The 72089-nt window shown below is 39.4% G+C and overlaps 2 protein-coding genes and 3 long non-coding RNA genes across 5 annotated transcripts; 2 read left to right on the top strand and 3 right to left on the bottom strand.

Moving 5' to 3' along the window:
• The first annotated feature begins 17460 nt into the window (after positions 1 to 17460).
• On the top strand, positions 17461 to 19756 carry LOC309491462. Its single transcript, XR_014203131.1, has 3 exons — positions 17461 to 18116; positions 18808 to 18855; positions 18996 to 19756. It is a non-coding gene; the product is annotated as an uncharacterized lncRNA (long non-coding RNA).
• A 2639-nt stretch (positions 19757 to 22395) lies between these two features.
• On the top strand, positions 22396 to 38621 carry LOC309491461 (uncharacterized protein). The gene is made up of 13 exons (XM_082190522.1): positions 22396 to 22518; positions 22627 to 22998; positions 23164 to 23265; positions 23583 to 23815; positions 32013 to 32191; positions 32291 to 32384; positions 32484 to 32673; positions 33680 to 33727; positions 36296 to 36369; positions 36591 to 36705; positions 37023 to 37295; positions 37434 to 37607; positions 37693 to 38621. The coding sequence occupies exons 1-13, from the start codon at positions 22488 to 22490 to the stop codon at positions 37881 to 37883; spliced, it is 2076 nt and encodes a 691-aa protein (XP_082046648.1). The 5' UTR covers positions 22396 to 22487; the 3' UTR covers positions 37884 to 38621.
• Positions 38622 to 39689: 1068 nt separating this feature from the next.
• LOC309491463 (uncharacterized protein) lies at positions 39690 to 41320 on the bottom strand (the record flags this gene model as incomplete). Its single annotated transcript, XM_082190523.1, has 5 exons — positions 39690 to 39934; positions 40020 to 40193; positions 40332 to 40604; positions 40922 to 41036; positions 41258 to 41320. The coding sequence occupies 5 exons, from the start codon at positions 41318 to 41320 to the stop codon at positions 39789 to 39791; spliced, it is 771 nt and encodes a 256-aa protein (XP_082046649.1). The 3' UTR covers positions 39690 to 39788.
• A 3285-nt stretch (positions 41321 to 44605) lies between these two features.
• Positions 44606 to 48985, bottom strand: LOC309491465. Its single transcript, XR_014203133.1, has 3 exons — positions 48849 to 48985; positions 45913 to 46091; positions 44606 to 44689 (listed from the first exon to the last, which is right to left on the bottom strand). It is a non-coding gene; the product is annotated as an uncharacterized lncRNA (long non-coding RNA).
• A 4375-nt stretch (positions 48986 to 53360) lies between these two features.
• On the bottom strand, positions 53361 to 55029 carry LOC309491464. Its single transcript, XR_014203132.1, has 3 exons — positions 54534 to 55029; positions 53795 to 53842; positions 53361 to 53663 (listed from the first exon to the last, which is right to left on the bottom strand). It is a non-coding gene; the product is annotated as an uncharacterized lncRNA (long non-coding RNA).
• Positions 55030 to 72089: the final 17060 nt, after the last annotated feature.

The raw sequence follows: 72089 nt of genomic DNA, 5'->3' as shown, positions 1-72089 counted from the left end.
GTTGTGCTTGCTTTCTTGATATCTACAAGTGAATTAAAAATAACAGATGACTCAGCACATATGTCCATCTTGTGAAGATTAGCATAATATACGGACACAGACTTGGATATAGTATTATAATCTTCTGTTATGGAACTTCTTACTTTTAGTTTAGTTAACGAACTTCTTTCCATATTTCTTTTTTCAATGCCAAAAAATATTTGCTGTTTTTCTCTCCTTCTTCAAACCATTTTAGTCTTGATCGTATGAATGCCCCTTTAGCTTTTTCCTTATAAATTTCATCCAATTCTGTTTGAAAGCAGTCTAACTGCAAAGATTGTTCATTATCTGTTGAATTTAAAATGATGTCTGAGATACCTTTGATTAAAAATTCTATTCTTGCTCTTTTTCTTTTAGTTAAGTTTTTGCTGAAACTAATGGCATATTTTCTGATTTCATATTTGAGCAATTCCCATTGTTTCCCGTATTCATCTACAGATACTGCTAGTTCCCAATGTTGTTTTATACGTTTTTTTTATAGATTCTGTAAAGTTTTTGTTATTTAACAAAGCATTGTTAAATTTCCAATAATTGAATTTATTTTATTTTGCTGTGACCAATTTAATTTGAGAAAAATTGTTCTATGATCTGTCATTATAGTAGGACAAATTTTATAGTAGGACATGTTTCTCCATGTCATTAGAGATCAGCCAAAAGTCGATTCGAGAGCAGCGTGATAGATCATTGTTGTTCCATGTATATTGCCTCTCTGTTGGATTGCGGTGTCTCCATATGTCTACTAAGTTTAATCTTGCACAAAATTTGGTAAGACTGTTTTCTCTATCTCTAGCTTTAGAAGGGTGTCTATCCAGGTCCTGAGACCATACCATATTAAAGTCCCCTCCCAAAATAACCTTGGCTGAAGGGTATTTGTAGGTGAGGGAATTAATAATATTTTCAACCTCTTCTAATAATTGATAGTTTATTAAGTCAGTGTTATATCCATAAATGTTCCCTAGTAAAACAAAATTCGTATGTATTTCCAAGACCAAAAATATATAGTGTCCTTTATCATCAATTCTTTTGTCCAAAACCTTTCCATTGAATTTGTCCTTTAGAATAGTGACTCCTGCAGACCTATTAGACCCATGAGAAAACCAACTTTCCTTCCCCCATTGCTTTTTCCAAAATGTTTCATCCTCTGAGCAAGAATGACTCTCTTGAAGAAAGACAAAATCTGCCTTTGCCTCCTTACAAAATAAGAAAAACGCTTTTCTTTTTACAATATTTCGCAGACCCCTAGGGCCCTATTTTAACGATCTGAAACGCAAGTGTCAAAGCGCAAAGCGCAAGTAACTTTGTGGGCGGGTCTCGGCGCTGTTGCTATTTTCCCGGCGGGATAAATGACTCTTGCGCCAGGCGCAAATCTAAAATGGGTTGGTCTGAAGTAGCTTCATTATTCATAGGTGTGGTTTGGGCGTAACGTGAAATAAACCAATCAGAGCGTCATCTCACATTCCCTTTAAGAGCAGATGCGCTTTTTCCATAGCGGATTGCTATTGTAACGGCGGATTTGCCAGGCACGCGCCAGGAGCGGTTCACAGCCGAGGAGAGCAACGCTCTCGTCACGGCCGTAAAAGAGAGAAGTTACATTGAAATGGAGAAACCCACCCAAATTAACTTCGGTTAAACAGGCGTATGATAATTTGGGTAAATGTGTAAGCTAGATGTATGCTTTTATAATAAATTGTCTATCTATCTATCTATCTATCTATCTATCTATCTATCTATCTATCTATCTATCTATCTATCTATCTATCTATCTATCTATCTATCTATCTATCTATCGTAATAATGTATGATTTGCAAAAATGAAAACTGCTGCTTCTGTGTAGATGAGAGAATCAAAGTGTATGCGCGTTGGTCACACGCTACATTGATTATGGCCAAGCATGCGCCCTTAAAATAGCATATGAATAACATGCGCAACGCGCCACTGACTTTAAACTATTTTTTCCTGGTTAGTGGCGCAATTGTTTTCTAAACCTGCAAAATAGCAAGAAGGAACGTTTGCGCCGGAACACGCCTCCTCTTTGCGCTGAACCGCCCCCGGGAGCGCAAGTGTATTTCCTAACTTACCGACGTGCTTCTGTGGAGGGAAAAGTCCGCTTTGCGCGGGTGCAAAATAGGAATGATACATGCGTCGGTGTACAAAGTCACTTGCGCTGGGTGCAAGATAGGGCCCCTAGTGTTAACAGATACCAAAATTAAATCCAGAAAAAAAACCTTATATATAAAACTATCACAATATTATCTCAAAGACGTCAACCCTATAAAAGGACTCCTGTATTGAGTATGTATTTTACATTTGGACATAGCAAAATAATAACAATATAGTATATTGACAGTTTTGGAAAATTGTTCATCACATATTAACCGTATGAACAAAGTGTTAAGTAACATTTAGGACATTCATTACTAGCAAAGTGAACACAGTCTAAAATAACAATTAGAACATTGGTTTAGAACGAATTCTGCCAACTTGCATTTATATAGTTCTTTTATTCCCGAAAATCTCTTGTTAATCAGAGCGAATGAGATATGGGGTAAGAGAGCAAAAACATCATCATAAACGGCAGTTTGGGTTTAACTTTCAGACACATGGCGAATCTCCTTACCATCTATGTATCCTTTAACTCCCACAAAGTACGCCTTGCTCCCGTTCTTGCGTGCTCTTTCAATAATTGGCCACAGCGCAGCTCTCTTCTCCTTGTCTTCTTTAGTCAAGTCTTCCTCAAGACGTAGCTTTTTCTCACGTAGGAAATCGTTGTTTTTGGCGGCTCTCCAGATCTCATCTCTCACTGAGCGAAAAGTGAAGAGGATGATGACACCGCGGGTTTTGCCTTCCGCTCGTCTTCCCAGCCTGTGTGCGATGTCAATTCCCTCAGCTGCTCTGGCCCCCATTTCTGGTGTAATTTTCTGACAGATCTCTGCCACTCTCTGTTTGACGTGCTCATTATCTTACTCAGGTAATCCGTAAAGTCGCAGGCACCATCTTCGCTTGTAGCGTTCGGCATCAGTTACACGCTCTTTCAGTGACAATATCACCATCTGGTGCTTTTCACATTGCTTCTTAAGCGCAGCATTTTCTGATTTTATGTCGTTGATTTCTTCGTGTGCAAACTTGACAGAAACTTTGTGCTCTTTGATATCTGCTGCGTTGCTGCTTATCAGACGTGCCAGTTCATCGGCTCTATCGTTTACAGTCTTCAAGATAGTCATCTGTAACTCGTACATTGATGGCTCTGTTTGCCCGCTGTTAAGTTTCTTGGGTGCTGGGCTATTTAGCGGGGTATCAGGAAGAGAGACAAGTTTCACTTCTTCCTCTTCTGCACATCCCTGGTAGTTATGGTCGCCAAGCGATGTGTGGACAACTTTCTTTTCTTTTGGAGAGGACTCTTTTCTCTTTAGTTCAGGCTTTTGTAGTTGGTGACTCATTTTCTCTTTTGCAGGTTTTGTTTGAGGCATTTGCTAGCTTGCAACTCACCGAGCAGTTTTTCTCTGAAGTTCTTTCTTTCGCGGTGAATCAAATTGACACAGTTTTAAAGTATGTCGGGTCTTTAGTTGGTATTTTGCTGAGTTGGTTTAGTGTAGTTCAGGTTCTCTTAAGTGTTTGTTAAGGTTGGAGTCTGATTTTTATTAGGAGACGTCTAGTAAGTTTCCGCCATCACCGCCATCTTCCATTCGGATTCCTGAAATGAGCAAAATCTGCGCAGAACCGATCACCGGTGATCAGCGCGAGATGCATGCCGGTTAGAAATGTATGGCAGGCGGACGGGGACAAAAGTCTTTAAACGAAACGCGTGATTTTCGGCCGCGTCAACACGCACCGTTTGTCCACGTTAACACGACAACACGCACAGCAGCCAATGAAATTGCTGTATTTGAGACTATATTTGCATATGTGACGCGATGGTACGTTGGTATATACGTATACAAACATCAGACATCATGTTTATTCATGAACTATGTCGTAATGGTATACTGGTATGCACGTATGCAAACATCAGACGTTATATTTGTTCATGAGGGATAATACATTGGTACGTTGTGAGTGATGTCAGTCTTATGTCATGATTTGTCATGCCCTTTTAAGTTGTTCGTTTAACGTTCTTTCTCATGGTAGAAACGTCAACAGCTTAAACGATGGCTCTTTTATTTTAGCAAACTGCCCAAAAAAACTTTTCAGACTGTGTGCAGCTGAACTAAGAAAAGCTTAAGATTCCACAGCGCTGATAAGCTTGAATGGCAGAAGAAAAAGACTGCAATTAAAAAACAAAACAAGAGAAAATTATTTTAATGTAGGCAATAAAAAACTGCACACATCAGCTGTGGAATAAAATAATTGAAATGCACGTTTAACTAGATTAAGGCATACCCCTGTCTTAATTTAAACCCTGTCCACCACCCCCAAGTGTTTCACAAAGTTATTTTTGCCACTGTAACTTATGGCTTCCTAAAGACAGGTTTATGGGTAAATAAATGAATAATAATAAAAAAATATATATATATACCAGGGCTCAACATTAAGCCTTTTCATTTGTCCTTCGATCGGTCATTCACTTGTCTGAGTAAAAACATTTGTTTGAACAGGAAAAAAATGAGATTTTTTTTGTGTGTGTTGTAAATATAATTACGTAATATAATATTACGAATCAGTATTCTCATCACTGTTCAGTCAGCTCTAACATATATAAATAGGTACATTTATGATATTTTAATCTTTATAAAGGGCATTTTCCGTAATCGTTTTAAATATAGGCCTATGCTTCATCTTTCATTAGAATAATAAGATGATAAAGGGCTGTACCAATCAAATTAAACTGCATTAAATAATGTAATAAGATTATTTAAAATATTTTTTGAATATACAAATAAGAAATATTATTTGTACATAGAAATGATATTTATAAACCGCCAGTAGGAGGCGGCAGGCGACCGTCTTAATGAGTGAGTCATTTATTCAAACGATTCATTCAAACGGCTGATTCATTCAGGGATGAGGCAGTTGTAAATTAATAGGAATTCATTTAATCTTTGACTCAACTGATTCGTTCAAAACACTGAATCATTCGGTAATGAAACACAGTTAAGTTTTCCTTTGAGATATGCTGTGGAACTATTTTCGCTGCTGAAATAGAACATTTATTGTATCTAACATTCAACTGACTTAATATTAATTACTTGTTTATTGAACTGTAACTGTAGCCTATCATATGTTATAAATATAAAAACACATTTTGAATGTTTCATTTGTTTCCAAATTAGGCTCGCAGAAACTTGTTATCGTCAGAAGCCTATATATTATATTATTATATTATATGATAGTATTCACTACGATGATGTTTAGGCTACTGTAAAACACACAGAGACAGAACAGCACAAACAAACAAACTCATAGTCATAGCAGAACATTTCTCCATTCATATTTTGTTTCCATTTATGTTGATTTATAGAAAAGTGAACAGCACGAGTAAGATAGGATGCGCAATATATCGAGAGACATGGAAAGGTTGATTGAGACATGATTTTGACCACTTCATTAAGTTTTGTTCTGTAGAAAACCTTTCTTTAAAGTGAATTTCGTTTTGTATAAATTGTATATTAATTTTAATCAATTTTTCATCAACCAATTGCCTGGATTTAAAAAATAGGAAGCCAATATAACAGACAATATAATCATGGAGGCGCCCGCGCGGTCACTTGCATTTTACGTTAACTGGAGCGCATCTCATCCTAACTTAACGAAACTCAGTGTATGCCTCACACAGACATGAGAAATACATCAAATACACAAAGCTTGAAATGTCTTTAAACGAAATAATTCAAAACGAACAGAAAAGGGCTACTCTCTGATTATGTAATCCATTATGTGCATTTCTCTCTATAGGCGCGTTCACGAATATGGCGATCAACTTCATCTTTGCAGTCGACACTGTCAGAAAACACTCGTTTATTAATAAAAATCAATACACGCGTCACCGGATTTATGCACATGTTGCTTGTTGCACGCACACATATTATGTTGAAATAACGAGATATTATGTTGAAATAACATTATTATTAATAATACATCTTTTAGAATATTTGCTTGAATGCTGAATGTTGCGCTTGTTCAATTTAATACAATTAAAACTTTAATTGTGATCATTAAAATAATTGAAAATTAAATATGTAGTGGCCAAGTTTCTCATTTATTAATAGTAGGCTATATATATATATGTGATTGCGCAGCTCCCCCCAATGATCTCAGCACATGCGTTAAAAATTCTCTGGCTCAATTTCTGGCTCAATTTGTGTTTAAAACAGTTACAGTTTATAGACTTTAAAAACGTTTATCACCACTTGTGATTCACAAAGTGGAAATTAATTTTAAGAAGTTTGTATATCCAGTTGGTTATTGGCTTTTACCGATAAAACAGACACTTTAGGCTACTCTTGTTCTGAGGACATAGTTTAACCTGCTGTCTTATTTTATTTTTATTTTTATTTGTTTACACAACAGCTCTGACAAAAATATGATAATAAAAGGTTTTGGGTTGAACACCAAATTACAAAAACATTATTATGTTAAAGTGAATAAAGTTCTCTCTCTCTCTCTCTCTCTCTCTGTGTGTGTGTTCAGTTATAAATATAGCCTATGCTGTGTAAGTTATATACTTTTGAAAATGATAAGCCAATAACTTAAACATTTAATAACCCATATAAATAAATTATATTGTATAATATGGAATATATAGCATTTACTTAATTTACAATGTAACATGAATTAATTTACTCTAGCAGTTAAGATATCAGTTAAAAAAAAAAGGCCACAATTAACTAAAGGATTAAAATGTGGGTAAATCTAAAAGTAAGTCTGCTTTAAAACATATTACAAGTTCGAACATGGTGCGCATCTATAATGTGCGCATTGAGAAACATGTCCAAATTGGTCATCTTAACATGGTAAAACTGTGCGTCTTTACACGTACTAAAGTAACGCGACCATAACTGACGCCTTAACACGACCAGAATGGGCGTGTCTACACGTACAAAAGAAACGCGTAAAAAATCGCGGACAAACAGTGCGTGTTGACGCGGTCAAAAATCACGCGTTTCGTTTAAAGACTTTTGGCCCCGTTCGCCTTCCATAGAAATGTGTCCGAGTGCGGTCCGCCTTGCTCTGATGTCATGCTGACGTATGTCAAAAATCTCTCGAGAGCGCAAGGCGCGCGTGTCGGATTCTGCAGTCGAGCGCAGTTGCCGACTGCGCTGATCAAAAGCACGATGGGAAACGACTTGCTGACGACACAGCTTAATGCTCATTGGTTTAAACAACTGTGATGTATTGTTCTCTTTTAAAATGTTTGATTTTAAAACTCTAATATCATGTTTTATGTGTATATGTTATGTGTGAATATTCCCAAACTATATGACAGTGCGATCTCTTTGGGTTATGCAATTTAATTTTTATAAAAAAAATAATAACATATGTCTGTATTAAAGAAAAAAAATATTGATAAACATGTATTTGGAATGGAATTAAATAACAAGTACTTTGGGTGTCTTGTTCATTTTATTTATTTGTATATAAAAGCAACAGAACTTGAATTACATCCAGTTTATTAGCAACACTGTGCACAAGCGTGAATCCCGCGGTATCCATTAGAGCCTGACCGATAAAGGATTTTTAAGGCCGATACCGATACAAATATTTGGTGATTTAAAAATCCGATATTCCGATATATCGGCCTATATATATATAAATATATATATATATATTTATATATATATATATATATATATATATATATATATATATATATATATATATATATATATATATATATATTTTATCCAGAAACGCGTAACAAAACATGAACAGATTTCCCTAACATTAGTTATTTGTCGTTATTTAAGAGTCCTCAGCCTTACTAAAATATGATAATGTAGTTTAAAAATAAACTTGTTTGTTTTATTGTCACAACAGAACAGAATATATTAAAGTTCTGATAAATATAATGTATAAAAATACAAACTTAAGATATGAAACTTAAAGTCCTTTGAACAAAAAAAAGTAAACTATTATTATTAATATAATAATGCTAATAGCACCGGGCCTGCGTTTCCACTGTCGGGCCAGAAGCTCCACAGCGCTTCACTAAAACACGCCCGTAACACGCCTCTCTGGAACAACGTCACACTAACCCATCATTTCACCAACAAATGGAAGTTTTATCAGAAAACTAATCAGAAATCACTGGAAACAGCCTTGAAAACAAACATGATAAAAGCGGCCGTTTGCTGGAATTTTTGTTGTTTACTTGAATATTTAAAACCCAAGCATCGATGTTTTACCACAGGTTTACAATAAAAAGTGATACTTTGATCATAATGAATTAATTTATGTCAAAATTGCACATTAGTCACTCAGAAATAAATTACCGTTAGGTCTAACTTTATTTCACAAAAGAAAGGACACACTTACTACTTCAGTCGCGTCTGTTACTGTTTATCTGGTAGTTACAGGACATATTTACATCACATTTAGAAAGAATGATAATTTCTACAAATATATGCCACCAAAAATACGACCTGAGGAGCTTTAGCAGCACTCTCTCGACTCCCATACAGATATTTTCCGTCAGAGAAACAGAGGAAGCTCCCGAAAAAAAAGATGCTTTATTTTATGATAGTCCGGTATAAAGAGACGAGACGTAGGCTACTGACAGATAAAATAAAAACATAACTGTTATAGCCTTTATGATTGGTCTGATTTCTTCAAGCGTTCACTATGTTTTTACACTATGCGTATCTTCAAGCGTTTACTATGTTTACTATGGTAATGGTTAGCGCGCATAGTCTTTTGCATCACAAACACAAGGCATTCAAACATGAACGCGAGTTAAATTATTTTAAAAGTCTTTAATGCTGACAGAATCATCCCGACTCAGGTGAACTCTGGACTCTGTTCGTAACCACTCCTGTAGCCCGAGCGATCTTCCTTGTATAGTGCCCTCTGGTGGACAAACTATGCAGCGCCAACACTCATAACATGGTTGAAGGGTGTTTCGTCCGCTTTTATTTTATTTTTTAAATATTCATTTATCGGCCATTATAAATGCCGATACCGATAGTTTGAAAAATGCCTAATATCGGCCCGCCGATATATCGGTCGGGCTCTAGTATCCATCTTTGATCTCGCAGGTGTCAGATCCACTACGAGAAGAGAGATCTGTCCGGCTTGCCTGCGCTTTTTTCACTCCTCCTCTCACTGCAGCCGCCTACTCTCGCATACATTTCAGGCGAGGCAAGGCGCATCTCAAACAAGCCTACTGACACGATAGTAAAAGGTCGGAAGACCAGTTTCACGTGGAGCATTTGGAATTTTTTTCTCTTGAATTACCGCGGGGTGTGAATTGTACTAAAGAAACGTTGCCTTATCTTCTCTAAAAAGCGTGCCGCCCATTCAGCTGACATAAACCACAATTTCAGTAAACGAAAAAACCTATTCAGTGATGAAACAAATCTTGTGCGATGTCCTGTCCTAAACTGCCGAGATAATCACACAATGCCTGCCATAGGCTACACGTCTGCTAATGACATGTCCGATACGCATAATGACTCATTTGAACCATTCACTTTAATGAAGGGTTAAAACAACTGATCTGTCCAACACTGAATTGGTGTATAATAAATAAATAAAAATCGGTAACACTTTACAATAATCTTCCATTTATTAAACTCTAGTTATACATTAGTTAACATACTATTAATAAAGAGGAGAGGAAGATCAAGGGAAAAGTAGAGATCTGAGAACTCTAATCATGTGTTTCTATAATGGAAAATTCTTAACTAGCGAGTTAGAGTAAGTGTTTCGTCAGCAGATCTTCACTGTGACTGAGTGTGAAGCTGCTGAAGTCTCACTGGCTTCAATCAAAGCAGCATCTGTCTAACATTTACAATTTAGGAGTTACAAACTTAGTCTATATGGAGATATCACTTATCTCTCCTTATATCTTTTATATCGATTACTCTCAATCATGTAATACTTTGCGCAGTAACTTACTAGCCTGGTAATACCAGACTCTGCTACTTCACTTTGCTTCGTAGACAGAGTCTGGAATGGCATAATAGAGAAGTGTTTTCTCTCTCGCGGGGGGGCGCTTGTCTGAAGTTTAAAATCATTGGTTACCCGTAAGCCAATCACATAATGTTTGGTTATGGCGTGTGTTATGCGCATGCTCAGCCGCATCTAACTTCCACTGTAAACGCATGTATGATGCAAAAACTAAACCATCGAGCGAAATACCGGAGTGAACATGGCTGTGAATGACTTTTGCAGATTATGTGAAGTAAATCTACGCATCCACGGTACAATCAGCGTCTACGTCATGGCTCTCAGCCCGCCCTCTGTTCGTTGATTGGCCCGGCTGTTTTCAGGCCGGTGGAAAACTGAAAGATAGGCTGCTATCTCAGACTGACTACAGGAGCGAAATGAAATTAGCGGAAGTAGGAAGTCTGACGTAGTCAGGCTAGTAACTTACATCATTAGAACTAAAAAATCTGTCACATTCGTGTTCATGAATTAGCCTATATATATATAAACATCAACAGATTCTAGTCTCTTGAGTTTGTATCACAACACTGTTAATTTTTTTTTTATAGCCTAGGATTTTTCCAGGTTAATAATTGCATTTCTTTCACAGTATTTTCACAGTAAGACTTCTCATGTATCTGCTGCACTCTGCTGTAACATTTCACAATTACACTACATATATATATATTAGAGGTGGGCATAGATTAATTTTTTTAATCTAGATTAATCTAGATTAATTTTGAAATTAATCTAGATTAATCTAGATTAAAATGGCTCATTTGAATTCTGCCGAAGGCATTCAGAATATGTGTGCTACCCAAATAATGACTATAAAAGTAAGTCTTTGAGAACGGGTTTCTCAAGCCAGGTGGCGCATTAGACCAGGGGCTCATCTCCTGTTTCCAAAATGCATCACAAACTGCTTGAGAAAGCTGTTCTACTCATAGACTGTAAAAGGTTACTACTGTACTGTTACCGTCCATAGGCAACATTAGGTAAGCCTATGTTATTATCAACTACTATAGGCTATCAATTAGGGATGGGCGATATGGCCTAAAATCTATATTGTGATATACATTGCAGCCTCTTGCAATAACGATATAGTATATTATAATAAAACTATTTCAGAACAGATTACACAGACCCATGCTAAACAACTGCTAAATGTTTTTTTTTTTTTTTTAAAGGGTGTATGTAGTTTTGAGAACATATATTGTGCAAAACTGTAAGTATACAACATAATTTTGCAGATAAATAAAATTTAAGTACACTAGCTGCAGAGACTTAAGTAGGTCTAATGTTTATTATGGCTTGGAGCTTATGAAACCCCAAATTTAAAATTAGAATATTGTCTAACTGATGTCTTTTCAGTTAAAAAGAAACACAACAACGATTCTTAAAATCGAGATTATGTGCTACACACCACTATGATATATTGGAATGGGAATAATACGCGCGCGCTGGTATTCAGTGATATCATGTTTCGTTTTGAATTTGAGGTGGTCGAACGGATTAGTCGTGTGTTAACTTACCGAACTGTTACCCCACACACTCTGTATATAGTTTTCTGCTGCTCGTCGGACGGCTTAAACCCGAACCAAGTCCAAATAATGGATGTTGCACCGATCTTTTTCACCAGCTTTCACTTTCAGCCGTGTTTACTTAAGATGACGACGAATATGCGTTGCAGCCGGGTTTACCTCGCGGCCGCGGGTAGATTGCGTCATCATAGCTTGTGTAGTATAGAGACAGCTCCCAACCCAACTTGGAGAATAGATTAACGGCGATATTTTTTTTATCGCGCGATAAGAGTCTCGCGTTAACGCAGCACGTTAACGCCGATAACGGCCCACCACTAATATATATACACTACATTTAAAAAAATACAGTAAAATCAGTAATAAAGTGAAATATTATTACAATTTGAAATAAGTGTTTTCTTTTTGAATATATTGTAAAATGTAATTTGTTCCTTTGAACAAATGTAAATGATGTGTTTTCAGCATAATTACTCTCTGAAATTCAATAAATTTCTTACGAAAACACGTAAATTTGATCATGTCACACCCATCCTGCGAGCTTTACATTGGCTACCTGTCCAATATAGGATTGATTATAAAATTCTCCTACTCGTGTTCAAATGCCTGCACCATCTTGCTCCAAGTTATCTATCAGAACTTATACACTTATACAGCCCGTCCCGTGTCTTAAGATCTAGTAATCTTAATATACTTGCTGTTCCCTGCACAAGGTTGAAGCGTAGAGGAGATAGAGCCTTTTCAGTAGTGGGACCCAGATTATGGAACAACCTGCCAATACAAATTAGAACAGCTCACTCGCTATCAGTTTTTAAATCCCTACTGAAAACTCATCTATTCTCCTTAGCTTTTAATACCATCTAAGTGTCCTCTCTTCTGTAGCTTATATATTTTAATTTGATGTTGAATATATGTCTATAGTTTAAATTGTTTAATACTATACTGTAACCTCTCAGCTGTTGTGTATTTTAACCGTATGCTATGTTCTATTTAATGATTGTACAGCACTTTGGTCAGTCCTGTGACTGTTGAAATGTGCTTTATAAATAAACAAACTAAACAAACTAAACTACTCTCTTCAGTGAGTCACATGATCATTGACTCCACATGACAGTCTTCAGTGTCACATGATCCTTCAGAAATCATTCTAATATGAACATTTGATGCTCAAGAAACATTTATTATTATTATCAATGTTGGGGGGCACAACGAGGGACACAGTCGAATGCCTTCTCCAAATCCATAAAGCACATGTGGATTGGTTTGGCAAACTCCCATGAACACTCCAGGTACCCTGGAGAGCGTATAGAGCTGGTCCAGTGTTCCACGACCGGGACGAAAACCACACAGTTCCTCCTGAATCCAGGGTTCGACTATCGGCCGAATTCTCCTCTCCAGTACCCTGGAATAGACTTTCACGAGGAGGCTGAGAAGTGTGATCCCCCTGTAGTTGGAACACACCCTTCGGTTCCCTTTCTTGAAAAGAGGGACAACCACCCCGGTCTGCCAGTCCAGAGGTTCTGTCCCCGACCGCCATGTGATGCTGCATGCCCACAACATCCAGAGACTTGAGGTACCCAGGGCGGATCTCATCCACCCCCGGTGCCTTGCCAACAAGGAGCTTCTTACAGTTTTTTACAATCGCGCTATGACAATTTTTTTCAATACTTTTAACAAATTTCCTAAACTCTTAACGCACCAACACACCTACAACACACAATTGGCAAAACAGTTCATTTCATGCTCAAAAGCACACATTGTAAACTAAACTCCAACACTAATTTTCAAAATACAATAATACACTAGCAACAATACACTATGTCTGCCAAAACACTGCAAACATGTCTCAAAATCAAATAATTTTTCAAAACACTAACATACGTTCTCGTCCAACAGGAAGATTTAGTCAATCATAGCACAATGTCATAAAAACACTAACATCAGATGGAATTACAGAAACTGCATTATTTTATATGTGTCAGGTATGCCCTTATATATTGTATTGATCATAGATTGTGTTTTGCACTGCAGTTTCTTTTTAAGTCTCTCTACATTTTAGTTTTGTTGGGTTTAGGTCTTTTGCTGCAGAAATTCAATAAAAAAGACCCATCTCAGAGTGCTTTACAGAATGTACGGTTACTGTAATGAAAAAACGAAGACAGAGACAGAATTGCTGCAATAAAGACTTTATTTGCAAAAGGACATTACTGCAAGATAACAAAAATATGCAATATAGATGCCATTTATTATGTGAAAATAAAAAATATACGAACAGAAAAAGCACCAGAAGAAAAAAGAAAAAAAAGAGTCACCTTCTAATCTGCCTGGTCTTCTGCATTTGGCCACATGTATTGCCACATAATTTTGCATAATTCAATCAGCTGTTTCTCAGTAGCAATGGAATAAAATACAGGGGATATATTTGTGTTTCAATTCACAATATAAGCAGCTGTTTACCTTGACTTTAGCCTGTAAGGTTAGGTTTAGAACACGGTGTTATCTGTTCTGACATACAGTGTTAAAGCATTGGTAAATTTGGCAGTAAAAATCCATTGTTTTGGTCTTGTTTGAGCCTGTGTGTAAAAGAAGTTCAAGCATTTTAAATTTGTGTTAATTGTATGCATTTTGTGTTAAAGCAACAAGAAATGTGTTAATAGTATAGCTTATACAGACGGATGTAGTGCTAACTGTGTTAAGAGTTTTGGAAAATTGTTAAAAGAATTGAAAAATCTGTCATAGCAATCGTAAAAAACTGTGACTTCAGCTTGGGTGATGGACGAGTCCCCCTCGGAGGGGTGTGTGTGGGATGTATCGGTCAGATTGAAGAGATCTTCAGAGTATTCCTTCCACCGTCCGACGATATCCCTAGATGAGGTCAACAGCTTCCCCCTCCTGAGGCGCCGGACGGTTTGCCAGAATCTCTCCGAGGCCAACCGATAGTCCTTTTCCATGGCCTCACTGAACTCCTCACAGGCCTGATTTTTTGCCTCCACGACCACCTGGGCTGCAGTCCGCTTGGCCTGCCGGTACCCGTCAGCTGCCTCAGGAGTCCCACAAGCCATCCAGGCCTGATAGGACTCCTTCTTCAGCTTGACGGCATCCCTTACTTCCGGTGTCCACCACCGGGTTCGGGGATTGCAGCCTCGGGCGACGCCTCGGTCCTTGATAGATTGTGTCTCATGGGCTTCTGAACCGCTCTTAGTCTGACCCGTCACCTGGCCCTGTTTGCCTTGGGAGACCCTACCAGGGGCATATAGGCCCCCGGACAACTTAGCTCCTAGGATCATCCGGGTACTCAAACCCCTCCACCAAGATAAGGGAGCAGTTCAAGGAGGAGTGTAAGAAAATGTTTTAAAGTTAAATTCCAACCTGGTCTCATGGGAAAGAGTGACATTTACAAAAAAAAAATTATTCCTTTTACAAAGAAGAAACAGCACTGCATTGAGTGCATTAACAAATAAAAAAATAAAACAATAATAATAAAACAATTAATTAAACATTTAAACAATCAATGAAAAGTTGAAATCACAGCTAAAGAGTGACATTGTTTATTCTTATAGCAGTTTGTGACGTCACGAAATATAAACTATTGATTCGTGTTCTTGAACACAAATTTCCCATTTTTTTCCTGTCACTCAGCACGACTTTCGATCTACTGTAGCTATTTCAATAAGCTATATTTTGTGTCTGCACCACGTTTTTCTTTTTGCCACTCGGGAACATTGTTTGTTTGTTTTTTCCCTCATTTGTCATTATTATTATTTTTTACTTTAAGCGCTACATTACTCAACATTTAATCAGAGATTTTTTTGTCATTGTTTTTATTGATTTATTCTGTAGGCTTCTCATCGTCAGTGATTCATTCCAGTAAAAATATAGTTAATATATTCTACCCGTTAATTAACGAGACTGCAGAGTTGTGCTACGGCTATTGCTTCTAAAAGTTGCTGTTTATTTTTTGAGAAATACCGTTTTTCTATCGGTTTGGTGTGTCAAACCTAACAGTAATCTGCAGAACCCATGAGCCTTATCGACCGTTATGACCATCAGTTTTAATTGTTTCTCCTTCGATTGTGAGAACGGGGATTTGTTTTGGATAGTAATTTAATTAAAATAAATGTAATGCATTTAATTTAATTTAATTAATTAGTGGATGCCAGCATTACCCGTGATCCTAAGCATCCGTTGCTATGGAGACGTACCCAGTCCGCTTTGGGATTGGGTGATTTCTTTAGTGATTTCATTTCTCATTGCGCTCTGCCAGGTAAGTTACGAGGTTCATAATAAGTAATGATCACGTTTTGCTTAAATATTATAATTGATGCATTTCTTTGTCATTAGACTCATGATGTGTCAATAATAACAATATAACTTGGCCTAACGTTACTGCATAAATCTGGAATGAGAAACCCCAGACAAATGTCACGCGCCTTTTAACAGTCATACAGGAAATAGGAAAAACATGACTTTACATGTGCTTGCCACTCTGCTGCTGTTGCTGTTTTATCAGTCAGTGGTTAGATCAGCGTAGCAGACAATAAACGGGACAAGGGACGTCACGTATGGGACAAATCAATTAGGCCCAATATACAGACGTCCCGGCTAATAGGTGACACGTGACAGTTGGCATTGGCAAGTGGCTAGGTTAGCCAGTAGTACTAACCCCCTTTATAGTAACAACCTAGTTTAAGGAATTCTAACGTTACAATTGTGCCTCTTGTTACTGGATCTCATGTTCCAAAAACAAGTTGTATTAAGGCTTTAATGTAATTTTTTACTTCATTTTAGAGATGCCAGGAAGTTCAAAGAAAATGTGCCCAGGGTGCAACACCCTAATAAGTGTTGCATACAAGGCTTGCCCGCTTTGCAAACAACTGCAGCCATACAAAGCAAAAGTTGCAGCGAAGAGATGCAACTTTCAAAATAAAAAAAATGAATGGAAGGAGTCAGTCAAGAAAAACAACAACAGGACAGTTGTTCTCAATAGCAGCCATGTGTTGGTAAGGTTAGGTCAAAGTTCAGGATTCTAATAGGAATTTATGAAGTTAAGTCAATTAACACAGTAAAGTTTAACAGTCAATAGCCATGTTTCCATGTAATTGTCAAGCGAACTTTTGAAATGTTTCGAAAAAGTATAAAATATCAATCAGGTATATTTCTATCAACTGGGTTGGAGGGAATTAATTAAGATCCCGCTAGGGGATCCTCCCACACTGAAGCTGTCCCTAACCCGCCCCATTTCCCACCAGCTTTGGGCTGCAAACAACCCAACCCTTAGGAGATGGGACCTCTGCACTATGGGGGCCGTTACCGGAGAAAGACTCAGGGTCCCGAGCAACACCGCCCAAGTGGTTTCCCATACACCACATTTTTGAAAAAGACAAAAACCACCTCAAGCGACCGTAAAATGTTTTTGCTAAATTGAGGACGTTTTTTCCCCAAATTTTGATGGAAACATGGCTGGTGAAACATGTAGTAGTAATGAATTCCTTGATATGAGTTGTACATTTAATATGACCAATAAACAGTTGTCATGAAATTAATATTTAAATTAAATTATTGTATTCGGTGCATGTTTTTTTTTATTTAATAATGTTTTTATTTCAGCTTGACAAACTTGCTGCCCTTGATTTATTTATTTTTTCCCCATACTACTTTTGGGGAAGAAGTGCAAAGGAAGCTTGGTGGCCGATGTCATCCTAGGAGGGGATTATATTTTGGATCCTGATTTGCTTCAGAGGGTTAAACATATTTATGAAGCTGTGCTAAAGAGTAAGTCTTTTTTTTTACAAATATGAAGCTCTGGATTAATCTGAAAACACTGGTAACCCTAAGGAACCCAAAGCAATGTGAACCCACAAGTATCATTATCTTTATTTTTCTATTGATGCAAAGTATGAGCATTACTTTCAGCCATAATAGGATAAAGCAGCATGTGATCACCCAATTGTTTTCTTTAGCAGTTAAGCCAAGTCAACAAGCTAGATAAAAAGTAGGCAGAAAATCTAGAATGCTCTGATCAGACATTAAGAGACAGCATTACCTTGACTAGGAACTCGATGACTATATTTGTTGATATAGACTGTAGATAATTAATTTTACTTTTTAATCATAGCATAACACACCTGTAATGTACAAATCAATCTTATTATATATACTAGCCTGTTATCATCACTCGCCCGCAGGTCCTCTTCCTTGTGGTTCAATAATTAGTCATAGGCTATATGGAATAAAGGGGCACTGAGATTAAGGCAAACCGTAAAATTTTTCTTGTGTGTGATGTTTGTCTTGTCTGCAAGTTCATTTTCAAAGACAGAAGAAGGCCACAAGTAGCACAGAAACTACAGCACCTCCAGAAGCCACTGAGACCAACGGCACTCCAGAAGCTACTGCCACTGAGACCACAGGCTCATCAAAAGCCACAAGACCCTGGGGCCAGAAAGCAAAAAAAAGACAAAGTGAAGTATATTTCCTTATTAGTCAGTAATGTTTTATTAGAACTGTGTTAATAAGTATGTTATCACAGAACTATGTTTTTTTAATATAGTACCAGTCAAAAGTTTGAACCCACCTACCCATCCAAGAGAATGGGAAAGCGTGTCCAAACTTTTGACCGATACTGTATATTCTAAATTAGTAATTTAGACTAGTAAATTAGTAAACTTACTGTATTTAAATATTAAGCATAGCGTCAGTTCTGGCAGGTCACATTAGTCAAGCTCGAATCAGCTGATCCACGTCTACCTATAGGAATACGACGCCTATATACAGTAACGCCTATTACTGTATACATGTATAAGCTCCTTCAGTATTATCAGCAGCTATCGCGTTTCTCAGGAGCGAATTACCCTCCTCCATCCCCAGCTCCACCTCTCGTCAGTCATTATAGCATTCTGATTACCCCTGAATCAGACTTAAATTCTCTTAATTATATTGTACATTCAAATGAATTAATGATATCTGCAATACTTTTATGTCTGCTCTTATGATTCTATGCTAGGCTGCATGGATGCGCTGGGAGTTCTTGCCCAGAACAGAACCATACCACCAATCCAAACTATATGCTAACTGTCAATCATATTTGACGATAGTGGTCTTGACAGAAATAGTGTTTAATAAAATGTGGTATCTTGTATGTTTTTTATACAGATCCAGTCCAACAGAGGGTAGCCAGCAAGATGAAGCAAAAAAAAAAGTGTTAAGTACTCTATTTACATTTTCTCTATTTAAAATGATATGATGTATCAACTACACATTGATTCTGCCGTCACAGTTAGGTATTGTCTATACTGGTATATTGGTATACTTATTTCAATGTTATATTGACTGTCTTTCAGATGAGTGTCCAGAATGCTGTAGGAGAGTGAGGCAAAACAACTTTGACTACTCCAAGGTTTTGAAAAGAAGAGTGAGAGAGGTTTGTCTTTCTAAAGCCTTTTCAACTGTCTTGCTTTATATCAATGTACTTGCATTCACTCATTATTAATATTTAAATCCTTTTTGATTCTACAATGAATAAGGCCCTGTGTCCACGAAAGCGTTTTTTCACGCGACTGGCATATTTTTCCAATAGTTTTCAGTGGGAGCGCCGCTGAGTGTCTTTTTCACGCTGATGCACTGAGCATTCGTCGTTTTTTACCGGTCGCCAAGAGTTGAAGAATGTTCAACTTTGGGTAAAATGCAGCGCTCATCACTGTCACTTTTTACCCAGCTGTCCAATCACAGTGGAGGAGGGGCGGGACTATCTTGAAAATACATTCGCCAAAGAGGGACATACCTGGAAATTCAAGCTTCGCCTTTTGCGTTTTACACTCAGTGACACTTTACCGGTCGCCAAGAGTTGAAGAATGTTCAACTTTGGGTAAAATGCAGTGCTCATCACTGTCACTTTTTACTCAGCCGTCCAATCACAGTGGAGGAGGGGCGGGACTAATAACACACAACCGCCACACTCTGCTCGTACAAAGTAAACAGATGACAACAACAAGCATAATAATTAAACAAAATAGTTTTAAACTAGAGCCAGAGCAAATACTTTATAATCTATCGACATTTTTATATAGAAACAACACAGAAACAAACAATCTGTGAAATGAGATACTAGTAACACTTTCGCGAATATTCCGTATAATAACAACAAGCAAAGCATCTCTACTGAAAAAAAAAAAGCCAAACGCTCTCAAGCACTCACAGCTAGGCGTTATCAGCTGGCTAAAAACGGTTTGGTGGACACACAGCCTTAGCCTGACTACGTCAGACTTCGTACTTCCGCTCAATTTCAGTTCGCTTCTGTACTCAGTCTGAGATAGCGACCGTTTTCCCTGTTTTCCTCCGGCCTCAAAACAGCCGGCCAATCAACGAACAGAGGGCGGGCTGAGAGCCGTGACGTAGACGCTGATTGTACCGTGGATGCGTAGATTTACTTCACATAATCTGCAAAAGTCGTTCACAGCCATGTTCACTCCGGTATTTCGCTCGATGGTTTTGTTTTCGCATCATACATGTGTTTGCAACACGGTCTCACCCCTATTCGTCACATACTGCCGTTTGGTCATTTTCCCCTCACGTACCAAAGGCCGACGTTGAGGGTACCCCCTATTCGTCGCTTGACAACGGAGAGGGTCATCCGATAGATTTGAGTGCAAATCCCTCATCTTTGAATTTTGAAGAAATGGGGTTACCCATCCAGCGGTTTGCCTGCGCTGGAAAGTATGGTTTTAGGCGACTGATTTTATGCTGCAAATGTGTATTTTGCAGTAGCGTGCGGCGCATATTGTTACAATCATTCATTGGTGCGGTGAGCATACATTTTCGTGGGGCAGAAACCCTTGTCTGAATCGGTATAACGACTTTTCCTTTCTCTTTTTTATATAATTTTGGGTTACATTAAAATTACATAATTACAGGACTTTATATTTGCTGTATGCTTAACACATGCCTTAATTTAGGTGGGATATTTTATAATTGTAGATCACATAGTTTGATCATTTCCCCCTCACGTCCATAAGCCGACGTTGAGGGTAGCTACCCCCATTCGTCGCTTGACAACGGAGAGGGTCGTCCGATATTTGAATGCAAATCCCTCATCTTTGGATTTTGACGAAATGGGGGTTATCCATCCAGCTGGAAAGTATGGTTTCAGGCGATTAATTATGCTGCAAATGTGCATTTTACAGTAGCGTGCGGCGCATATACTGTTACAATCATTGGCGCGGTGACCATACATTTTCGTAGGGCAGAAACCCTTGACTAAATCGGTATCACGACTTTTTTCTCTCTCTCTCTTTTTTTTTTTTTTATATATAATTTTGGCCTACATTAAAACGACATAATTGCAGGACTGCATATTTGCTGTAGGCTTAAAACATGCCTTAATTTAGGTGGGATATTTTGCCGATGGTATTTCAATTTGCAATTGCTTATACTATAGTGAGCCTACAACTTTGCTTTTTTTTTTGCGACAAAAAAATAAAATAAACAATATTCGCCTACTTTTATAGAACTTTCATCTCAATACTGATTATGATGTTGTAATAAATTAAATAGCCTACTGCAGAAATGTTTATATTGCTTAATATGGACATATCCTTTGGCAAAGTGATGGATGCATTCTGGGAAGTGGTGTGTTTAAATGTAATGGCTACATATACCCGTGTTTCCTTCACTTAGACATTTATGCTGACCCTTTAAAATTATATTAAAAAATATTATAAAAAAATATTAAGACTGTACTTTTTAATTATGATTGATATTTTGGCGCAATTTTGTGCAACACGTCACTGTGTGCGACCATCGCAGAAACCATTGCCCAGCGCGATTCCACCACGGTAAGTCGCTTACAACAGTCTCATAAGAAAGAGAAATGAATAAGCATTTATACGTCCAAAAGTAATACAATTACAAGTTTATAAAAAAAAAAAAACATGTTGTAGGCCTATATATATATCAGGGTACCGTCGTCGGTGTATGAATGAGTGAATGAATGGGTGAATGTGAGGCAATCTGTAAAGCGCTTTGGTGGCAATGAGTCTGTTGCAAGCGCCTATATAGTCCATTTTGTGTGGAAATAAACTCATAATTTTATTTTGGACGTGTAAATGCTTATTGAGGGATTATTGGGGATATATATATATATATATATAGTTTAAGTCTGGCAAGGCAAAGTTTATACAAGTATCCTGATCATGTTATTCCTGTTTGTTTATCCAAACACAAGGATGTGTTCAAAATATCATGAACCCTAGCTCACACAAAAACTTATTTTTAAAGCCATTTATTTTTTATGATATTGTGATTGCATTAATGAACAAGAGCACCATTTACTTAACTTCTTAGCCTAGTAGTTATTCATATTGTATTATGTAGTTTGGTGATCTATTCTTTTTTGATTTGTTCTTCTCTTTCTCTGCAGGTTCCTTAATCCCTGTCCTTTTTTAAAAAAAACATCACCTCATTACATCGAAAAAAAGGCACTTTTAAGAGCCACATTTGTCTTGTATTTTGTTACTCTCTCTACTGTTGTATTGTGTTCTCTCTCTCAGATCATCCCGGAAACAAGCAGGTAAGATTTTTTCTACATTAATGTTTATTAAAATGTAGACTCCAGATCTAGTTTTGTATCTTGGAAAGGTATACAACATAATCACAAGTCATGGGTCTGAATTAGAATATATCTGAGGTTATTATTACGTACCTGTGCCTAGCATCAGGTAAAGTTTGTGTCATTGAGTGTAAAAAGCAACAGCTTTTTTGCTACAGCAGGTCCCAGTCACAGCCAGAGTCGAAAGACTGGTGTCTCTCATGTCAGGGCTCCGGAAACCAGTGCGGAAATGACCATTGACTTTCCTTCCGTTACTGCAGGTGTGTTATTTATTTTGACTTCACTGGTTCAAAACAGTATGTTCATTTATTATAAAATCGCCATTGTTCAATGCTACTGTTTTTAAATATTGTGCATTGTTTTAACAGAGTCCTTCCTTCAAGAGCTTAAACGCTCACTGGGTGAGGACATACATGAAGATGAAATGGCACTTCAAGCCTCAGCAGACTGGTCGACTCGAAAGAGCCTCATATCAGGGTGGTGGGAGAAAGAGAGACCCCGACTGGTCAACACCATGGTGGCTCGACAACATGCGGCAACTCGGATCTGCCAACATTGTGGAAATGGTCCAGCCGTTATCCGTTGTTGTGACTGCCGACCACACCCATTCCTCTGTGGCCAGTGTGATGTCAGGGTCCACCAAGGTCAAGTGTTCCACAACAGGGATTCGATGACACTTGCATTTTTTCATCCATTGCCTCCCACAACTTGTGTTGTGGAGAGGGTTCTAACCCAGTGTGGTAAGTTGTAGTTTTTAAGTCACATTCTTAGACTTGACTGAAAAACGAAATGCTGTTTTCTGATAGGTCGATGAAGCCGTCAAGTGCATCTTGTTTAAAATAGTTTCCAGTAAATAAATGTTATTGTTTAATTCTCATCCATGTGTTTTTTTGTTTGTTTTTAAGAGCGTCTTGTTCCTTTGGAGATGCCAGAGACAATATGCGGTTGTCTACAAGTATCATCCAGTGTCATCGCAGGACAGTCCATAGTTGTGGTTACAATGAATGGTAAGAAGAACTTTATGGGTTTGGGTGGGGGTCACTTCTGTAGAATTTTCTTTTTGATTTTCTCTGATTTTCTTTATCATGGATGGAAATCCAGAGGTGTCAATAGGTTGTGTGTTGATTAGATTGGCTGGGCCCACCTATGTGGAGGAAAACAATTAACCTTTGTTTGAATGGGGATAGTTAATTTGCCTGTCAAAATGTTTGTAGAAGTGTCCTCCTGATCCATCCTTAGTCAAATGTTCCCATATCAGTTGTCAGAATGACACAGTTTGGTCTGTCAGAATTAACTTTGTGTATATATTTCCTTCTTTTTCCAGGGCGATATGATCTCAGATTGCCTCAGATTATATGCAAAGCATGTGAAGCCACTTGGAGTCCTGGAGTGGATGACCTGATCCGTAATGACTACTGGCCTGCCACTTCTCACTATTCAACTGTGTACGCAACAGATGTCCTTTTTTCTTTTGAAGAGCTGAAGATGGCTGCACCAGGGATGTCTAGCCAAGCATTTCTTAGAATGCTGGATCAACGCACTGTTCGCTTTGGCCGTGTAAGTATTTGTGGTAATAATTGCGTAACTCCATATATAATACTATGAGGGCATGATGATGATGATGATAGTACACATGAACAGAGCCATTAGACCCTTTATAGACAACCATAAACTCATGTTCTCAAGGCCGGACTTACCATTGGGCTTGACTGGGCTCAAGCCCATGGGCCCCGCCCAATAGGGGGCCCCGCCCGTTTACGTTTGATTTTTTCAATAATATGTCAGTCATTTAATTTTTCATTTAAAGTTTGTTGATTGGTCTAGCATTGTTACCTGGCCCTGCCCTGCCATGAAAAATGTAATTTAATTAGCTAAATTAAATGTCAGTCATCTTGAGGTTTGCTGATTGGTTATTGGCAGTTACGTAGTGCCTCGTTTACTGCCGAACCGTTGAAAAAACCTGTCCGCATTAGACAGTAGCCGCGTTTCCATTACCCTTCAAATTGCGCAAATTGAAATTGCGAATTGAAAATAAGCACAATGGAAACACGTCAATTTCGCAAAAACTCCCGTTTATCGCAAAAAAGTTTTTACACTCTCATGAGGAGGTTTTTCAGGCAATTCGAAAAAGGAATATTTCGCAAAACTGCAATGGAAACCGTTTTTGCGCATTTACAGTCACCTGACTTAGAAGACGCGGTGTGTTTGAGGTCCATGTACAGCTACGCAAATAATAATAATTTTATATTATTTTATTATAACATTTAATAGGCTATATTTAGAAGAGGCTTTTATGCAAAAAAGGAACAAAGCTGAGTGTGGAGCGCGCACTGCATGACACGGAGGCGCGAGCGCGAACACTTGCATTTTCCTATCAACAGTGGAAACAACTTAAAATAGCCTAGGCTACTCTATCATTTCTTGTCATACAGAAAATAATAATACATTATTCCCATCTACTTTTATTTGTGTAAACTCACAATAACAAGAAAATGTTGTGCTTTTGTAAAATAAAATAAAACAATCAGACGCTTTCATGATCTCCGTAAACTGGAGCGCGAGAACTGAAACAAAATATAGCTTATGTAGGCTAAAGCTTGAAATGTCCACTTTAAATCGAACAAATTCGAATCGAAAGCTAATACCTTCTGATTAATCCGTATGAAAGGTGCATTTCTCTCCAAAAGCGCATCTGCTTAACAGCGGAGATGGAGATGTGATTTTAGCCAAAACAATAGTTTATTAATAATATTAATGGCTCTTCTCATTCAGCACTGCGGGAAAAACATCAATTCCATGTTCTAATTTGGCCTTAGAAAACCAGTCAAATCGACATGTTTTCCATATTAATTTGTGAATATTTTAAATGTTTAATAAAGGGGCAAAAATCTGAAAATTCGTCGATATTTACTTTTTTGCGCAGCAGTTGGTGTAGCCAGTTCAAATTAAAATTTTGGTGTTCAACTTTGCGTTTTAAAAAGACAACAACCGTTCATTTTTCGTTTTTCAATTACGGGTTAAAAAAGGAAAAACGAATGGACACAAAAGTAGCCTACATGGATCGTTTGGACAGAATACGAGACAGAGTTCTTTATTAAATTCATAAAAGAAACAATAATTAGCCTATACAATAATTAGCCTATACTGGATTCTAAATCTCAAAGAAATGCCACAATCAAAACATATGTTTTCCAGGTAAATAAGTGTTTTATTCTCATTCTGACCAAGACATTTGTGCATTGCAATAAACTTATGATCACTTTGAACTTTTTTAATCATTATGTATTTATTGGAAAAAACTTTTTCAAGCTTCAATCAGTGGTCATATAAATAAATTATTACGTTTTTTTAACATGTAACACTGTCTACGGTACCAGTCACCTTTTGAAAGTAGCTTTGCACTTCAAATAACGATTGGATCGATTATATTGTTACGCCACCAGATGGCGACAAATGACTTTAAAAAAAACATTTGTCATTGAATCGTTCATTCAGGAGATTCGTTAAAAAATGCTGATTCATCTATGAAGCAAGTGTATTTGATTGAGGAATTGAATCATTCATTCAAACCAAAGTTTTTTTTTTTTTTATATAATTCAGATTAATTAAACATTTTTAATAGACTTCAGCAATTAACATAAATTATGTTATTTTGTTTAGTTGTTTGTTCAGAATCGTGATCTCTACTTTTTATTCTCAGTTTATCCAGAATTGTGTAGCTCTAATACATAGCTTGTGTATGTATCATTTGTGTTCTATTTAAAGTAATGTATAGCCTAGAAGGCAGGGCCCGAAAGTGACTCAAGCCCAGGGGCCTCCACCAACCTAAGTCCTGCCCTGCATGTTCTCTCATCAGCAGTTTGCACTGCGACATTTATGAAAAAACAGGTCATTCTGAAGATCTCAAATTCAACTCCAATGGCTACCGACTTTGACATCTTTTCCCCAATATCATTTCCTGATCCCAGAAGTGTTCCCTTGGATTAATGGGCTAAACATTGCACAGGCTTAATTCTAAACAGTATGGAAGCCGTTGTAGCCCTCTTTGCGTATAGATTTAGACTGAATGTCAAACAATATCCGGTATGTTTAATGGCCAGGTCCCCCAAATACACCAGTGTATAGTGTATGAGTGAAGTTTACACAAGTTTACTCAGCTACCGTTCGGACGCTCTTGCTTACTGCTCCGCGCTTTGCTCTATCGCTTTTATATTTTATATTTTATCTTCTATATTTTTATAGTTTAGCTCCTTTTATCACCTAATTTTAACTTCAGCAAATCAGCACAGTGCTCAAACGACAAAGTTTGGATTACCACAAAAACGCAGAATTCTTCTACCCGACCAGCTTACATTCCGGGGAAAGGAAAACACAACTGCCTACAAGGATAAGAGAGAAAATGCCTCTTCTGGAATCTACTTGCTGCACTAACTGCCACAGACTTTTACAAAGGATTGCAGTTCTTGAAACAAAGTTATTTACGGGACCACCAAACCAGACGGAACACACAATAGAGCTTCGTCATGGACACCCTCAGCATATAGCCGGTGAGTCCCATGAAACTAGTGCTCCTCGACAGGTAGAGAAACAAGCCGATCGACTTACAAATCGATGGCACAAACAGGGAGCGAGACCCAAAGGCACTCGAGACATCAGATTGTCACGAGCCCCACATATTGCCGCAGTAGCATCCTCTACCCCAGATACAGCTCTGACAAGGATGGCAAACACTGGTCTCCCACCAACACCTATACATCTTGAGAACAGATTTGAAGTACTAATGAATGTAAATGAGGAATCCCCAAACGTGATGAATGTGATCGAACACAGACTGTATCAGCCAGTAGCTAACACTGATGCTAACTGGCGCTCAAGGTCGAGCAGACAGCGGCACTCAGCTCAGAGCACAGCCGAGCCCAGGACTCTGATAGTGGGAGACTCCATAATCAGAAACATTAGCAGCAGGGATACAACTACATGCTGCCTTTCACAAGCAACAACTTCTGATATAAACAGGGAACTTCAGAACATTCTGATGAAACATAAGACTGCAAATCGACTCATAATTCATGTGGGGAAGAATGATATTCATAAAGAGCAGTCAGAACTCCTTAAGAAGGATTTCAATGAACTTTTTGAAACACTTAAAAGACTGAAAGTTCAAACATTCATCAGTGGACCACTCCCAGCAAGAGGAACAAACAGGTTTTCTCGGCTGCTTGGGATTAATACATGGCTGCAAAAAACCTGCAATATAAAAGGAGTAAACTTCATTGACAACTTCAATCTTTTCTGGAGTCAGAGACAACTATTTCATCGGGATGGCCATCACCCAAACAAACTTGGTTCAAGAGTGTTAAAGGACAATATCGACTTCTCCCTCAATCATCCTTCTGCAGTGTGTGTCAATCTGAACGACACACACACACCTGGAAACAGTATGAATGAACACGGGACTTCACTTCAGCAACAAGATGGACATGCGGTTGACATATCACACAAGGACAATGATAACACCACTGAGCCACAACAACCTCTGCTCACGGACACAATCTCAGCTGAGCCCTGCCCACAGAGCTCACCACAGACAGACATATTAGAACTGCTCCAAGATTCAGCACCCAAGGACGACTTCCTGGAAAACAGCCAGGGAAGCCAGGACAGCATATCACAGCCTCCTATAACACCTGAGCAACAGCCCCTTTCACCAGATACTTTCTCACTCTCGCCAGCGACTCCACTCCTGTGCTTCTCACAGAAAATGGAAGAATTAGTGCATGCTGGAACCAGACTATCCCACTCTTTTGCTGCAAGCCCCCAGATACCAACCAAAAATCGTCAGGCACCTCAAACACCGAAGCCTGCGCGCCGAGCTCGCCCGCCCCCTCCTCCTGTGAGAGCTCTTCGGCCTCTTCGGCCAAAACGCCAGGGCCCACACCCTCCTCCATCTGCTCGAGGTGAACCAAAAACAACTGATACCAGCTCTCAGTGATGTGTTTTGGGTTCCTGTTATGATAACAGTAACTTTCTCAAATGTTTACAGAACAAGCGGGAACCCAGTGTGCCTGTATCTTTCTCTATTGCTGTTCTATTACAAGATAGAAAGTCTAAGGCCTTCAATAGCCGTACAGCAAACCCAACTAATCTGGTGCCTACTACATGTCAAACTAAGATTGCTGTGGGGACAAAAAGTAAGACTGTTAAGTTAGCACTTTTAAACATTCGCTCACTTAAAAATAAATCACTTCTAGTCAACGACTTAATAACCACAAACAACCTGGATTTTATGCTTCTAAATGAAACCTGGCTAGAAGACAGCTGCAGTGCAACAATCCTCAATGAAACAGCCCCTCCTAACTTTACTTTTATGAGTGTCTGCAGAGCTGTAAAGAGAGGTGGGGGTCTAGCTGCTCTTTTTAAAGATATCTATCAATGTAAGCAAATATCATTTGGGAATTACCCGTCTTTCGAATATCTGGGTACTGTGTTAAAAGGTGCTCCTCGCATTTTACTTATCATTATTTACAGGCCTCCAAAATATTCTCCAGCCTTTGCTGAGGACTTTACAGAACTGTTATCAACAATTACCTCAGAGTTTGACTGTTTTGCCATTGCTGGAGATTTTAACATTCACATAGATAATGCAGAAAACAATATGACAAAAGAAATCAAAACTGTTTTAAAAACTTTTGATCTGACTCAGCATGTACATGGACCCACACACAATCATGGACACACTCTAGATTTACTTATCAGTAAGGGTCTAAACATCTCATCGATTGTTATTAAGGATGTGGCACTGTCTGATCATTTCTGTATTTTCTTTGATATATTGATCTCTCCTGCCACTGAAGCTGGATCTGTGTCTGTCAAGAAGAGATGCTTAAATGAGAACACTAGTGTACTATTTATGAAGGCTATATCCTTAACACCAAGCATATCTGCTGACTCTGTTGATTTTCTCCTTGATTCTTTTAACTCAAAAGTTAAAAATATAATTGATGATATTGCTCCTGTTAAAGTCAGGAAGAAGAGTGGCAGACAAAAAGCACCTTGGAGAAACTCAACAGCAGTGCAACATATGAAAAGACAATGCAGAAAAGCAGAGCGCATGTGGCGGAAGACAAAACTTGTAGTCCATTATAACATATACAAAGACAGCCTGCATGCTTTCAATATGGAACTAGGCAAAGCTAGACAGACTTTCTTCTCAAATATTATAAACAGCAATTTAAACAACACACGCACTCTTTTTGCTACTGTAGAGAGACTGACAAACTCCCCAAGCCAGATTCCCAGTGAAATGCTCTCAAACAGCAAGTGCAGTGAGTTTGCTTCTTTCTTCTCTGAGAAAATCAATAATATCAGAAAGGTGATCAGCACATCCTTGAGTTGCACTGGGGTCAGACAGATCAGACCACCTGAGAAAGTAGTTACTATGTCTGACTTCAAAGAAATTGATGGCAAAATTTTGGAAGAAACCGTACAACACCTTAAAACATCAACATGCGCTCTTGACACACTTCCCACATCTTTCTTCAAAATTGTGCTAAACAGTTTAGAAGCAGATCTTCTAGAAGTGGTAAATGCCTCACTTCTCTCTGGGAGTTTTCCAAACTCCCTGAAAACTGCAGTTGTCAAGCCCCTCCTGAAAAAGAGCAATCTGGATAAGACCATATTAAGCAACTATAGACCGATCTCAAATCTTCCTTTCATAGGCAAGATCATTGAAAAAGTTGTCTTCAATCAGCTGAACAAATTCTTAAGCTCGAATGGATACTTTGACAATTTTCAATCTGGTTTCCGACCGCACCACAGCACAGAGACAGCGCTCATAAAGATAATAAACGATATTCGCTTAAATACTGATTCAGGAAAATTATCAGTGCTGGTACTACTCGACCTCAGTGCTGCATTTGACACTGTTGATCACAACATACTTCTTGACAGGCTGGAAAACTGGGTGGGGCTTTCTGGGATAGTCCTAAAATGGTTCAGGTCATACTTAGATGAGAGAGGTTATTATGTGAGTATAGGAGACCATAAGTCTGAGTGGACATCCATGACATGCGGAGTCCCTCAAGGCTCAATTCTTGCGCCACTCCTGTTCAACCTGTATATGCTCCCAATGAGCCAAATAATGAGAAATAACCAAATTGCTTACCACAGCTATGCAGACGACACACAGCTGTACTTAGCCCTATCGCCTAATGATTACAGCCCCATTGACTCCCTGTGCCGATGCATTGACGAAGTCAACAGTTGGATGTGTCAAAACTTTCTTCAATTAAACAAAGACAAAACTGAAGTTATTGCGTTTGGAAACAAAGATGAAGTTCTCAAGGTGAACGCATACCTTCACTCTAGGGGTAAAACAACTAAACATCAAGTCAGGAATCTTGGTGTGACACTAGAGTCAGACCTTAGTTTCAGTAGTCATGTCAAAGCAATAACTAAATCAGCATACTATCATCTGAAAAATATTGCAAGAATCAGATGCTTTGTTTCCAGACAAGACTTAGAGAAACTTGTGCATGCTTTCATCACCAGCAGGGTGGATTATTGTAATGGACTCCTCACTGGCCTTCCCAAAAAGACCATAAGACAGTTGCAGCTCATACAGAACGCTGCCGCCAGGATTCTGAGCAGAACCAGAAAATATGAACATATCACACCAGTCCTCAGGTCTTTACACTGGCTCCCAGTTAGATTTAGGATTGATTTTAAAGTATTATTACTGGTATATAAATCATTCAATGGCCTAGGACCTCAATACATTGCAGATATGCTCACTGAATATAAACCCAACAGATCACTCAGATCATTAGGATCATATCAGCTAGAAATACCAAGGGTTCATTCTAAACATGGTGAGTCTGCTTTTAGCTATTATGCCAGCCGCAGCTGGAACCAGCTTCCAGAAGAGATCAGATGTGCTCCTACTGTAGTCACATTCAAATCCAGACTCAAAACACATCTGTTTAGCTGTGCATTTACTGAATGAGCACTGTGCCGCTGTTCGTCCGACTGTTTGTACTGTACTGTATTTTACTCTATTTTTCTAAACTGTTTTAATTATTCTTATTTCTTTTAATTATTTTAATTTCTCCTATGTCAGCAGGGCATTTAGCCCGAAACTGTAAATGCCCACTCAGAAGGTGATAATGTGAAAGTGATTAATGTGGGTTTGAAAGTAGAACAGTATTTAAATGACGATATTAAAGTTTTCGTCTGAGAAAAAATGTGAACGCAGTGCTAAAGTGCTAAAGAAAGTGAAAAGAACGTGTGAGTAAATGAGGGAGAAAAGAAAGTTAAAGGAAAGTTGATAGATGGAAGTCGTAAGAAGATTGAAGGTTAAAAGAAGGTTGAAAGATTTAAGTCTTAAGGGAATCCTTTGAAAGAAAGATCTATAATAAATATTCTTTTTTATTTTTTAAAAGTACTGTATTTTATTTTATTTTTTCTAAACTGTTTTAATTATTCTTATTTCTTTTCATTATTTTAATTTCTTCTATGTAAAGCACTTTGAATTGCCATTGTGTATGAAATGTGCTATATAAATAAACTTGCCTTGCCTTGCCTTGCCATTGTTTATTTCCTTTGATATGTATTCTAAGGAGTGGTAACAAAGTTTGTACAAACATCCCAAAATATATCCATTTAGAACATTTTACTTCAGTGTAGTATATTGTTTAATTTGATCCGTTTTACTGTTCTCTTTTGTTCTCTTTTACTGAACTCTTCTTTGAAACAGAGCGGAAACATCACAGCAGACAGCTTCCGGAAAAGCTTCTTGGAGTGGGGAGCTGTCCGATTCGAAGTGGACAAATTATGCCAGGAGGACCACTTTGACTGCCCAGCTTGCAACCCAGACATGCTTGCAGTATCCGTTGATGGAAACCGTAAGCACTACAGATTCAAGAGTGCAGCAAGGTACTGTGTGTGCATTGACGGTCCATTACTTTGAAAGTAACTGCTGTGAATTCAAAATCATATGAATATTTAAAGTTAATATGTATCTCTTTTATTTAGATCGGAGGAAAAAGCCATCTTTGATGGCGTGTTCATCGCGAATGATGATGACGTTGCAAAATTCGTGGACTATGTCCATACCTCGACCAGTCATGTAAACTTGCACAACTTCACTATATTTACCTATAAAACACCACGTCCTACAGAGTACTTTGTTTGAACAAGTTTGGACTGTTCATCTTCCATGTTTTAGGTCTCTGGAAGAGGTGTCTGTGGAGGGCAATGGTCAGCGGCGCGTGAAACGTCTCAGAAGTCCTCAGGAAAAACAGACGAGGAGGGCCTGGAACTCGCTGTATGTCGTCATGGGGTTCTCCTTCGTGCCCTCAATATGTTCAGGGGGGAGATTTTTGCCTACCCCCTGTACCTACAAAAGCAAATGGCCTGTAAGCCAGTTACATTTTTTGCAATGGATGTGGCATGCAAATACTGGCCTTACCTCCAGAGAGTGACAGAGAAATGCCCTGAGCTTCAGGATCTCCTCACCATTACCCCTTTTCCACCAACAAGAACCGGGTGCTGGTTCAGAGCTAGAGCTATTGCCAGTTCGGAGTTGGTTCGACTGACGAACCGGTTTGCGTATCCACCGGCCAGAGAGCCACAACAGAGCTATATCTTACGTCACTGCATACGTATCATGTTGCCCAGCAACGCTAGCGCGGCAGCGCCAAACACAAACACACCAGACTTGTTCGAGATGCATCGGCTTCTCGCAGAACGATCAGCACATGAAATCAAAGCACTGCGAAAGCGATCAAAAAGCACAAGGAGTCGTATGATCTCCAAACACTCCCGCAGCTCTGATCGGTCCACGCTGCTCCGATGCATCTCGAACAAGGCATCAACAATAATAGACGTTGCGTTACTATGGATGCTCATGGGTTTGCGAAAATAAATCGGCATCCAAACACGGCGAATCCAACGCGTTCGTGCAGCTCGCCGTAACTTACATAGACGGATATTATAATCGAGCTGCTATTAGCTCGACTAGCTGCTATTTAAAAATGGCGGTCACAAGTTTCTCTTCAGTCTTGTTGGCCACGGTAACCCCGCCCCCAGCCTCTGACGCAAGCGGTTCTTTCTTGGCTCCGTTCTAGACCCTGCAATGATTTGGTGCTACTTAAGAACCAGTTTTACTGGTTCGGAGCTGGTGCTTTGGCGGTGGAAAAACAAAGAACCGATTTGAAACTAGGCTCTGGCTCCGAACCAGCACCAGCTCTGCCTTGGTGGAAAAGGGGTAAATGAGGCCATTTCTTTCTGTTTTTCATGCCAAAGCTCATGATTTCAAATGTGAGGTAAGAAAAAATGATTGTCCATGACATTTTCTTTCCCTGAAATCCTGCATAAGATTGTTGCCACTTAGGTTTTCTTTTTTTGTTTTCTTTTCTAAAGGTAAAATGGAGTGGAGCATACCAGTAAATTTTGATCCTGATGACAATGGTGAGCCACTTTGAGCTCATGCATATATGCTGACTCTGAAAATATAAAGCTCAGAATATTCAACATAAATGGATGGATCGATTACAATACCATCATCCTATTTTATTTGATGTGAGGATAATAAGGAAGGGCAGTGCAATATTAAAAAATACACATCGATTCTTTAGAATCGCGTGGAAAGACAGTATGTCACGTTATAAAAAGGCCCTAAAAGCGGCCAGGGCTGAGCACCTCCGCAAACTAATAGAAAACAAGCAAAACAATCCAAGGTTTTTATTTAACACCGTGGCTAGACTAACAAATAAACAGACGTCACCCGAACAAAATATCCCGTTACAGTTCAGTAGTAATGATTTCATGAACTTCTTCACTGAGAAAATAGAAAGCATCAGAACCACAATTGTAAACGTTCAATCTTCAATCGCGCCTTATAATTCAGCTTCAATTATCACCCCGCAAGAACAATTACAGTGCTTTACAACTATAGAACAAAAAGAGTTAAATAAACTTATCACTTCATCTAAAACAACAACATGTTTATTAGATCCTATACCAACTAAACTACTGAAAGAAGTGTTACCTGTAGTGGAAGAGCCTCTCCTCAATATTATTAACTCGTCTTTATCTTTAGGTCATGTTCCAAGAACATTTAAACTGGCAGTTATAAAACCTCTCATTAAGAAACCACAATTAGATCATAATAATCTAGCAAATTATAGACCCATTTCAAATCTTCCATTTATGTCTAAAATATTAGAAACTGGGCTCTTTCTTGCAACAAAATGATATCTATGAAAAGTTTCAGTCTGGATTCAGACCGCATCATAGCACTGAAACTGCGCTCGTTAAAATCACAAATGATTTACTTTTAGCTTCTGACCAAGGCTGTATCTCAATACTAGTTTTACATGATCTTAGTGCTGCGTTCGATACTATAGATCACACAATACTCTTAGATCGACTACAAAATTATACTGGTGTTCAAGGACAAGCACTAAGCTGGTTCAAATCATACCTATCTGACCGCTACCATTTTGTCTATTTAAATGGAGAAAAATCGATCATAACTCCAGTAAACTATGGAGTGCCGCAGGGATCTGTATTAGGCCCTCTGTTATTTTCAATATATATGATGCCACTTGGAAATATTATAAGGAAACATGGAATTAGTTTCCATTGTTATGCTGATGACACTCAAATATATATTTCATCACGGCCGGATGAAAACGCAAAATTTTCCAAATTGACAGAGTGTGTTAAAGATATAAAAGATTGGATGACGCGTAATTTTCTTTTATTAAATCCAGACAAGACAGAGGTAATACTTATCGGTTCAAAAAACCGCCCACAAAACCTCGCACAATACAACTTTAACATCATAGGATGTCCTGTTACATTATCCTCTACAGTAAAAGACCTGGGTGTTATACTCGATTGCAACCTGTCTTTTGAAAATCATATTTCATATGTTACAAAAACAGCCTTTTTCCACCTTAGAAACATTGCTAAGCTACGTAATATGCTATCAGTTTCTGATGCAGAAAAGTTAGTTCATGCATTCATGACCTCGAGACTGGATTACTGTAATGCTTTATTAGCTGGTTGTCCTGCATCCTCAATAAACAAGCTACAGTTAGTCCAAAATGCCGCCGCTAGAGTTCTTACGAGATCAAGAAAATATGATCATATAACACCGATTTTATCATCACTGCATTGGTTACTTATAAAGTTCCGTATTAATTATAAGATATTGCTACTGACTTATAAAGCCCTAAACGGCTTAGCTCCAGTCTATTTAACGGATCTTCTATCACCCTATAATCCATCGCGCTCTTTAAGATCACTAAATTCAAGGCTTTTGGTCATACCTAGGATATCCAGAACCACCAAAGGAGGGAGAGCATTTTCACATTTGGCTCCAAAACTCTGGAATAGTCTTCCTGATACTGTTCGTTGCTCAGACTCGCTCTCCCAGTTTAAAACTAGATTAAAGTCGCATCTCTTCAGCCAGGCATTCATATAATCCCACAGTTCAAACTACAATCCGGCCTCTAGCTCATAAATGCCAGAGGAGAACTGGCCCCCGACTGAGCCTGGGTTCTCCCAAGGTTTTTTTTTTTCTCCATTAGGTCACCTGATGGAGTTTTAGGACACCATTTGGTCACTTGATGGAGTTTTTCGGTTCCTTGCCACTGTTGCCTTTGGCTTGCTCAGTTGGGGATATTTTGGGGATATTTAATTTAATTTTATCAATCAATAAATTCCTCTTGAAACAAACTTTGTTGTATTATTTTAATTTAATACTGTGAAGCTGCTTTGATACAATCTGTATTGTGAAAAGCGCTATACAAATAAACTTGACTTGACTTGACTATTTCTTCACTATCCTGTGCTATTTACCTAACCCTTTCATGGGACAGTAATCAAATGGCACAAGACAGCAGATTAATAGTTCCATAGTACTGTAAGTTATTATCTCTGAAAAGTTTGTGATTCAAGTCTGCACAGTTTCTTCTCCTACTGCTACTGGAAAGAAAGGTGATAATCTCATATTTTTTATTTTTGCAGGACGCATAGACATGCGCTGGAACCAACAAAAGTTTGACAACTTGGCTTCTACCCTTGCCCGCCGATATCGGAAGGTAAAGACACCAGTTTTCCCTTATGCAAAAATGCATAGCGATATTGTAAAATAAAATATTAAATGTTCATACCATATATATTGATAGTCCACGTATATACGAATATACTGTATATTTAATTAGTGTTGTATGTGGTTTTCTAATAGTGAAGGTACTTCACAATCCTTATCAACAATTGTCAAAGTTGTAGGCGTTTCCCTCATTGTCATTTATGTTTGAAGGCCAAAATAGCCCTGCAATGCCAGTTGCATAACCTGGAGGCCATGAAAACGGTAATGGACATCTCAGACAGTCAACTGGAGAGGTGGATCTTTGATGTCAATGAGTGGGCAGAAGGTAGGATATACTGTTTTATACTGTTTGATATGGTGCTTGATGTATCACTTCTGACTAAGCTTGGCTGCAATTCCAAAGAGGCTCATTGTAATCGTAGTCAAAGAGCACATACTCTGATTGCTGATGACGTGTGGACAAGATTATCCCCATGGGGACAATAAAGAACCTAACTATACTCAAATTTAGCTACAAGTGTAGCCTCTCAGTTACAGAGAAATATGAAAAGATTGTTGAGGCTTTATTTTGCTCATACACCAAAAATATTTTTTCATGGAATCAAGAAGCATATTTCTTATCTCTTCATTTCTTCCTCTCAGCAACAACATCCCCAAATGATGCTGATGTTGCCGCTGTTGCCAGCCCAATAGAGGAGCTGGTGGCAAGTGTTAAGAGGAGGTCCCAGCGTCTTTATAAGGACAGTGACGGATGCAAAGGACGTGCCCGAATCCGCCGAAAGATCAGGGAGGAAAAAAAAATCTTAAATTCTGTAGTGGAGAAGTATAACACCTTGGTTCCTAATGCAGAAAAACTGACATTGGACACCATTCTATCTGACGAGATTGTTTGGCCATGGCAGCTTACACACGGTGGTATGTACACAATTCCGTTGACTTTGTGAAATAGTCACATAGTAGGACAAAATCTGTCATGCCTCGATTGTAACCCCAGAAAATATTGAAATACTAATCTTAATTACAACCGACTTATGTTTCATCTATGTATTTCAGACTCTGTAGATCTAAGGACAAAGAGGAAGGCGTTCGACATTGTGATGGCAGTAAGGAGACTTGAGCAGGAGAAGAGGATTCTTATTGCAGAGATGAACAAGCATTGGAAGTCTCTTTGCACCCGTGCAGACACCCTGAAGCAGATGTCATCCCAGCTTTCTAATGTGACATCAGGTATGTATTTGTTATACTTGGCATACATTACAATGTTTCTGAATGTTTCTGATTAATAAAGGCTCAATGTGTTTTAACATGTAAGGTGAGACGTGGGGCCTGCTTCAAGATGGTATCCGAGGTCTACAGAGCTTGACGATGAAGAACAAGGAAGCAAGCAACAGCCTGGCAAAGCATGCAAAGAAATGTTATGTTCAAGTTCTGACTGAAACCGAAATTAACTTCGATAGTGATTCTGAGGAGTACCATACCAGCAGTGACTCTGAGCAAGACTAAACATGGCCAGAGTCCTTTTTTATGCGGTTGTGTGCTGGGGAGGCAGCATTAAGAAGAGGGCCGCTGGGACAGGTTGGTAAGGAAAGCTGGCTCTGTGTTTGGCATGGAGCTGAGGTTAATCATTTAACAAACTGAGGATAATTTGCAGTAGCAGTCTTCTGTCATGCTCAAAAACGAGGAGGTCATTTGTCCCCAGGGCAAACCAGCAACTCAATGTCACAGAAAAGGTTAGGGGAGAAATGGACTTTTCAGCATGAGTCTCACCCTGCGCCAACCATCACATCACTTTGTCTATTGTCTAGTATCCACTATCCATTTCACTGTCTTACAGGCTACATTAGCCCCTCTACACATTCTGGGCTGTGGTCCCAACATTTACCCCTGTTGGCTTGTATAATCTTTTTTTTTTTTTTTTTATAAATATATTTAAGTTTCTGTTGTTCTATTTATTTGATCTTCTTTGTATTGTTTTTGTTAAGCAATACTATTACACTCTTTTTTTCCATAGTCATATTAAACATGCACAGCTTTGCACTGATTAAATCCCTGCAATGTTTACTTTTGCACTACCACCACTGCAAATCACTCCATAGCGGCCCATCATGTATCACAGGGTCAGTCCCTACCAGGCCTTTGTAATCACTCGACATGCTCTTCACTTTTTGCATTTGTGATTTTTGTTATGTGTCTGAGCTATGTGTGTTGTTTTTGTATAAGCTAATAAATGCCTAAAATGTGGTGTGTCGTCTTAAGTACAGTGTTTATACTAGGGGGAAGAAGACATTTCATCATGACAGTTTCCTCCATCTCCTAGATACATCTTACATGGATACACAGATAACATTTATTCATGAGATCATATGGTTTATATGTATTTCTTTAATGTTATTATTTCTGTCTTATTGCCAGGGAAGCTGGATTGCTTTGTTTATTGATATTTTTAGAACTATAATGCTACATCTATCAACATTTATTTAGATGTTATCATGGTATTCATTACATTATTTTAATTATGTCATTTCAGTATTATTATTGGTGAAACATTACAGTATGCAGTCAGACAGAACACTACAATGTGGGCTGAGCGGGTCACATATGAATCCCATATCCCTCAATGCAGGTCAGGGGGTCTTTAACGCCAGTATAGCTTCAATGTACATATTTAATCAGTGGTTTTGTCACCAGCAACAACACTTTGCTCAGTTTTGAACTTTTCGAGTGTAGTTGAAGCCCATTCACAGCAGACAGCAGAAAAACAGAGTCGTCGAACAAGTCCACCCACCCAGCCCGGAAGAACTACAAGTAACACTAGCTTTGTAACTGTGTTCTGTGGGTGTCTCTAGTTGAAGTTGTAGTTTCAAAATATATTGGTATATTTCTCATAAGTAGAAGTTGGCAGTGTAGAATTTTGGATATACCCTGTTTTTGGGGGGGATGGGGAACACACTGGTCTCATCAGATTTTAAAAATTGAATCGTTAAATAAGTCAAAATAGCTTATTACCACATTTGACAGTGGTTAAACATTGGAGACCATATCTGCATGACAGCTAAGGTCCAGAGCTTTCTATAAGAGCTGGTCCTATGTGTGTAGCACATTCTGTTGCTAAATGACAAGCCTGTACAAACATGTACTGGGTTCAAGGTTCAGAGCAGAGGTCAATAATTCAAACCAGGAGTATTGTATCCTCTTCAGACTGACATATGTTACTGTTGAGGTTTGAGACCTTTCCAATGATGTGCTTGCTATAGTCCTACGACAACGTTTACATTTTTACATATAATCATGAAGCCCATTTTGCAGGCGATAGCCTCCTTTATTGTCCCCAGAGGGATATTTGCCTTGAGTTCAAATACTTCACACATAAAACTTAACATATTATTTTATCATACATCCGACATATACTTACAATAAAAAACAACATAAACAAATGTTAACATAAACATAACATTTCTTTGCATGCTTTGCAAGGCTGTTGCTTGCTTCCTTGTTCTTCATCGTCAAGCTCTGTAGACCTCGGATACCATCTTGAAGCAGGCCCCACGTCTCACCTTACATGTTAAAACACATTGAGCCTTTATTAATCAGAAACATTCAGAAACATTGTAATGTATGCCAAGTATAACAAATACATACCTGATGTCACATTAGAAAGCTGGGATGACATCTGCTTCAGGGTGTCTGCACGGGTGCAAAGAGACTTCCAATGCTTGTTCATCTCTGCAATAAGAATCCTCTTCTCCTGCTCAAGTCTCCTTACTGCCATCACAATGTCGAACGCCTTCCTCTTTGTCCTTAGATCTACAGAGTCTGAAATACATAGATGAAACATAAGTCGGTTGTAATTAAGATTAGTATTTCAATATTTTCTGGGGTTACAATCGAGGCATGACAGATTTTGTCCTACTATGTGACTATTTCACAAAGTCAACGGAATTGTGTACATACCACCGTGTGTAAGCTGCCATGGCCAAACAATCTCGTCAGATAGAATGGTGTCCAATGTCAGTTTTTCTGCATTAGGAACCAAGGTGTTATACTTCTCCACTACAGAATTTAAGATTTTTTTTTCCTCCCTGATCTTTCGGCGGATTCGGGCACGTCCTTTGCATCCGTCACTGTCCTTATAAAGACGCTGGGACCTCCTCTTAACACTTGCCACCAGCTCCTCTATTGGGCTGGCAACAGCGGCAACATCAGCATCATTTGGGGATGTTGTTGCTGAGAGGAAGAAATGAAGAGATAAGAAATATGCTTCTTGATTCCATGAAAAAATATTTTTGGTGTATGAGCAAAATAAAGCCTCAACAATCTTTTCATATTTCTCTGTAACTGAGAGGCTACACTTGTAGCTAAATTTGAGTATAGTTAGGTTCTTTATTGTCCCCATGGGGATAATCTTGTCCACACGTCATCAGCAATCAGAGTATGTGCTCTTTGACTACGATTACAATGAGCCTCTTTGGAATTGCAGCCAAGCTTAGTCAGAAGTGATACATCAAGCACCATATCAAACAGTATAAAACAGTATATCCTACCTTCTGCCCACTCATTGACATCAAAGATCCACCTCTCCAGTTGACTGTCTGAGATGTCCATTACCGTTTTCATGGCCTCCAGGTTATGCAACTGGCATTGCAGGGCTATTTTGGCCTTCAAACATAAATGACAATGAGGGAAACGCCTACAACTTTGACAATTGTTGATAAGGATTGTGAAGTACCTTCACTATTAGAAAACCACATACAACACTAATTAAATATACAGTATATTCGTATATACGTGGACTATCAATATATATGGTATGAACATTTAATATTTTATTTTACAATATCGCTATGCATTTTTGCATAAGGGAAAACTGGTGTCTTTACCTTCCGATATCGGCGGGCAAGGGTAGAAGCCAAGTTGTCAAACTTTTGTTGGTTCCAGCGCATGTCTATGCGTCCTGCAAAAATAAAAAATATGAGATTATCACCTTTCTTTCCAGTAGCAGTAGGAGAAGAAACTGTGCAGACTTGAATCACAAACTTTTCAGAGATAATAACTTACAGTACTATGGAACTATTAATCTGCTGTCTTGTGCCATTTGATTACTGTCCCATGAAAGGGTTAGGTAAATAGCACAGGATAGTGAAGAAATAGTCAAGTCAAGTCAAGTTTATTTGTATAGCGCTTTTCACAATACAGATTGTATCAAAGCAGCTTCACAGTATTAAATTAAAATAATACAACAAAGTTTGTTTCAAGAGGAATTTATTGATTGATAAAATTAAATTAAATATCCCCAAAATATCCCCAACTGAGCAAGCCAAAGGCAACAGTGGCAAGGAACCGAAAAACTCCATCAAGTGACCAAATGGTGTCCTAAAACTCCATCAGGTGACCTAATGGAGAAAAAAAAAAACCTTGGGAGAACCCAGGCTCAGTCGGGGGCCAGTTCTCCTCTGGCATTTATGAGCTAGAGGCCGGATTGTAGTTTGAACTGTGGGATTATATGAATGCCTGGCTGAAGAGATGCGACTTTAATCTAGTTTTAAACTGGGAGAGCGAGTCTGAGCAACGAACAGTATCAGGAAGACTATTCCAGAGTTTTGGAGCCAAATGTGAAAATGCTCTCCCTCCTTTGGTGGTTCTGGATATCCTAGGTATGACCAAAAGCCTTGAATTTAGTGATCTTAAAGAGCGCGATGGATTATAGGGTGATAGAAGATCCGTTAAATAGACTGGAGCTAAGCCGTTTAGGGCTTTATAAGTCAGTAGCAATATCTTATAATTAATACGGAACTTTATAAGTAACCAATGCAGTGATGATAAAATCGGTGTTATATGATCATATTTTCTTGATCTCGTAAGAACTCTAGCGGCGGCATTTTGGACTAACTGTAGCTTGTTTATTGAGGATGCAGGACAACCAGCTAATAAAGCATTACAGTAATCCAGTCTCGAGGTCATGAATGCATGAACTAACTTTTCTGCATCAGAAACTGATAGCATATTACGTAGCTTAGCAATGTTTCTAAGGTGGAAAAAGGCTGTTTTTGTAACATATGAAATATGATTTTCAAAAGACAGGTTGCAATCGAGTATAACACCCAGGTCTTTTACTGTAGAGGATAATGTAACAGGACATCCTATGATGTTAAAGTTGTATTGTGCGAGGTTTTGTGGGCGGTTTTTTGAACCGATAAGTATTACCTCTGTCTTGTCTGGATTTAATAAAAGAAAATTACGCGTCATCCAATCTTTTATATCTTTAACACACTCTGTCAATTTGGAAAATTTTGCGTTTTCATCCGGCCGTGATGAAATATATATTTGAGTGTCATCAGCATAACAATGGAAACTAATTCCATGTTTCCTTATAATATTTCCAAGTGGCATCATATATATTGAAAATAACAGAGGGCCTAATACAGATCCCTGCGGCACTCCATAGTTTACTGGAGTTATGATCGATTTTTCTCCATTTAAATAGACAAAATGGTAGCGGTCAGATAGGTATGATTTGAACCAGCTTAGTGCTTGTCCTTGAACACCAGTATAATTTTGTAGTCGATCTAAGAGTATTGTGTGATCTATAGTATCGAACGCAGCACTAAGATCATGTAAAACTAGTATTGAGATACAGCCTTGGTCAGAAGCTAAAAGTAAATCATTTGTGATTTTAACGAGCGCAGTTTCAGTGCTATGATGCGGTCTGAATCCAGACTGAAACTTTTCATAGATATCATTTTGTTGCAAGAAAGAGCCCAGTTTCTAATATTTTAGACATAAATGGAAGATTTGAAATGGGTCTATAATTTGCTAGATTATTATGATCTAATTGTGGTTTCTTAATGAGAGGTTTTATAACTGCCAGTTTAAATGTTCTTGGAACATGACCTAAAGATAAAGACGAGTTAATAATATTGAGGAGAGGCTCTTCCACTACAGGTAACACTTCTTTCAGTAGTTTAGTTGGTATAGGATCTAATAAACATGTTGTTGTTTTAGATGAAGTGATAAGTTTATTTAACTCTTTTTGTTCTATAGTAGTAAAGCACTGTAATTGTTCTTGCGGGGTGATAATTGAAGCTGAATTATAAGGCGCGATTGAAGATTGAACGTTTACAATTGTGGTTCTGATGCTTTCTATTTTCTCAGTGAAGAAGTTCATGAAATCATTACTACTGAACTGTAACGGGATATTTTGTTCGGGTGACGTCTGTTTATTTGTTAGTCTAGCCACGGTGTTAAATAAAAACCTTGGATTGTTTTGCTTGTTTTCTATTAGTTTGCGGAGGTGCTCAGCCCTGGCCGCTTTTAGGGCCTTTTTATAACGTGACATACTGTCTTTCCACGCGATTCTAAAGAATCGATGTGTATTTTTTAATATTGCACTGCCCTTCCTTATTATCCTCACATCAAATAAAATAGGATGATGGTATTGTAATCGATCCATCCATTTATGTTGAATATTCTGAGCTTTATATTTTCAGAGTCAGCATATATGCATGAGCTCAAAGTGGCTCACCATTGTCATCAGGATCAAAATTGACTGGTTACCTTACCTGCTTTTGACATGTGCTTTGTCGTAACAGCAATCCTCGAGAGGAAGGCGTTGCACTGCTCCACCTCTTCCCCAAGAGTCGAACCAGCCCCCTCCTGATATGCTCCACTCCATTTTACCTTTAGAAAAGAAAACAAAAAAAGAAAACCTAAGTGGCAACAATCTTATGCAGGATTTCAGGGAAAGAAAATGTCATGGACAATCATTTTTTCTTACCTCACATTTGAAATCATGAGCTTTGGCATGAAAAACAGAAAGAAATGGCCTCATGGTGAGGAGATCCTGAAGCTCAGGGCATTTCTCTGTCACTCTCTGGAGGTAAGGCCAGTATTTGCATGCCACATCCATTGCAAAAAATGTAACTGGCTTACAGGCCATTTGCTTTTGTAGGTACAGGGGGTAGGCAAAAATCTCCCCCCTGAACATATTGAGGGCACGAAGGAGAACCCCATGACGACATACAGCGAGTTCCAGGCCCTCCTCGTCTGTTTTTCCTGAGGACTTCTGAGACGTTTCATGCGCCGATGACCATTGCCCTCCACAGACACCTCTTCCAGAGACCTAAAACATGGAAGATGAACAGTCCAAACTTGTTCAAACAAAGTACTCTGTAGGACGTGGTGTTTTATAGGTAAATATAGTGAAGTTGTGCAAGTTTACATGACTGGTCGAGGTATGGACATAGTCCACGAATTTTGCAACGTCATCATCATTCGCGATGAACACGCCATCAAAGATGGCTTTTTCCTCCGATCTAAATAAAAGAGATACATATTAAAGGTGCTGTAAGCGATGCCACGCGTTTTTTAGGCCAAACATTTTTTTGTCACATACAGCAAACATCTCCTCACTATCCGCTAGCTGCCTGTCCCCTGAACACACTGTAAAAAAACACGGTCTCTGTAGACACCACAGGCTCCACAAACGGCAACAAAAAGAAACTGGGCTCACCCGCACCACGAAACACAACAAACAGTGTTCCAGCCAATCACCGACAAGAAGTATTTGAGGGTGGGGTTTAGGGGGTTAGTGCGCGTGCACATGAAGTGGGTGTGTGGAGGAGAGAGAAGCATGAAGAGGGAAGTTTGAATTATGGCCGAAACACGACATTCCGATGAACAAATTGCAAAGAAGAGGGACAAGGATAAGGAACACGTGAAGTCCCGAATTTACATCGGAAAAACCTTTTAAAGGTGGGAGAACTCCGCCGGGCAGAAGGGCTTCCGATCCACATTCAGTTGCTCTGTTTTTGCAGAACAGGTAAATCCATATTTCTTTCTAAATTGACGTTAATGTTCGCCAAACCAACACAAGGATGTAATTAGCTAGAACTATGCAGTCAGCGTTAACTTTGGTGAATACAACATATATGTTTCTAGCAGAGCTCAATCTCTATTGTAAATGATCAAGCAAATTCACAGTAGGGCGACAATTTGTGTGAATGATTGTTTTCATCCACTGTTTGTTATGAATTTGAATGTTCATTTATAGGCTGTTGACAACTTTGACTAAATTTGTTTACGCCGCCGCCGTTGTTTATGCTCACTGGGAAACGCGAAGCTACGTTATCTTGCTATTATTGCGTCCTTGTATGGGAGCTATAGTTATAGCTTCAGGTGGCAAAACGATTTTAAAATAATGTTTCTCTTTTTCTGCATTCTGTTCTGCAATATATAAAACCCTTTATCTAACTTGGCGACATTACACATTGAATGAAGTATCAGTAAAACTTAACTTTGTTTGTAATGACTACTTTGACTTTCCTTTATGCCGGAAGGGAGGGGAGGAGGGAGGAGACGGGATGAGGAGAAGGGAGGGTCTAGCTAGCCTCCGTTTTGTTTGACAACAATTCGAATGTCAACAAGAAGTTACGACTCCCGGCATCGCTTACAGCACCTTTAACTTTAAATATTCATATGATTTTGAATTCACAGCAGTTACTTTCAAAGTAATGGACCGTCAATGCACACACAGTACCTTGCTGCACTCTTGAATCTGTAGTGCTTACGGTTTCCATCAACGGATACTGCAAGCATGTCTGGGTTGCACGCTGGGCAGTCAAAGTGGTCCTCCTGGCATAATTTGTCCACTTCGAATCGGACAGCTTCCCACTCCAAGAAGCTTTTCCGGAAGCTGTCTGCTGTGATGTTTCCGCTCTGTGAGAAGAGTTCAGTAAAAGAGAACAAAAGAGAACAGTAAAACGGATCAAATTAAACAATATACTACACTGAAGTAAAATGTTCTAAATGGATACATTTTGGGATGTTTGTACAAACTTTGTTACCACTCCTTAGAATACATATCAAAGGAAATAAACAATGTGTAAACTTCACTCATACACTATACACTGGTGTATTTGGGGGACCTGGCCATTAAACATACAGGATATTGTTTGACATTCAGTCTAAATCTATACGCAAAGAGGGCTACAACGGCTTCCATACTGTTTAGAATTAAGCCTGTGCAATGTTTAGCCCATTAATCCAAGGGAACACTTCTGGGATCAGGAAATGATATTGGGGAGAAGATGTCAAAGTCGGTAGCCATTGGAGTTGAATTTGAGATCTTCAGAATGACCTGTTTTTCCATAAATGTCTCAGTGCAAACTGCTGATGAGAGAACATGCAGGGCAGGACTTAGGTTGGTGGAGGCCCCTGGGCTTGAGTCACTTTCGGGCCCTACCTTCTAGGCTATACATTACTTTAAATAGAACACAATGATACATACACAAGCTATGTATTAGAGCTACACAATTCTGGATAAACTGAGAATAAAAATAGAGATCACGATTCTGAACAAACAACTAAACAAAATAACATAATTTATGTTAATTGCTGAAGTCTATTAAAAATGTTTAATTAATCTGAATTATAAAAAAAAAAAAAAAAAAACTTTGGTTTGAATGAATGATTCAATTCCTCAATCAAATACACTTGCTTCATAGATGAATCAGCATTTTTTAACGAATCTCCTGAATGAACGATTCAATGACAAATGTTTTTTTAAAAGTCATTTGTCGCCATCTGGTGGCGTAACAATATAATCGATCCAATCGTTATTTGAAGTGCAAAGCTACTTTCAAAAGGTGACTGGTACCGTAGACAGTGTTACATGTTAAAAAAACGTAATAATTTATTTATATGACCACTGATTGAAGCTTGAAAAAGTTTTTTCCAATAAATAAATAATGATTAAAAAAGTTCAAAGTGATCATAAGTTTATTGCAATGCACAAATGTCTTGGTCAGAATGAGAATAAAACACTTATTTACCTGGAAAACATATGTTTTGATTGTGGCATTTCTTTGAGATTTAGAATCCAGTATTCCTATAGGCTAATTATTGTTTCTTTTATGAATTTAATAAAGAACTCTGTCTCGTATTCTGTCCAAACGATCCATGTAGGCTACTTTTGTGTCCATTCGTTTTTCCTTTTTTAACCCGTAATTGAAAAACGAAAAATGAACGGTTGTTGTCTTTTTAAAACGCAAAGTTGAACACCAAAATTTTAATTTGAACTGGCTACACAAACTGCTGCGCAAAAAAGTAAATATCGACGAATTTTCAGATTTTTGTTTATGACTTTTTGCCCCTTTATTAAACATTTAAAATATTCACAAATTAATATGGAAAACATGTCGATTTGACTGGTTTTCTAAGGCCAAATTAGAACATGGAATTGATGTTTTTCCCGCAGTGCTGAATGAGAAGAGCCATTAATATTATTAATAAACTATTGTTTTGGCTAAAATCACATCTCCATCTCCGCTGTTAAGCAGATGCGCTTTTGGAGAGAAATGCACCTTTCATACGGATTAATCAGAAGGTATTAGCTTTCGATTCGAATTTGTTCGATTTAAAGTGGACATTTCAAGCTTTAGCCTACATAAGCTATATTTTGTTTCAGTTCTCGCGCTCCAGTTTACGGAGATCATGAAAGCGTCTGATTGTTTTATTTTATTTTACAAAAGCACAACATTTTCTTGTTATTGTGAGTTTACACAAATAAAAGTAGATGGGAATAATGTATTATTATTTTCTGTATGACAAGAAATGATAGAGTAGCCTAGGCTATTTTAAGTTGTTTCCACTGTTGATAGGAAAATGCAAGTGTTCGCGCTCGCGCCTCCGTGTCATGCAGTGCGCGCTCCACACTCAGCTTTGTTCCTTTTTTGCATAAAAGCCTCTTCTAAATATAGCCTATTAAATGTTATAATAAAATAATATAAAATTATTATTATTTGCGTAGCTATACATGGACCTCAAACACACCGCGTCTTCTAAGTCAGGTGACTGTAAATGCGCAAAAACGGTTTCCATAGCAGTTTTGCGAAATATTCCTTTTTCGAATTGCCTGAAAAACCTCCTCATGAGAGCGTAAAAACTTTTTTGCGATAAACGGGAGTTTTTGCGAAATTGACGTGTTTCCATTGTGCTTATTTTCAATTCGCAATTTCAATTTGCGCAATTTGAAGGGTAATGGAAACGCGGCTACTGTCTAATGCGGACAGGTTTTTTCAACGGTTCGGCAGTAAACGAGGCACTACGTAACTGCCAATAACCAATCAGCAAACCTCAAGATGACTGACATTTAATTTAGCTAATTAAATTACATTTTTCATGGCAGGGCAGGGCCAGGTAACAATGCTAGACCAATCAACAAACTTTAAATGAAAAATTAAATGACTGACATATTATTGAAAAAATCAAACGTAAACGGGCGGGGCCCCCTATTGGGCGGGGCCCATGGGCTTGAGCCCAGTCAAGCCCAATGGTAAGTCCGGCCTTGAGAACATGAGTTTATGGTTGTCTATAAAGGGTCTAATGGCTCTGTTCATGTGTACTATCATCATCATCATCATGCCCTCATAGTATTATATATGGAGTTACGCAATTATTACCACAAATACTTACACGGCCAAAGCGAACAGTGCGTTGATCCAGCATTCTAAGAAATGCTTGGCTAGACATCCCTGGTGCAGCCATCTTCAGCTCTTCAAAAGAAAAAAGGACATCTGTTGCGTACACAGTTGAATAGTGAGAAGTGGCAGGCCAGTTGTCATTACGGATCAGGTCATCCACTCCAGGACTCCAAGTGGCTTCACATGCTTTGCATATAATCTGAGGCAATCTGAGATCATATCGCCCTGGAAAAAGAAGGAAATATATACACTAAGTTAATTCTGACAGACCAAACTGTGTCATTCTGACAACTGATATGGGAACATTTGACTAAGGATGGATCAGGAGGACACTTCTACAAACATTTTGTCAGGCAAATTAACTATCCCCATTCAAACAAAGGTTAATTGTTTTCCTCCACATAGGTGGGCCCAGCCAATCTAATCAACACACAACCTATTGACACCTCTGGATTTCCATCCATGATAAAGAAAATCAGAGAAAATCAAAAAGAAAATTCTACAGAAGTGACCCCCACCCAAACCCATAAAGTTCTTCTTACCATTCATTGTAACCACAACTATGGACTGTCCTGCGATGACACTGGATGATACTTGTAGACAACCGCATATTGTCTCTGGCATCTCCAAAGGAACAAGACGCTCTTAAAACAAACAAAAAAACACATGGATGAGAATTAAACAATAACATTTATTTACTGGAAACTATTTTAAACAAGATGCACTTGACGGCTTCATCGACCGATCAGAAAACAGCATTTCGTTTTTCAGTCAAGTCTAAGAATGTGACTTAAAAACTACAACTTACCACACTGGGTTAGAACCCTCTCCACAACACAAGTTGTGGGAGGCAATGGATGAAAAAATGCAAGTGTCATCGAATCCCTGTTGTGGAACACTTGACCTTGGTGGACCCTGACATCACACTGGCCACAGAGGAATGGGTGTGGTCGGCAGTCACAACAACGGATAACGGCTGGACCATTTCCACAATGTTGGCAGATCCGAGTTGCCGCATGTTGTCGAGCCACCATGGTGTTGACCAGTCGGGGTCTCTCTTTCTCCCACCACCCTGATATGAGGCTCTTTCGAGTCGACCAGTCTGCTGAGGCTTGAAGTGCCATTTCATCTTCATGTATGTCCTCACCCAGTGAGCGTTTAAGCTCTTGAAGGAAGGACTCTGTTAAAACAATGCACAATATTTAAAAACAGTAGCATTGAACAATGGCGATTTTATAATAAATGAACATACTGTTTTGAACCAGTGAAGTCAAAATAAATAACACACCTGCAGTAACGGAAGGAAAGTCAATGGTCATTTCCGCACTGGTTTCCGGAGCCCTGACATGAGAGACACCAGTCTTTCGACTCTGGCTGTGACTGGGACCTGCTGTAGCAAAAAAGCTGTTGCTTTTTACACTCAATGACACAAACTTTACCTGATGCTAGGCACAGGTACGTAATAATAACCTCAGATATATTCTAATTCAGACCCATGACTTGTGATTATGTTGTATACCTTTCCAAGATACAAAACTAGATCTGGAGTCTACATTTTAATAAACATTAATGTAGAAAAAATCTTACCTGCTTGTTTCCGGGATGATCTGAGAGAGAGAACACAATACAACAGTAGAGAGAGTAACAAAATACAAGACAAATGTGGCTCTTAAAAGTGCCTTTTTTTCGATGTAATGAGGTGATGTTTTTTTTTAAAAAGGACAGGGATTAAGGAACCTGCAGAGAAAGAGAAGAACAAATCAAAAAAGAATAGATCACCAAACTACATATTACAATATGAATAACTACTAGGCTAAGAAGTTAAGTAAATGGTGCTCTTGTTCATTCATGCAATCACAATATCATAAAAAATAAATGGCTTTAAAAATAAGTTTTTGTGTGAGCTAGGGTTCATGATATTTTGAACACATCCTTGTGTTTGGATAAACAAACAGGAATAACATGATCAGGATACTTGTATAAACTTTGCCTTGCCAGACTTAAACTATATATATATATATATATATATATATCCCCAATAATCCCTCAATAAGCATTTACACGTCCAAAATAAAATTATGAGTTTATTTCCACACAAAATGGACTATATAGGCGCTTGCAACAGACTCATTGCCACCAAAGCGCTTTACAGATTGCCTCACATTCACCCATTCATTCACCCATTCATTCACTCATTCATACACCGACGACGGTACCCTGATATATATATATAGGCCTACAACATGTTTTTTTTTTTTATAAACTCGTAATTGTATTACTTTTGGACGTATAAATGCTTATTCATTTCTCTTTCTTATGAGACTGTTGTAAGCGACTTACCGTGGTGGAATCGCGCTGGGCAATGGTTTCTGCGATGGTCGCACACAGTGACGTGTTGCACAAAATTGCGCCAAAATATCAATCATAATTAAAAAGTACAGTCTTAATATTTTTTTATAATATTTTTTAATATAATTTTAAAGGGTCAGCATAAATGTCTAAGTGAAGGAAACACGGGTATATGTAGCCATTACATTTAAACACACCACTTCCCAGAATGCATCCATCACTTTGCCAAAGGATATGTCCATATTAAGCAATATAAACATTTCTGCAGTAGGCTATTTAATTTATTACAACATCATAATCAGTATTGAGATGAAAGTTCTATAAAAGTAGGCGAATATTGTTTATTTATTTTTTTTGTCGCAAAAAAAAAAGCAAAGTTGTAGGCTCACTATAGTATAAGCAATTGCAAATTGAAATACCATCGGCAAAATATCCCACCTAAATTAAGGCATGTTTTAAGCCTACAGCAAATATGCAGTCCTGCAATTATGTCGTTTTAATGTAGGCCAAAATTATATATAAAAAAAAAAAAAAGAGAGAGAGAGAAAAAAGTCGTGATACCGATTTAGTCAAGGGTTTCTGCCCTACGAAAATGTATGGTCACCGCGCCAATGATTGTAACAGTATATGCGCCGCACGCTACTGTAAAATGCACATTTGCAGCATAATTAATCGCCTGAAACCATACTTTCCAGCTGGATGGATAACCCCCATTTCGTCAAAATCCAAAGATGAGGGATTTGCATTCAAATATCGGACGACCCTCTCCGTTGTCAAGCGACGAATGGGGGTAGCTACCCTCAACGTCGGCTTATGGACGTGAGGGGGAAATGATCAAACTATGTGATCTACAATTATAAAATATCCCACCTAAATTAAGGCATGTGTTAAGCATACAGCAAATATAAAGTCCTGTAATATATAATTTTAATGTAACCCAAAATTATATAAAAAAGAGAAAGGAAAAGTCGTTATACCGATTCAGACAAGGGTTTCTGCCCCACGAAAATGTATGCTCACCGCACCAATGAATGATTGTAACAATATGCGCCGCACGCTACTGCAAAATACACATTTGCAGCATAAAATCAGTCGCCTAAAACCATACTTTCCAGCGCAGGCAAACCGCTGGATGGGTAACCCCATTTCTTCAAAATTCAAAGATGAGGGATTTGCACTCAAATCTATCGGATGACCCTCTCCGTTGTCAAGCGACGAATAGGGGGTACCCTCAACGTCGGCCTTTGGTACGTGAGGGGAAAATGACCAAACGGCAGTATGTGACGAATAGGGGTGAGACCGTGTTGCAAACACATGTATGATGCGAAAACAAAACCATCGAGCGAAATACCGGAGTGAACATGGCTGTGAACGACTTTTGCAGATTATGTGAAGTAAATCTACGCATCCACGGTACAATCAGCGTCTACGTCACGGCTCTCAGCCCGCCCTCTGTTCGTTGATTGGCCGGCTGTTTTGAGGCCGGAGGAAAACAGGGAAAACGGTCGCTATCTCAGACTGAGTACAGAAGCGAACTGAAATTGAGCGGAAGTACGAAGTCTGACGTAGTCAGGCTAAGGCTGTGTGTCCACCAAACCGTTTTTAGCCAGAGTCCACCAAACCGTTTTTAGCCGTTTTCAGTAGAGATGCTTTGCTTGTTGTTATTATACGGAATATTCGCGAAAGTGTTACTAGTATCTCATTTCACAGATTGTTTGTTTCTGTGTTGTTTCTATATAAAAATGTCGATAGATTATAAAGTATTTGCTCTGGCTCTAGTTTAAAACTATTTTGTTTAATTATTATGCTTGTTGTTGTCATCTGTTTACTTTGTACGAGCAGAGTGTGGCGGTTGTGTGTTATTAGTCCCGCCCCTCCTCCACTGTGATTGGACGGCTGAGTAAAAAGTGACAGTGATGAGCACTGCATTTTACCCAAAGTTGAACATTCTTCAACTCTTGGCGACCGGTAAAGTGTCACTGAGTGTAAAACGCAAAAGGCGAAGCTTGAATTTCCAGGTATGTCCCTCTTTGGCGAATGTATTTTCAAGATAGTCCCGCCCCTCCTCCACTGTGATTGGACAGCTGGGTAAAATGTGACAGTGATGAGCGCTGCATTTTACCCAAAGTTGAACATTCTTCAACTCTTGGCGACCGGTAAAAAACGACGAATGCTCAGTGCATCAGCGTGAAAAAGACACTCAGCGGCGCTCCCACTGAAAACTATTGGAAAAATATGCCAGTCGCGTGAAAAAACGCTTTCGTGGACACAGGGCCTTATTCATTGTAGAATCAAAAAGGATTTAAATATTAATAATGAGTGAATGCAAGTACATTGATATAAAGCAAGACAGTTGAAAAGGCTTTAGAAAGACAAACCTCTCTCACTCTTCTTTTCAAAACCTTGGAGTAGTCAAAGTTGTTTTGCCTCACTCTCCTACAGCATTCTGGACACTCATCTGAAAGACAGTCAATATAACATTGAAATAAGTATACCAATATACCAGTATAGACAATACCTAACTGTGACGGCAGAATCAATGTGTAGTTGATACATCATATCATTTTAAATAGAGAAAATGTACTTAACACTTTTTTTTTTGCTTCATCTTGCTGGCTACCCTCTGTTGGACTGGATCTGTATAAAAAACATACAAGATACCACATTTTATTAAACACTATTTCTGTCAAGACCACTATCGTCAAATATGATTGACAGTTAGCATATAGTTTGGATTGGTGGTATGGTTCTGTTCTGGGCAAGAACTCCCAGCGCATCCATGCAGCCTAGCATAGAATCATAAGAGCAGACATAAAAGTATTGCAGATATCATTCATTCATTTGAATGTACAATATAATTAAGAGAATTTAAGTCTGATTCAGGGGTAATCAGAATGCTATAATGACTGACGAGAGGTGGAGCTGGGGATGGAGGAGGGTAATTCGCTCCTGAGAAACGCGATAGCTGCTGATAATACTGAAGGAGCTTATACATGTATACAGTAATAGGCGTTACTGTATATAGGCGTCGTATTCCTATAGGTAGACGTGGATCAGCTGATTCGAGCTTGACTAATGTGACCTGCCAGAACTGACGCTATGCTTAATATTTAAATACAGTAAGTTTACTAATTTACTAGTCTAAATTACTAATTTAGAATATACAGTATCGGTCAAAAGTTTGGACACGCTTTCCCATTCTCTTGGATGGGTAGGTGGGTTCAAACTTTTGACTGGTACTATATTAAAAAAACATAGTTCTGTGATAACATACTTATTAACACAGTTCTAATAAAACATTACTGACTAATAAGGAAATATACTTCACTTTGTCTTTTTTTTGCTTTCTGGCCCCAGGGTCTTGTGGCTTTTGATGAGCCTGTGGTCTCAGTGGCAGTAGCTTCTGGAGTGCCGTTGGTCTCAGTGGCTTCTGGAGGTGCTGTAGTTTCTGTGCTACTTGTGGCCTTCTTCTGTCTTTGAAAATGAACTTGCAGACAAGACAAACATCACACACAAGAAAAATTAAACGGTTTGCCTTAATCTCAGTGCCCCTTTATTCCATATAGCCTATGACTAATTATTGAACCACAAGGAAGAGGACCTGCGGGCGAGTGATGATAACAGGCTAGTATATATAATAAGATTGATTTGTACATTACAGGTGTGTTATGCTATGATTAAAAAGTAAAATTAATTATCTACAGTCTATATCAACAAATATAGTCATCGAGTTCCTAGTCAAGGTAATGCTGTCTCTTAATGTCTGATCAGAGCATTCTAGATTTTCTGCCTACTTTTTATCTAGCTTGTTGACTTGGCTTAACTGCTAAAGAAAACAATTGGGTGATCACATTGTGGCGGTACGGAAAAAACGTAAGTTGCGTGACTGGATGGAGGAGGGAAATCAATTATCCGGAAGTGAGGAAATGAGTATATAAGGTGGAGTTGTAAGAGAGGGAGGGGAGAGAGAAAAAAAGGAGCGGGTTACCTGAGACGAATCGACAGTCAGTGAGACGCGAGACGCTGTGTTTGGGCTGTACGTGGATCTAGAGTGAGCGTGAGTTGCCTAGCGATTGACACTGAGGGTGCGCTGCACCTCTGGACACCGGCTGCACAGCGAAGCTTGTCTTTTGAGGCTGACGAGTGAGCAAGTTCTCCAGGTTATTCCCTGTTTTACCCTCACTTCGGAAACTTTCCTTCCTGCCATTATCGGCCAACGATCTTTCACACACACACACACACACACACACACACACACACACACACACACACACACACACACACACGCCCGCACGCACACGCATGCACCGTCTTCAAGCCAACCAAACATTCACGCAACCACTTTCACCACGTATTTCGTATCTGTATAATACAGTGAAGTGTTTCGTTATGTTTAAACGGTTGATTTCATTGTTAGTTTGATTTAATGTTTTTTTTTAACCAATTTAAAAACAGTGGTGTAAAGACTGTAGGATTTTGAACTTGAACCAAAGTTATTTGGTGTGTGTTTAGTTTGTTTTGATTCTTTGCTTATGGTGAAACTGAGATTTTGTCTGATTTCTTTGAAAATTATGAAAATATAACTGTGAAACTGAACTTTCTTTGTGTGATTTCTGATTCATGTTTATTCGTAACCGGTGACTTAAAGAGCTTTTCTGAGGGAAAATATTTGACAAGATTAAGCTTGTCTGGCGCCCGAACTAATTGTTTTTTTTTATACATCTTTCATTTGTTGATTTACATTTCGTTTGGGGCCTGCCACCGTTACAGAAGTGGCGCCCGAACAGGGACTTGAACTGAACTCTTTAAGAAAAAGAAAAGACACTTGAACTGAACTCTTTAAGGAAAAAGAAAAGACACTTGATTGGTACTCTGTTAAAAAAAAAAAAAAAAAAAAAAAAAAAAAAAAAACTTATCAAACTGTCAATTCTGTTATTTTTTGGGAAAAGTTTTTGTGTGTCTCTTGCCAATTTTTTTTATTTACTTGTTGCAGTAATTGAGGGTTAGCTTCAAAGTAACGATTAATTAAGATGATTGAACTGTGGTTTTGCATTTGAATACTTGTTAGGACAGGAATTGTAACTGTGGGTTAAACTTCTTTATTGAACACCAATACAACATTGTATTTTGTTATTTTATTTATTTCCTGTTTGCTTTTCGCAGCTACTAACAATTATTACATTTTACATGACATTTTACACACTTCATTGAACTACTCCATTTCATTGAACTACTGCAGCTACTCCATTGAAACATGACCACAACACCATCTCCTCTGTCCACGTGTGTGGATATTGAAGCTCCAGATGTTGCAACCCCGATTTGGCTAATTGCATCACAGCCTCGGGTTACCCCTGGACCTCCTTCACCTCATGTCTTCCATGTCCCATACACCCAAACGCCTTCCAATACCATCTATCCAGGAGCCCCAGTGCGGTTTGCTTCAGCACTGGCTGGCAGTACTCCAGTGCAAACCCTTACCTGGGACCAGGGACCAGGCCCTATGCAGCTATGCACATCACCTGAACTCTCAACTCTCTCTTCTGTGGCACAGCAGGATTTGCCAGGTGTACTTCCCACTCCTGGTAGAGAAATGCAACATCTTACCTCACGAGTTCAAGGTAATTGGGATACACTGCTGGATTTCATAAAGAAACAGGAGAAAGCGGTCTCTGAACTTACTCAGGGGCTGAAAGCAACTTCTTCCCAGCACTGTGACCAGATTACCAACCTTGCTACTAAAATGAAGGACAACCAGCAGCAAGTTCTCACACTAGTTGCTTCGAACAAAAAACAGGATGAGGATGAGACTGATCAACTAACAAAAGCCATTAAACTCATGATTACAGGTGAACTTAAAAAAGTTGAATCAACCTTTGTCTCTGAGGTGCGCTTCATGGTGGATCAGCTTCAGCTGGAACTTCAACAGGACCTCAAAACCATGCAACAGAACTTTCAAAAAAGCCACGACCGGCTTACGGCAGAAATGCATCAGTGCTCCGTCCAAACTGCTAGCCTTTGTACAGACTTTAAAAAGTTCCAAACTGAAATGGTGGAACGAAGCAAAATGCAAGAAAAGAAATTAGTGGATCTTAAGGAGAGTATACCAACACCACCTGGCACTACCTCCATCTCTTCACTACCATCCACAGTGACTGCTCCTGCAACTCCTCCCACTACTACAGTAGTAAGAAGTGATCATCTTAAGATAACATTTCCCACCTTTGGAAGGCCATCAGATGACCCAGACCCTTTACTATATTTGACACGCTGCCAAGATTTTCTAGCATTACATCCCTTGGTTGATGCAGACCTGCTGGCCACTTTCCGAACTGTACTCTATGGAACTGCCCGTGACTGGTGGGAGGTTGCCAGATCCTCTGTAACAACATGGGATGAGTTTGAATCAGCCTTTCTTTCTGCCTTCCTATCTGAGGATTACGAAGATGAGCTGGCTGATCGGATCAGAACGAGGACCCAGGGAGAGAAGGAATCCATCAGGGATTTTGCATTCTCATATCGAGCTCTCTGCAAAAGGTGGAAGCCTTCCTTAACAGAAAGTGACATGGTAAAAATGATCCTTAAAAATATCAAGCCCTATCTCGCCAGCCAGTTACGCAGCAGGGTAAGCACTGTCGAGGAGCTGGTAAAGCTGGGTCATCAGCTGGAGAAGGATTATGTGCAACAAGTACAATATGAGGGACGCAAGGATTTTAAAACCCCACCTACAATGCCACAAAGACCAGTCTCTAGCCAACCTGTGGAGAAGCCTCAAGTACAGTGCTGGCGGTGTAAAGGTTCCCATTCACCTGGAAATTGCCCTCACTTTATGTCCGCTTCCAACCAGCCATCTGTTCAGCAGCGTCCCACGAATAACAAGCGTTTCTTCCAACCTATGAAGTCTGGGGGCCCGCCTCGCCAACCAGCTACTCCTTCCAGCAACGCGGTATCTGCAACCTTGGAAGAAAGCACCTCCACTGGTTCCAATACTTCAAATCAGCTAATGGCTGTACCACAACAATTAGTGGTGCCCATCAGTATTGGCACCTGGAGAGGAAAGGCCATTGTGGATACAGGCGCAAGTTACACCCTGATCCATGAGAGCCTTTGGACAGAACTTAACCCACATGATAACCTTCAGCCCTGGACCCTTGGTCCTCTTTATTTAGCTAATGGTGAGGCAGAAGTTCCATTAGGATGGATAAACCTACCGATTATGCTTCATAATAAGACTTTCCCAGTACAGGTTGCTGTCCTCTCCTACACATCCCTCGCTTATGCAGTGATCCTGGGATTAGATTTCATCTTCTTCAGTGGACTGCAGATTGATGTGACTGACAGAAATTATTCTTTCAAGTCTGCCCCTGATGAACACTATCCTTTCCAACCAGGCCAGGCCAGTGTACCTGTGGTGAAACGACCACACCTAAAAAAGAGACAACACCTGAAAGAGTGTTAATCAAAGCCTCTCCCTACTCAGTTCCATTCCTCCACTCCAACACCCATTGCTATCACGACCACTTGATAGCCTGGATGAACAAGCATTAATGAACCTTGCTGTGAATGGTGCTCACTTACCACCTGACGGGAAACAACAACTACGGCAAATCTTGGAGTCCAACTCTCAGGTGTGTACCCTCCAACCTGGACGAACTGATGTTCTCCAACACCACCTCTATATCACACATCCAGTGCCCCTCAAACAGCGACCCTATCGCATGAGTCCTTCTAAACAAGCTGTTGTGAGAGAGCAACTGGAGGAAATGTTAAAGGCAGGTATCGTGGAACCATCTCACTCGGCATGGGCATCCCCTGTTGTCCTAGTTCCAAAAAAAGATGGTAAAATGAGATTTTGTGTGGATTACCGGAAGATCAACGCCATAACAGAGAGTGATGCATACCCCCTCCCTAACATTACAGAGATTCTTGAATCCCTCTCTGGTGCATCGATCTTTTCTACAATCGACCTCAACAGTGGCTACTGGCAGGTGACAATGGGTCCAGATAGCAAACCCATGACTGCCTTTATCACTCCATCGGGGTTGTATCAGTTTACAGTCATGCCTTTTGGGTTAAAAAATGCCCCAGCGACATTTCAAAGACTGATGGAGATGGTTTTGGGGGAATTACGAGGTAACATATGCTTCGTTTACATTGATGATATTATAATCTACTCACCATCCATGGACCAGCACTTCCTCGATCTCCAAACTGTTCTCCATCGATTGCAGACAGCGGGTTTGACTATTAACCTAAAGAAGAGCAAGTTTTGTCTTCAGGAGTTAACATTCCTTGGACATGTGGTGAACATTCATGGTATTTCCACAGACCTGAGTAAGGTAGAAGCCATACGTGCATACCCTGTACCTCGTAACATCAAAGAGGTTCAGCGCTTCCTTGGACTCGCCGGGTGGTACCACCGGTTCGTCCCAAATTTCTCGAGGATCGCTGAGCCCATCAATTCCTTGAAAAAAAAGGGTCGTGCATTTCATTGGTCACCCCAATGTCAACGAGCTTTTGAACAGCTAAAAGCTTACCTTACCTCACCTCCCATTCTTGGTCATCCCAACCTTGAACTTCCATTTATTGTATACACGGATGCCAGTGACATCGGACTAGGTGCGGTGTTGACGCAGCGGAAGGACCAGGGATCAGAGCAGGTGATTGCGTACGCCAGTAGATCCCTGAGCAAAGCCGAAACCAACTACTCTGCGACAGAGAAAGAATGCCTTGCCGTCATATGGGCTCTGGAAAGATGGCAACATTACCTAGAGCCTAAACTATTCACGGTTGTGACTGATCACTCAGCCCTGCAATGGGTAATGAGCTCTACAAAAACCACCAGTCGTCTCATTAGATGGGTTCTTCGATTGCAGAAGTTTGATTTTGTAATTGAGTATCGTAAAGGAAGGTTGAATGTAGCACCAGATGCTCTTTCTCGGATCCACACCCAACCTGGTTGTAGCTTATATGTCAGGCAAACGGAGGAGTCAGACCTTCCAATCACTGCCGCTGCCATCTGGGAGGAGCAGCACAAGGACCCTGTAATTATAAAACCATTCCAAACACTGGCAGGAGATGATCAGCTGAAAAATCAGTACGAGGTAGTAGAGGATAAATTGTACCACACAACTCAGCTGAAGAGTGGCCAACGCCATTATCGGGTGTACCTTCCCAACAGTCTGATTTCAGCCGTTCTCCACCACTACCATTCAAATCCTTTAAGTGGCCACATGGGTATTTACAAGACTTACCAGAGGCTGCATGATATTGCATTTTGGCCTGGGATGTGGACGGATGTGAAGAATCATGTCAAAAGGTGTGTTAAATGCCAAACACTCAAAGGGGAAAATCGTAAACCTGCGGGAAAAATACAACAAGTCAGTACATCTCATCCCAACGAAATGCTAGGGGTAGACATCATGGGACCAATGCCCCGCAGTACCCATCAGAATGAGTACCTTCTTGTCTTTGTGGACTATTTTACCCGCTGGGTGGAGCTGTTTCCTATGCGGAATGCCCGTGCAGAGACTGTTGCAGCACTTTTCAGGAGAGAGATTCTGACTCGATGGGGGGTTCCTGACTTTATCCTGTCTGATAGAGGTTCTCAGTTCCTTTCTGCTGTATTCAAGGAGATATGTGGTAAATGGGGTGTCACACAGAAACTCACTACTGCTTACCACCCACAAACGAATATGACCGAGAGAGTAAATCGCAACCTAAAGTACATGATGGCGGCTTATGTAGAAGATAACCACAAGAAATGGGATCAGTACTTGCCTGAACTACGATTTGCAGTCAATTCAGCTGTCCGGGAGTCCATCGGCATGACCCCAGCAGAGCTTCACCTGGGGAGGAAATTGCAAGGTCCCATGGACAAACTGTTGCGTGGCAAGAACATCTCTCCCGATTTACCTTCCTATGATGTGGTCAGTCATCTAGTTCAACTTCAAGCTAAAGCGAAAGAGTGCTGCCAAAAGGCACAGAAAAGACAACTACGGAGCTACAATAAGAACCGACGTGATGCTTCCTTTAAAGAAAAGGACCGTGTGTGGCTAAGGAATTTCCCCCAATCTAGTGCCCATCACCATTTCAGTGCAAAACTTGCGCAACGATGGAAGGGTCCTTATCGGATAATAAAGCAGCAGGGACCAATAAATTATCAAGTGGCATTGGAGTCCTCTGGGGAAGATGTGCGTAATGTGCATGTGAGTAATTTAAAAGCATGCTTTCCCACAGCCGAGGAGTTGGAAATCCAGGAGAGGAAAAGACTCCTTGAAATATTCCAAGAATCGTCAGAGGAAGGTGAAGAGTTCTTGGGATTTTAATCCACACTTTCTATCCTACAACCTTGGGTTGCTTTCTCCAGGGGGGGAGAGTGTGGCGGTACGGAAAAAACGTAAGTTGCGTGACTGGATGGAGGAGGGAAATCAATTATCCGGAAGTGAGGAAATGAGTATATAAGGTGGAGTTGTAAGAGAGGGAGGGGAGAGAGAAAAAAAGGAGCGGGTTACCTGAGACGAATCGACAGTCAGTGAGACGCGAGACGCTGTGTTTGGGCTGTACGTGGATCTAGAGTGAGCGTGAGTTGCCTAGCGATTGACACTGAGGGTGCGCTGCACCTCTGGACACCGGCTGCACAGCGAAGCTTGTCTTTTGAGGCTGACGAGTGAGCAAGTTCTCCAGGTTATTCCCTGTTTTACCCTCACTTCGGAAACTTTCCTTCCTGCCATTATCGGCCAACGATCTTTCACACACACACACACACACACACGCCCGCACGCACACGCATGCACCGTCTTCAAGCCAACCAAACATTCACGCAACCACTTTCACCACGTATTTCGTATCTGTATAATACAGTGAAGTGTTTCGTTATGTTTAAACGGTTGATTTCATTGTTAGTTTGATTTAATGTTTTTTTTTTAACCAATTTAAAAACAGTGGTGTAAAGACTGTAGGATTTTGAACTTGAACCAAAGTTATTTGGTGTGTGTTTAGTTTGTTTTGATTCTTTGCTTATGGTGAAACTGAGATTTTGTCTGATTTCTTTGAAAATTATGAAAATATAACTGTGAAACTGAACTTTCTTTGTGTGATTTCTGATTCATGTTTATTCGTAACCGGTGACTTAAAGAGCTTTTCTGAGGGAAAATATTTGACAAGATTAAGCTTGTCTGGCGCCCGAACTAATTGTTTTTTTTTATACATACATCTTTCATTTGTTGATTTACATTTCGTTTGGGGCCTGCCACCGTTACAACATGCTGCTTTATCCTATTATGGCTGAAAGTAATGCTCATACTTTGCATCAATAGAAAAATAAAGATAATGATACTTGTGGGTTCACATTGCTTTGGGTTCCTTAGGGTTACCAGTGTTTTCAGATTAATCCAGAGCTTCATATTTGTAAAAAAAGACTTACTCTTTAGCACAGCTTCATACATATGTTTAACCCTCTGAAGCAAATCAGGATCCAAAATATAATCCCCTCCTAGGATGACATCGGCCACCAAGCTTCCTTTGCACTTCTTCCCCAAAAGTAGTATGGGGAAAAAATAAATAAATCAAGGGCAGCAAGTTTGTCAAGCTGAAATAAAAACATTATTAAATAAAAAAAAACATGCACCGAATACAATAATTTAATTAAAATATTAATTTCATGACAACTGTTTAATGGTCATATTAAATGTACAACTCATATCAAGGAATTCATTACTACTACATGTTTCACCAGCCATGTTTCCATCAAAATTTGGGGAAAAAACGTCCTCAATTTACCAAAAACATTTTACGGTCGCTTGAGGTGGTTTTTGTCTTTTTCAAAAAAGAGTTAATGTGCTGAATGGAACATGGTAACAGCTTTGCCCAAGTTCTGACATAAAGAACATTTAAGTCACATCAATGATTAGCTGTTTACGCAGTCAGGCACATTACTAAGCGGGGGAAAAGAAACTAACCAGGAAACCCTCAGTAGCAGCGAGCGAAGAGCCCAGCACTAAATCCCCATCTGACATGCGGCGTGGGAAATGTGGTGTATGGGAAACCGCTTGGGCGGTGTTGCTCGGGACCCTGAGTCTTTCTCCGGTAACGGCCCCCATAGTGCCGAGGTCCCATCTCCTAAGGGTTGGGTTGTTTGCAGCCCAAAGCTGGTGGGAAACGGGGCGGGTTAGGGACAGCTTCAGTGTGGGAGGATCCCCTCGCGGGATCCCCTCGCGACCCTGCATCAGTGTTTCGACCCTGCATCAGTGTGGAAAGGCCTGAAAGACATTACCAACTACAAGACACCATCCCCCAGCATCGACAGCAACAAGCATCTTGCGAACGAGCTGAATGTCTTTTACTGTAGATTTGAGACCCCCGATCAGACACCCCATACCCGCCCTGACCATCTCTCTACACAGCCATCAACACCTCCAGCCATCCCCCTCCCCTCCCCCCCTGCACTTCAGATCAGTGAGGATAATGTGCGTCAGATCTTCAGGAAACAGAAGAGAAGGAAAGCACCAGGCCCAGACGGTGTTTCACCAGCCTGTCTGAAAACCTGCGCTGACCAGCTGGCCTCTATCTTCTCACTGATCTTCAACAGATCACTGGAGCAGTGCAAAGTCCCTTTCTGCTTTAAACGCTCCACCATCATCCCAATCCCGAAGAAACCAAAGATCACAGGACTCAATGACTACAGACCTGTTGCCTTAACATCTGTGGCCATGAAGTCATTCGAAAGACTGGTGTTAGCATATCTGAAGGACATCACTGGACCCTTGCTGGACCCCCTGCAGTTTGCCTACAGAGCAAACCGGTCTGTGGATGATGTGGTCAATATGGGACTGCATTACACCCTACAACATCTGGACAAACCAGGGACCTATGCAAGGATTCTGTTCGTGGACTTTAGTTCTGCCTTCAACACCATCGTCCCATCACTGCTCCAGACCAAACTGACCCAGCTCTCTGTCCCTAGCTCCATCTGTCAATGGATCACCAGCTTTCTGACAGACAGACAACAGCTAGTCAGAATGGGCAAAATCACGTCCGACAGCCGCACCATCAGCACCGGTGCTCCACAGGGATGTGTTCTCTCACCACTGCTCTTCTCCCTGTACACAAATGACTGCACCTCTAAAGACACCTCTGTCAAGCTCCTGAAGTTTGCGGACGACACTACTGTTATCGGACTCATCCGGAACGGTGACGAGTCTGCGTACAGACAGGAGGTGGAGCAGCTGGCTCTTTGGTGCAGTTATAACAACCTGGAGCTGAACACGCTCAAAACAGTGGAGATGATCGTGGACTTCAGGAGAAACCCCCCTGCACTCCCTTCACTCACCATCATGGACAGCACTGTGACTGCAGTAGAGTCATTCAGGTTCCTGGGCACCACCATCTCTCAGGATCTGAAGTGGGACACTCACATAGACTCTATTGTGAAGAAAGCCCAACAGAGACTGTACTTCCTGCGTCAGCTGAGGAAATTCAACCTGCCACAGGAGCTGCTCGTACAGTTCTACTCAGCTGTCATCCAGTCCATCCTCTGCACTTCCATCACCGTCTGGTTCGGCTCTGCTACCAAAACCGACCTCCGTAGACTACAGCGGATAGTTCGGACTGCTGAGCGAATCACTGGCACTACCCTTCCCACACTCAAAGTACTGCACTCATCCAGAGTGAGTAAAAGGGCTCGCAAAATCACTCTGGACCCGTCACACCCAGCACACTTTCTGTTTGAACTGTTACCGTCTGGTCGACGCTACAGAGCACCGAGCACAAAAACAACCAGACACAGGAAAAGTTTCTTTCCCCAGGCCATCTACCTCATGAACACTTAAATGTTCCCCTACTGTGGAACAAACATGTGCAATACTTCCCTCAGACATTTCATTATAGCACCTTATAACTTTATATATATTTATAATTTATAATCTTTTATTTTTATTTTTTCTATTTTTTTTTTTTATTTATACCTATGTTACTTGTCTTGTCACTTTATATTGTATGTGTACTGGAAGCTACTGTCACCAAGACAAATTCCTCGTATGCGCAAGCATACTTGGCAATAAAGCTCTTTCTGATTCTGATTCTGATTCTGATTAATTAATTCCCTCCAACCCAGTTGATAGAAATAGACCTGATTGATATTTTATACTTTTTCGAAACATTTCAAAAGTTCGCTTGACAATTACATGGAAACATGGCTATTGACTGTTAAACTTTAGTGTGTTAATTGACTTAACTTCATAAATTCCTATTAGAATCCTGAACTTTGACCTAACCTTACCAACACATGGCTGCTATTGAGAACAACTGTCCTGTTGTTGTTTTTCTTGACTGACTCCTTCCATTCATTTTTTTTTATTTTGAAAGTTGCATCTCTTCGCTGCAACTTTTGCTTTATATGGCTGCAGTTGTTTGCAAAGCGGGCAAGCCTTGTATGCAACACTTATTAGGGTGTTGCACCCTGGGCACATTTTCTTTGAACTTCCTGGCATCTCTAAAATGAAGTAAAAAATGACATTAAAGCCTTAATACAACTTGTTTTTGGAACATGAGATCCAGTAACAAGAGGCACAATTGTAACGTTAGAATTCCTTAAACTAGGTTGTTACTATAAAGGGGGTTAGTACTACTGGCTAACCTAGCCACTTGCCAATGCCAACTGTCACGTGTCACCTATTAGCCGGGACGTCTGTATATTGGGCCTAATTGATTTGTCCCATACGCGATGTCCCTTGTCCCGTTTATTGTCTGCTACGCTGATCTAACCACTGACTGATAAAACAGCAACAGCAGCAGAGTTGCAAGCACATGTAAAGTCATGTTTTTCCTATTTCCTGTATGACTGTTAAAAGGCGCGTGACATTTGTCTGGGGTTTCTCATTCCAGATTTATGCAGTAACGTTAGGCCAAGTTATATTGTTATTATTGACACATCATGAGTCTAATGACAAAAAAATGCATCAATTATAATATTTAAGCAAAACGTGATCATTACTTATTATGAACCTCGTAACTTACCTGGCAGAGCGCAATGAGAAATGAAATCACTAAAGAAATCACCCAATCCCAAAGCGGACTGGGTACGTCTCCATAGCAACGGATGCTTAGGATCACGGGTAATGCTGGCATCCACTAATTAATTAAATTAAATGTATTACATTTATTTTAATTAAATTACTATCCAAAACAAATCCCCGTTCTCACAATCGAAGGAGAAACAATTAAAACTGATGGTCATAACGGTCGATAAGGCTCATGGGTTCTGCAGATTACTGTTAGGTTTGACACACCAAACCGATAGAAAAATGGTATTTCTCAAAAAATAAACAGCAACTTTTAGAAGCAATAGCCGTAGCACAACTCTGCAGTCTCGTTAATTAACGGGTAGAATATATTAACTATATTTTGACTGGAATGAATCACTGACGATGAGAAGCCTACAGAATAAATCAATAAAAACAATGACAAAAAAATCTCTAATTAAATGTTGAGTAATGTAGCGCTTAAAGTAAAAAATAATAATGACAAATGAGGGAAAAAAAACCCAAACAATGTTCCCCAGTGGCAAAAAGAAAAACGTGGTGCAGACACAAAATATAGCTTATTGAAATAGCTACAGTAGATCGAAAGTCGTGCTGAGTGACAGGAAAAAAATGGGAAATTTGTGTTCAAGAACACGAATCAATAGTTTATATTTCGTGACGTCACAAACTGCTATAAGAATAAACAATGTCACTCTTTAGCTGTGATTTCAACTTTTCATTGATTGTTTAAATGTTTAATTAATTGTTTTATTATTATTGTTTTATTTTTTATTTATTTATTTGTTAATGTACTCAATGCAGTGCTGTTTCTTCTTTGTAAAAGGAATACACATTTTTTTGTAAATGTCACTCTTTTGCGACCCCAGTGGACGTTTGTGTTTCAAAACTGTAGCAATACGTACCGGGTGGTACATATTTGTGGCGCTGCAAAAAAGTGTGCAGAGGTACGTATTTCCCATGAGACCAGGTTGGAATTTAACTTTAAAATGTACAACATTTTCTTACACTCCTCCTTGAACTGCCCCCTTATCTTGGTGGAGGGGTTTGAGTACCCGGATGATCCTAGGAGCTAAGTTGTCCGGGGGCCTATATGCCCCTGGTAGGGTCTCCCAAGGCAAACAGGGCCAGGTGACGGGTCAGACTAAGAGCGGTTCAGAAGCCCATGAGACACAATCTATCAAGGACCGAGGCGTCGCCCGATGCTGCAATCCCCGAACCCGGTGGTGGACACCGGAAGTAAGGGATGCCGTCAAGCTGAAGGAGTCCTATCAGGCCTGGATGGCTTGTGGGACTCCTGAGGCAGCTGACGGGTACCGGCAGGCCAAGCGGACTGCAGCCCGGGTGGTCGTGGAGGCAAAAAATCAGGCCTGTGAGGAGTTTGGTGAGGCCATGGAAAAGGACTATCGGTTGGCCTCGGAGAGATTCTGGCAAACCGTCCGGCGCCTCAGGAGGGGGAAGCTGTTGACCTTATCTAGGGATATCGTCGGATGGTGGAAGGAATACTCTGAGGATCTCTTCAATCTGACCGATACATCCGACACACACCCCTCCGAGGGGGACTCGTCCATCACCCAAGCTGAAGTCACAGTTTTTTACGATTGCTATGACAGATTTTTCAATTCTTTTAACAATTTTCCAAAACTCTTAACACAGTTAGCACTACATCCGTCTGTGTAAGCTATACTATTAACACATTTCTTGTTGCTTTAACACAAAATGCATACAATTAACACAAATTTAAAATGCTTGAACTTCTTTTACACACAAGCTCAAACAAGACCAAAACAATGGATTTTTACTGCCAAATTTACCAATGCTTTAACACTGTATGTCAGAACAGATAACACCGTGTTCTAAACCTAACCTTACAGGCTAAAGTCAAGGTAAACAGCTGCTTATATTGTGAATTGAAACACAAATATATCCCCTTTATTTTATTCCATTGCTACTGAGAAACAGCTGATTGAATTATGCAAATATATGTGGCAATACATGTGGCCAAATGCAGAAGACCAGGCAGATTAGAAGATGACTCTTTTTTTTCCTTTTTTCTTCTGGTGCTTTTTCTGTTCGTATATTTTATATTTTCACATAATAAATGGCAGCTATATTGCATATTTTTGTTATCTTGCAGTAATGTCCTTTTGCAAATAAAGTCTTTATTGCAGCAATTCTGTCTGTCTTCGTTTTTTCATTACAGTAACCGTACATTCTGTAAAGCACTCTGAGATGGGTCTTTTTTATTGAATTTCTGCAGCAAAAGACCTAAACCCAACAAAACTAAAATGTAGAGAGACTTAAAAAGAAACTGCAGTGCAAAACACAATCTATGATCAATACAATATATAAGGGCATACCTGACACATATAAAATAATGCAGTTTCTGTAATTCCATCTGATGTTAGTGTTTTTATGACATTGTGCTATGATTGACTAAATCTTCCTGTTGGACGAGAACGTATGTTAGTGTTTTGAAAAATTATTTGATTTTGAGACATGTTTGCAGTGTTTTGGTAGACATAGTGTATTGTTGCTAGTGTATTATTGTATTTTGAAAATTAATGTTGGAGTTTAGTTTACAATGTGTGCTTTTGAGCATGAAATGAACTGTTTTGCCAATTGTGTGTTGTAGGTGTGTTGGTGCGTTAAGAGTTTAGGAAATTTGTTAAAAGTATTGAAAAAAAATTGTCATAGCGCGATTGTAAAAAACTGTAAGAAGCTCCTTGTTGGCAAGGCACCGGGGGTGGATGAGATCCGCCCTGGGTACCTCAAGTCTCTGGATGTTGTGGGGCTGTCTTGTCTCGGGGACAGTACCTCTGGACTGGCAGACCGGGGTGGTTGTCCCTCTTTTCAAGAAAGGGAACCGAAGGGTGTGTTCCAACTACAGGGGGATCACACTTCTCAGCCTCCTCGTGAAAGTCTATTCCAGGGTACTGGAGAGGAGAATTTGGCCGATAGTCGAACCCTGGATTCAGGAGGAACTGTGTGGTTTTCGTCCCGGTCGTGGAACACTGGACCAGCTCTATACCCTCTCCAGGGTACCTGGAGTGTTCATGGGAGTTTGCCAAACCAATCCACATGTGCTTTATGGATTTGGAGAAGGCATTCGACTGTGTCCCTCGTTGTGCCCCCCAACATTGATAATAATAATAAATGTTTCTTGAGCATCAAATGTTCATATTAGAATGATTTCTGAAGGATCATGTGACACTGAAGACTGTCATGTGGAGTCAATGATCATGTGACTCACTGAAGAGAGTAATTATGCTGAAAACACATCATTTACATTTGTTCAAAGGAACAAATTACATTTTACAATATATTCAAAAAGAAAACACTTATTTCAAATTGTAATAATATTTCACTTTATTACTGATTTTACTGTATTTTTTTAAATGTAGTGTATATATATATGTGTAGTGTAATTGTGAAATGTTACAGCAGAGTGCAGCAGAAAATACTGTGAAAGAAATGCAATTATTAACCTGGAAAAATCCTAGGCTATAAAAAAGAAAATTAACAGTGTTGTGATACAAACTCAAGAGACTAGAATCTGTTGATGTTATATATATATATATATATATAGGCTAATTCATGAACACGAATGTGACCGATTTTTTAGTTCTAATGATGTAAGTTACTGCGCAAAGTATTACATGATTGAGAGTAATCGATATAAAAGATATAAGCATAGATAAGTGATATCTCCATATAGACTAAGGTTGTAACTCCTAAATTGTAAATGTTAGACAGATGCTGCTTTGATTGAAGCCAGTGAGACTTCAGCAGCTTCACACTCAGTCACAGTGAAGATCTGCTGACGAAACACTTACTCTAACTCGCTAGTTAAGAATTTTCCATTATAGAAACACATGATTAGAGTTTCCAGATCTCTCCTTTTCCTTTGATCTTCCTCTCCTCTTTATTAATAGTATGTTAACTAATGTATAACTAGAGTTTAATAAATGGAAGATTATTGTAAAGTGTTACCGATTTTTATTTATTTATTATACACCAATTCAGTGTTGGACAGATCAGTTGTTTTAACCCTTCATTAAAGTGAATGGTTCAAAGGAGTCATTATGCGTATCGGACATGTCATTAGCAGACGTGTAGCCTATGGCAGGCATTGTGTGATTATCTCGGCAGTTTAGGACAGGACATCGCACAAGATTTGTTTCATCACTGAATAGGTTTTTTCGTTTACTGAAATTGTGGTTTATGTCAGCTGAATGGGCGGCACGCTTTTTAGAGAAGATAAGGCAACGTTTTTTTAGTACAATTCACACCCCGCGGTAATTCAAGAGAAAAAAATTCCAAATGCTCCACGTGAAACTGTGGTCTTCCGACCTTTTACTATCGTGTCAGTAGGCTTGTTTGAGATGCGCCTTGCCTCGCCTGAAATGTATGCGAGAGTAGGCGGCTGCAGTGAGAGGAGGAGTGAAAAAAGCGCAGGCAAGCCGGACAGATCTCTCTTCTCGTAGTGGATCTGACACCTGCGAGATCAAAGATGGATACTAGAGCCCGACCGATATATCGGCGGGCCGATATTAAGCATTTTTGCAAACTATCGGTATCGGCATTTATAATGGCCGATAAATGAATATTTAAAAAATAAAATAAAAGCGGACGAAACACCCTTCAACCATGTTATGAGTGTTGGGCGCTGCATAGTTTGTCCACCAGAGGGCACTATACAAGGAAGATCGCTCGGGCTACAGGAGTGGTTACGAACAGAGTCCAGAGTTCACCTGAGTTGGGATGATTCTGTCAGCATTAAAGACTTTTAAAATAATTTAACTCACGTTCATGTTTGAATGCCTTGTGTTTGTGATGCAAAAGACTATGCGCGCTAACCATTACCATAGTAAACATAGTAAACGCTTGAAGATACGCATAGTGTAAAAACATAGTGAACGCTTGAAGAAATCAGACCAATCATAAAGGCTATAACAGTCATGTTTTTATTTTATCTGTCAGTAGCCTACGTCTCGTCTCTTTATACCGGACTATCATAAAATAAAGCAACTTTTTTTTCGGGAGCTTCCTCTGTTTCTCTGACGGAAAATATCTGTATGGGAGTCGAGAGAGTGCTAAAGCTCCTCAGGTCGTATTTTTGGTGGCATATATTTGTAGAAATGATCATTCTTTCTAAATGTGATGTAAATATGTCCTGTAACTACCAGATAAACAGTAACAGACGCGACTGAAGTAGTAAGTATGTCCTTTCTTTTGTGAAATAAAGTTAGACCTAACGGTAATTTATTTCTGAGTGACTAATGTGCAATTTTGACATAAATGAATTCATTATGATCAATGTATCACTTTTTATTGTAAACCTGTGGTAAAACATCGATGCTTGGGTTTTAAATATTCAAGTAAACAACAAAAATGCCAGCAAACGGCCGCTTTTATCATGTTTGTTTTCAAGGCTGTTTCCAGTGATTTCTGATTAGTTTTCTGATAAAACTTCCATTTGTTGGTGAAATGATGGGTTAGTGTGACGTTGTTCCAGAGAGGCGTGTTACGGGCGTGTTTTAGTGAAGCGCTGTGGAGCTTCTGGCCCGACAGTGGAAACGCAGGCCCGGTGCTATTAGCCCGGCACGGCCCGTTTAAAGCCCTGGCTCGCACTGGCCCGACAGTGGAAACGCGGCTAATGAGCTTGGAAATCACAACGAACTTATTCTGCCTAAATAAAGTAATGATTACTGTATTTATAACTAGCATTGTAGTTCCAGTCTCTGCATTGTAAAATGTAAGTTAGGCACGCGAGGAGTGAACATTTAGACAGAGAAAAAGTATCAAACATAGCCTGTGCATAAAAGTTAGCTTTTCTTTTACAC

This window comes from Leuciscus leuciscus (assembly GCF_965113295.1).
Source record: "Leuciscus leuciscus genome assembly, contig: HAP1_SCAFFOLD_266, whole genome shotgun sequence".
Taxonomy (NCBI): domain Eukaryota; kingdom Metazoa; phylum Chordata; class Actinopteri; order Cypriniformes; family Leuciscidae; genus Leuciscus; species Leuciscus leuciscus.
The sequence above is the reverse complement of the archived record's forward strand: the minus strand, read 5'-3'. Positions and strand labels throughout refer to the sequence as shown.

Bases quoted from the DNA above. Each gene is read 5' to 3' on its own strand.
- LOC309491461 (XM_082190522.1), top strand. From the start codon at position 22,488: ATGACCATTGACTTTCCTTCCGTTACTGCAG. The intron at 32,192-32,290 runs GTACTGTGTGTG...TCTTTTATTTAG, and splicing joins AGATTCAAGAGTGCAGCAAG to ATCGGAGGAAAAAGCCATCT. The intron at 32,385-32,483 runs GTAAACTTGCAC...TCCATGTTTTAG, and splicing joins TCCATACCTCGACCAGTCAT to GTCTCTGGAAGAGGTGTCTG.